The sequence below is a fragment of the Physcomitrium patens genome, chromosome 20 (genome assembly GCF_059467195.1).
Source record: "Physcomitrium patens ecotype Gransden chromosome 20, ASM5946719v1, whole genome shotgun sequence".
In the NCBI taxonomy this organism is placed as follows: domain Eukaryota; kingdom Viridiplantae; phylum Streptophyta; class Bryopsida; order Funariales; family Funariaceae; genus Physcomitrium; species Physcomitrium patens.
Window position 1 is genome coordinate 10,839,169 of NC_143429.1, and position 72,089 is coordinate 10,911,257.

A 72,089-nucleotide genomic window follows, 5' to 3' on the forward strand; every position below is an offset into this window, starting at 1 on the left:
CTGCCGTAAGCATCTCTTATGGTTTACTTTCCTTTTTACTTTTGTGGAGTTTTGAACATCAGTTCCTTCATTTGTTTAGTCCAGATAATGCATCACAGAAAACGGTCTTTAGTATATGTGAGCATTTCTTCAGGGTACGGCGTGAGAGGAAGACATTTTGTTACATAAATTTACTGCTTCACTTGAATGTACTTTTAATATAATTCATCATCTTTATTTTCTTCTCGCAGATTGGAAACTACTCGACATGTCTCTATGATTACGATTACACTATCTACCAAAGAGTTGGAGACGTCGTCCACTGGGTAAGGCTTCTTGGTCTATTTCTCTTTTATTCAAGTTTGCCTAGCGGTGTCTAGTTTTGTGTTTCATATGTAACCTTTGGAATTATTTCCGTCCAGCTGTCAATTTTAGTTGGGTGCTCAAGTTTCAAGTTTTAATGTAATTTTAATGATAATCTCACTAACAGATACTGAACTATTTTTTTGATTATTAGTTCTAACTTTCACCTCTGATGCCCTTAACGTTTGAGCAGGTATCAGCCTCCTCTTCCTGCAGACCAGGTCAAGCCGCTGGCAGAATTTGAGTATGATGGAGGTATTACTCTTTCCCTGGTGTACATGGTTATCCATTCTTCTTGTAAATTTGATTATTTATTTATTTTTGTTTTTATTTTTGTTTTGTTTTTGTTATTTCTGGATGTGCCCTGGATCATATTACTCTTTTTCGAGCTCTCAACGGAGGCTCGAGCTTTCTGTGAACGTTTGAAATGTTCATTATTGGTGATAGAAGATCGATCTAACTTTCTTTTACCACTGTGAAGTTGTATGCATTCCTATTTTAGCTGATAATGTGAGAGATCATTCACAGATGTTATCATGCTCATTGGTAGTCTTACTGTGTTTCAGACAGCCCACCACGGGGAGACGGAGGCAGAGGCAGAGGCAGAGGGCGTGGCAGGGGCAGAGGAGGTTGGTTTGCTTTCATATCGGTCTAGGTCATTTGGTGGTTGTTCTATAGTATCGGAAGTGTTCAATATTATATTGGGATAATTTTTAGGCGAACCTGAACAATGCATGATTCATTTCACAATTAAATATTAGTCGATTTAAAAATTTCGGATAAATTTGTCTATATTTTTTATTTGGTATTTAATGCAGCAATAGTGAAGATATTGGGATCTCAATTGCAATAGCTTCTTAGTCGTGAAATCTTGACAGGTAGTGAAATGACAACTTTTGAATACGATGGAGGACTTGATGGTGGTTTGGTCCGTGGACGTGGCCGTGGCCGGGGTCGGGGTCGGGGCCGTGGTGGGTACCGCGGTAGAGGCAGAGAGCAAGACGCTGGTGGCTTTGACGAGTCTAATGCTGATGGACCTCCGCGAGATCAGGGAAATGACTTTTCTCAAGAGACGTCATACTCAGGTATGTGTACATTCGCATAACTCGAATTGTATTTAAGCCATATATGGTTGTCAATTTTTTTTTTGTTTCGCTTTTTTTTTTTTTTTTTTTTTTTTTTTTTGTTTGTTTGTTTGTAGTGGAAGGTAGTATAATCATATGAACCAAGTTTCTTTGATTTAGACCAAGTAGACTAGGTCTCTGTACATGATTGTGTCAGCTATTTACGGATAGTCCATGTTAACCTTGTCACGTGGTTATGCTGCAATATACGTTTGTCTATATTTGAGTATATATTGTTGGGATATTGAATCTTATAACAGAAGTCATTCAAATGTTTTATCATGAAATTTTGTTCTTGTATATGTAATGCTTTTTATAAGTTAACATGTTCGACATTATGCAGGTCGTGGCAGAGGAAGGGGTAGAGGTCGAGGTCAGGGTAGAAGCTCTCGCACAGACGGACCTCCGCAAGAACAAGGTCGAGCGGGTGCTGCTGCCTAGTGGCTGCTGCTGTTGCCATCGGAGAACATAAATTCTGGAATCATGTGCTTGGAGGCAGCTCCTTCAAAGTCTTCGAAGGAGAAAGCAGCTGCTTTTAGTGTCATATGTTGGCGCTAAGTGAAGTATGCATAAATGTGTAGAGTTGCGATACGAAAGCTGCTTTTTGCTGGTGTAGGGTTAAGATGGCCTCTCAAATTTCTGTATGGTGCTTCCTTGCGGTTGCATCTATGTATGTTTCATAGCTCCCGTTTTGCTGTACACCTGTCGGTTTCAATCTGTGTTTTGATGAGCATTGACTTCTATTAAACCAGTGAGTCGATTTTTTTCTTTCCCATTCCAAACTTCTTGTGACGACTCCTTTTGACAGGTAAGGTTTTGTGCAGTCTCAAGGAACGTTCATAAGATAAGTGATAGCTAGGAACTAGGGATGTTTTCCTAAGCAATACTGCATGTTAAGAAATTCTTCCTGGCAATGTACCGAGAGTTTCTGCTAATATTAAATTGATCCAAGTTGGTGATCTGAATCTGGAAGCGTTGATTTGCCCGGGTTAAAATTTGGTTAGGTCATTGTCACGTTTTATAATACGCTAAACTATTTATCAGGAAATTACTCGTCCATGAAATTTCATCCACTACCCCAAAACTCATGATCAAACCTTAGAAGGCTTCAACGATCAGGCCCGAGAGGACGAGACGAGATTGAGCGGAGTCTGCGTGGCATGCTGACTTGGCCATGCAATAGCCTGCCACTTGTCCCCTGCCCTTCCACTGTTTCAGGCTCTCTTGAGGAGATTTTGTTTGTCTTATACTGACATTAGTGCGTGGCAGACTGAAAGCTTGACCACGCATGATGTCGCCAACCAGTAATGGATGAGTATTCCATGTTGCAAGTGCCCACCAGCAGCAATTGTTAGGTTTCAGTGGATGAAATTCTCATGTGGCATATGTTACACTTTATTATTTTAAGTACTAACACTTATTTTATTTTCACACAATTATGGAGGTGTGAGGACAGCTTAAATTTTAAAAATCATAAAAAAACTACGATTTTCCAAATTTTAGAATCTTTCACCAAAATTAGCATGCTTTTATTTTTTGATTAAATATTACACATTAAGTTTAGTAATAAATGAGGATGAATTCTATTCAAATGACGATAAATATTGGCCTTTGGGTTTCTCTCATATTCAATTATTTATTCATATTTTGTTTTATTTCATTTGTAAATTTTTAGCAAAATTTAAAATTATTTTTAACGAAATTAAGCTTAGAAAAGAAGGAAGAAAAAAAAACTCAACTTTCTAATCTTATGATTGGTTGAAATCAGAACACCCCTCTTAGTTGACTTTGTAGTTAGAGAAATCAGCCAAGATAAAAATGAGAATGATTTTTTTTTTTTTTTTTTCCTTTGGTACCACACTAATGAGGATAAATTCTACTCAAATTCATCTCCATTTTAAAGCAAAGGCTCCAAGACTGTGGATGAAGAATGCTATCTTTGCCATCTCTTATGTTTGCCAAGCAGATATCTGACGGCTTAAACTATACACTAATTGCCAACTCAGTCCTTCCAAGAGCAAGTGAATACTCACACTTTTAAACTTTTAAGTTCTTGAGGTCCACGACAAACATCTCTTCAAAGCCCATTTTCTGCTTTCGCAATGGATACACTGTGAACTTAAGATTCCATCATCTGCTTTGACTATATTGAATAGCAACAAGCGGATATAAAAACATTAACACATTTCTGCTTCACCCTAAGAGCAATCGCGAACTCCAGTCAAGATGTGAAGTGTTGTATCATTGATTAGCTTTAAAATGGTCCACGCTTTATCAGGTCCTAGAACTACAAAAGGCAGCTTCTGATGAACATACATTTCGTGCTGTGCGAAACAGCACAAGAAACTTATGTAAAATACGACACACGAATTGATTCCTCGGTCAGATTAACATCAAAACCGCCGACGTGCAACAGCATATAGAAGCCACTCAAATCACAGAACATGCTTTTATCCTGCATGGCCGCAGCCTAGATGCAGAGACATCGTTTGCAACCTATCAAATATCTCTGATTCAAACGCATAAAAGGAGATCACGTTTTAAGTATCGGTGTCAAAATAGGCGGCGAGAACCAGAGGCACGAACTTCGGGAGCAATGTTGAACTGGTAGACAAACCCAACTTTGTCCTGAAGCTCTTTCCCAGCGTCAGACATGAGATGCGTCCTCACCATAGCCGACTTCAACTTCGACCCTTGGATCACGCTCTCGTCCGACGCCATGGCTCCAAAACAACAACAACAACAACAACCCAACCTCGCTCTTCTCCAAACTCTCTCACTCCCTAAATCGCACTACCCCAAGTCACACAAGCACACCAACAACGATCAAACACCTCTCAACCACCTCCCAACCCCCAAGGCACCTCACAACCCAACTTCAGAATCAAGCTCAAGCGCTGGACAATCCTGTTGCCACAGTGTGCATAATTCGACATGACGATCCGCTGTTGTGACGCGCAAGGCTCGTGAACGCGAAAAGAATCTATGATTCATGTGTACAGTCGCAGTTGGAGGCTCTCACTGCCAAGGCTCTCATCTGCTCTGCTTCCACAGCCCGTGTGCACAATCATGCAGCTGGTCAGAGTGGTCCTCTTTCATCAGCATCATTGTGGCTTGCTGCTGCTCATCTCGTTACCCCTTTTCTATCTTATATTGATATATTGATAGATATAGGGGAATGTTAAATAGACACATGTTTTTATTAAATAGACCCATCCAAGAATATAGTAATTATGATGAATGTGGTTAGTTTTTATTGGTTGCACACCTAATAATAGAGAAACGAATTTAGATTTATTTATTCATTTATTTATTTCCATGATGGTTAGAATGGATGGGTGGATTTATTAAAAACTTGGGTCTATTTAACATTCCCCTCGATGTATATATATACACATAATAAAATAAAAAAAAAAAAAAAAAAAAAAAAAAAAACTTAGATATGAGACAAAGAAGCCTTCTTATTTGCCAAAATGAAAGAAATTGTGCCCAAGGACATGGATTCCTGCTAGTACATGCATAAACACATATAATTCTTTTATACACAAATGATCCTTGTTTTTAATTGATAATTTATAGATTTGTTTTCTTTGTTGTAGGACACTTTTTGTCAAGGAGTTTGATACATGCCTCATGCCTTATCATCATAAATAAGAATTTTGTTTTGCAAGGATACCTAATTTAACTCAAGGATCTTTAAACCTTTACAAGGCTTAACCTCTCGCTAAATGACTTTGTTAGAGGCAAGTAAGGATTGAAGAGTTTTCTAATTGTTGCAACGTGGTATATTTTATGGAAGATGAGCCTCTTTTGAACATTCAATACTCTTAATGGCAATGTTATTGTCTATTATTAATTTCTTTGATAATCTAAATTTTATTTTTTATATCTTCATCTATAAGTTTTGTAAAGATTTTTTTAAAAAATATCATCAAATATTTTACTCCAACAAATTTTACAATTATTAGATATTATTTTGATTTTTTTGATTTTTTTGATTATTATTATTATTATTATTATTGTTTAATTCACGTTATAAACATAAAAGTGATGATGAGTTCTTACTAAGAAAATCTTAGTAAAAATTCATGAGAGTTGTATCTTTTACAATATGCAATTTTTTCAACATCTCTATCAGCCATGTGAATTTGGTATTCTATCAAGTTTTAGGAAATCCAAGTAAAATACTCAATATTGGTCATGTAAAAACAAAAAAATGTATGTTTGAATTTAATGTCATTAAATTTGGTTACTAGATATGATTATATAATATATACAAGAAAATGATAAATAGATCCATACTTTTATTATATAGATTTACCCTTGATGAAGAATATGATAATCATAATTAATGTGGTTGGTTTTTATTGGTTACAAATCCAATAATAGGAAAATATATATACATATATATATATATATATATATATAATTTCATGACAATTAACATAGATTGATTGTTTTAGTAAAAAATAGGGTCTATTTAATAATTTCCTATATATATATATATATAAATTAATCGATAGTTTGTCTTTCTATAAGGTATCGTGCAATAAATGATTTATGTCAATAAAATTTGTAGCATTACTTCTTCTTTTCTTTTTTCTTTTCTTTTTGTTTTACATTGTTACAATCATTTTTGGATGTTATATGAATTATGCCTTGGTAGGGCTTCAAGCTTTTTTCTCTTTTACTTGTCAGTCTACCATTTAAAAACACAATCTTTTTGAAATGGTTAACGCCATTTTACTATCTTCCCCTGAGTCACTAAATCAAACAGTCATATTTATTAAAAACTTAGAATTATCCAAACTTTTCATTTACATGAAGAATAGTTTCAATTATTCATCCTCTTCAGTACCCAATCTCAAAATTGATTATGGTGACCTTTCCTGAGACAACTTGCATTCTTACTACCATTGCATTCCAAGCAGTTTGTGGACAGAAAGAACTTACACATGGTTTAATTATTTCTTCAGATTTAAACAGTTCATGCTTGCAGTCATTAAAGAACAAGAGAGAAGCACACGGCGTAATGGAAGCCAGGTGCACATGACATCTTGTCTGAAATAAGTTCACATTATCGAACGATGAAAGTGGCTCTGTGTCTACATTGATAAGGGGCTGTCAGGTCCGTTTACTGAGGTGGTTGCAATGGTGGTAGGCATCGCAGGGCAGGTTTTTGGTGTGTTACAATTGACGCTAGCTGCCTTAAGAAGGAATTCTACAACTCACAACAATTTTTTAATTTTTTTACTTTTTATTATTTGTTAAGTGATGAAAAGCAACTGCGGCTGCGGCTGCCACGGAATGGTTAACTAGTCATTTGAGCAACAAAATAATGTATCACATTGCAAGAAGGCTCAAGAGAAAGGATCAGATCACGGACCCATTCCTGCTCCCAAAACATATAAGTACAAGAGCACGCCAATAGAGGGAGGTTCCATCATTACTAAGCGCTTGGATAAGCGCAGGGTGGCGGATTGTAATCGTATTGCAGGCAAATATGGTTGCAGTGTTTGATTTCATCTTCTCCCGACGCTATATTAGGCAATAAAAGATCTAACCCGTAGAATACTGTCACATGGCCGAGAGGGGGGTGCGAGAAATAAGAAAAGAAAAAGAGAAGAAAACGTACAAGCAACCCATCAATCATGGAAGCTGCACGGTAGTGCTACTGGATCGTTCGCAATCCCAAGTCCGTCCATTTGTCTTGGTTAGCCAGTAACTGCTCCTGATCTGTCCCACAGAACGCCCGCGTAACATCAAACCTAAGTCATCCTCTGAAGAGAATTCCAGAACTAAGCGTTTTTTAACTCAAAATGATTCCGTTGTTTACCCTCAATTCCACAAAGAAGTTAATGTTCTTACCAAATTACATCAACCCCTACAGATTACAGAGCAATGCATAATACAATGAAGGAACCCGAGGCAGAACCTCAAGCGAGAAGTGAGCTGGTTAAAGGAAAAATAGGGACTTTGATCCACAATCAAGGGGTGGGAGAATGAATACGTCATTGCGCTTCTAATGATCGTATTTGAAACCTTGCTCTCAACAGAACAAAGTACTTGCAATTTGCCGGAATGCTACCAAATCAGCTAACTCGGAGCCCAATCAGGCTAAGACATCCACATTGTTCAGTGGAGGACTTCAAAACAACGTCTGAGAAACCGTTTACAAGGACGAACAGGTGAAAATTATACGTACTTGCTTCGTCGATCTCATCAGCCGGAGGAGTAACCCCCGCAGGAAATGGGACATCTGAGAACAATGTAGCAGAAAGTGAGAATCGCGTTGATGTCTACGCCACCAGGCGGGCTACACACGGATACTTCAGTTGCAGCTTAACATTTTTTATTTCTTTTTATAAATAAACAAATACCATTGTAACTGCCAGATAAGGATACGCACCATCGTTCGGTAGCTTGTCCATCAGCCACTCCTCATCAACAATATCCAGAAGAATGCCTGGATTGAATAGCTCCGCCATCGCTCACGGTACACTCACTGCAAAATTACACGGACATCGACAGTATCAAAAATGTAACCCGGCTCACATAACAATACAACTTCGTGAATTATGCCCCTCATGCGTGACAAATCTCTTCCTCAATTAACCGTCAATGTACCAAGAGATAATTGACATAAGGGCAGCTGCAGTCTAAGGAAGACAAACTCGGCAAAATCGATGAGCTCCTCACAATACGATCAGCGGCAACAAGCTCAATGAGACCAGAACTGAAAAAAGAGGACACGAGACTCGCGATTAGGGCACAAAGTTTAAACCAAAACCTTGCTAAAAAAGCAGAACCACTTGCACCTCCGAGAAGTTTACCTTCAGCAGAAGTGCAACTGATCCCGATTGATCTGAGTCAGGAAGAGGCCAACAGCGCATGCTCCGAAACCCTAAACAAATTTCTGGAACACAAAAGTGGTGCAAACCAATCCATCAAATGTGCCCTGCAAAGCATCATTTCCACCCCGCGACACAACAGATTCTAGCAAGCGGTTACAGGATGAGATCACGGTGAAACAACACTAAGCAAACCACTCGTGTATCAGCCGATAGACCCATTACCATCCTCCATGCACATCCGAAAATGATTCTTTCATAAATCATATTCAAATCATTCAAGTAAATATAAATATAGGGAAATGTTAAATTTACTTAGATTTTTACTAAATTGACTAACATATGATGAAGAATATGGCAATCATCATGAATGTGGTTGGTTTTCATTGGTTTTGGATCCAATAGTAGAAAAATGAATGTAGTTTTCTTCATGATGGATACTATAGGGAGATCAATTTAGTAAAAGGTTGGGTCAATTTAACATTTCCCAATATATATATATATATATATATATATATATCATTAAGCTAGTATTTGTTAGGAATTGTAGACTTGGAATGTATATTATTTTAAATGTATGATATTATATTGGAAATGTAGCATGATTTTGAATAGAATGCACATTTGTACAAAAATAAATGAACGAATCTAACTCAATTAACTAAGCATGATTCAAGAGATTTCTTAATATAGAAAATATAGATATTAATATTTTGTATTAATGATTCCAAAGTATAATTTGAACCTATACAATAATTAATAGTAAAAGTTACTATATTTCTATATTTATTCTTCTACATTATTCACAAATATGTTATTAGCTATTACATAGTTAAGACATATACATTTTTAATTATTTAAATTAATTTTATAAAATTACAAATATTAGATTGATAAGTTTTAGAAGCTTGCATTGCACTTGATTGCATGCTCTTTAAGAAGCCACCTTGCATACTTACTTGTTTAAGGTTATTATTAAACTTTTATCTAAATTATAAAAAATTAAAATTATAATATCTCAAAAGAATGTATAGTCATTCTTCTTGTGTTTTCTAATGTTTCAATAGCCATTGATCTTAATCTAAATATCATTAATTTAAAAATTTATATCATTATGTATTTTTAAAAATTTAATATATGATTAATTTAATCTAATTTATAATTAATTTATAACATATATATATATATATATATATATATATATATATATATAGATTCATATTCTTAATGTTAAAAAATTAAAATATTCATGAATTTTAAATCAAATATTAAAATAAAATTTTAAAAATATAATTTCAACTTGAAAAGATAAAATCTTTAAAACTAAGAATAGAAATTTTAATATTTAAAACTTTTTATACTATGATCTCTATCAAAATGTGTATCAAAATCTTTATCATAATCATGATATATGATAAATATTTATCATATATAAATCTTTATCATATATAATTTTATAACATATTTTATAATTATAATGTTTATAATTTTTATATACAGATATATATATATATATATATATATATATACATTTTGATAAAAAAACATGCTCAAGATGATTAGAAATAAATTTTGGAGTTTTTTTTTTTTTTTTTTTTTTTTTTTTTTTTATATATATTAAGATTGCAAAAAAATTAGCAAATCTTAGAATTTCATAAAAGTAATAATATTCTTATAAATCAAAAATTTATTAACCAATTATATCAAGCATCTAATTATAATTCAAAGTTTTAAGTTTAAAACTAATTACGAGCAAAATAAGTATTTTTTATAAAAAATTATTTATTTTACATATGAATTTTGTTAGGCACATAGTCCTTAGACCTTTCTAGAGACAAGTTTCTAGAACCTTCTAGAAAGAAGTCTCTAGAAACTTCCAGAAGATTCCTTGAATATTCTCTTAGAATATTCTTCAAAGATTCTCTAAAGATTCTTTGAACATTCTCTAAAGATTCCTTTAAAAGGCTCTAGAAGATTCTTAGAATATTCTAGTAGATTCTAGGAAGTTACTTGAGAAGCTTCCTAGCTCTTGGGTAGTTGCTCGAGAAACTTCATAGTTCTTGGGAAGCTTCTTGATGCGCTTCCTTAGAACCATAGGCCAGTAGTATATATAGGAGTCGAGGCTGAAGAGTTCTTCAGTCTCGACAACACACCTCTTGAAGCTCTAGCTCAATTCTCTTGGCGTTGCTTTTGTACTCATCTGATAATCTAGTTCTTGTCATTTCTTCTTGAACTTCTTGTTTAGATTTCTTGTTTGTATTTTTGGTCCGTGACAGTTTGTCGAGACTACCTTTATCTTAATATCAGAGCTGAATCCTTCTTGTTTGAGAGCAGATTACCCCTCTTCTTGAAGGTATTCTAGCGCTTTAGGGGTTGCGGATTACCTTCCTCTAAACTGATATTTTTTCAATCACAATATCAGAGCTTAGTTCTTTGAGGCAGAGAGTGGACTACCCCTTTCCTTGGAGATACTTGAGCGTTCTAAGGGTTGCGGATTACCCTCTCTTGGACTGATATTAATTCCTTCTTTTTGTTTAGCATAGCTAGTAAAAAAGACTGTTAACATCGATTTCAGAGCTTTGCCTTCTTGATAGAGTGCAGATTACCCCTCTTCTCGAAAGCATTGAGGCATTTTTAGAGGTTGCGGATTACCTTCCTCTAAAACTGAAATTGTTTAGTGTTTTTTTTTTCTTTTCTCTTCTCCGAGTAGGTTTTAGTGATAGGTAGTGCTACAATTTTTTCCAAGAGACTTAGCAATTTCTTCTTCTCTCAAAATTTTAATCCATCTATTCTCTAAATATGGAAGTAGACCAGATCATAGACAGTGCATCTCCACAAATAGACAATAGAGTGGCAACTCTTGCAGATCTTCAAGCTCTTATGAATAGTGTACGAAAGGAGATTGTATTTCTTCGCAATCCAAGTAAAGAACCTCAAATTGATCTAGTGACCGAAGAAGCTAGACGCGAAATTCATAGCTTACAACAAGAGATTATTCGACTGAGAGAAGCAAGACATGTGTCACATACGACCCCTATGGATACTTCAAGGATTAGTACGAAAGAACCAAAAGCGAGTATGCCAGATAAGTATGACGGAACAAGTGCCAACTTCCGAGGTTTTATGCAACAAGTACGGCTTTACCTACGCCTATACCCTTCTCGTTATCCGAATGGATTTACCCAGGTTGCTTTCATAGGTACTCTTCTATCAGGAAATGCTCGCTCTTGGTTTGCTCCACCATTGGAGAAGGATTCTCCAATATTGTACGACCTAGAGGCTTTCATAGAGAGACTTACTGCTGCGTTTGGAGATAGCGATCGAGAAAGAGTGGCTGAAAGAAAGATACAAAATCTGCGACAAGGATCACGTTCTGCTGCAATCTATACTGCAGAATTTCAACAGCTTACATGTGATCTTGATTGGAATGATAAGGCGTTCATGACACGGTTTCGATATGGACTGAGAGATGATGTCAAGAACTTATTGATCACTATGCCTAAGGCGGATACTTTAGAAGAACTTATATCTCAAGCAATTATTTGTGACAACCGCCTCTTTGAATTACGACAAGAAAGACGATCAGGCTGGAGAAATGATGGAGCATTTGCTACATTTTCAAAAGGTCCAGAGAATCACTCCACAGATCCTGAACCCATGCAAATTGATGCGGTACGTTTCAAACCCCTCACAGCTGAGGAAAGGAAGCGACGGTTTGAACAAAACTTGTGTTTATATTGCGGAGAAGCGGGCCATAAAGCTGTAGATTGTTGGAAGAAATAGAAGCCTCAAACAACAAGACTCAGGAGTACAAGCATGCAGAAAAACAAGGACGCCCAGCCACAATAGGGACCGTGCGGCTGGACATCTCAACATCCAAAATTAATCAAGGTTCCTTTCTCTCAGCTCAACCTTCAGATTGTTTTATGGTACCTTTACATCTGGGTATTCAAGAACTACAAGTCGATGCTTTATTAGACTCGGGTGCATCCGCTTGCTTTATAGATGAAGAGTTTGCCAAGCTTCACAATATTTCTCTTGTAAAGAAACTTAAGCCTGTCCATGTAGAAGTCATAGACGGACGACCATTGTCTTCGGGCAATGTTATCCATGAAACTAAACCATTGAAGGTACGTCTTGAAAACCATGATAGCAATATTTTGTTTAATGTTATCAAGACCCCTTCATGTCCTATCATTTTGGGACTATCTTGGCTTGATAGATATAATCCATTGATAGATTGGAAGTTGCGGAAAGTGACATTTCCAACAAACTCCTTGAAGGTGGAATCTGCCAAAACAATGTCTAGAAACAAATCCTTGTTTATAGGTGCAAGGGCTTTCATGAAGGAAGCCAAGCAAAATATACCTCTTGTCATCTTCGCAACTCCGACTCGAGAAGATGCAACTCCGACTTTGGTTATTCCAAAGCAGTATGAAGAATTCAAAGATGTCTTTGAAAAGAAGAATGCTGATATGCTGCCAGAGCATCGACCCTATGACTGTGCCATTGAATTGCAAGAAGGAGCACAACCACCTTTTGGACCAATCTACAATTTGTCACAGACGGAGTTGACTGAGTTGCGGAAGTACATTGACGAGAATCTAGCCAAGAACTTCATCCGTCATTCGAAGTCGCCAGCTGGGGCACCAATCTTATTTGAGAAGAAGAAGGATGGCTCACTATAGATGTGCGTGGACTATCGAGGTCTCAACAAGGTGACAAAAAAGAATCGCTACCCACTGCCTTTGATCTCTGGTCTTCCAGAACAACTTGGGCGTGCAAGGATCTTTACAAAGATTGACCTAAGGAGAGCTTACAACCTTGTACGAATTAAGAAGGAGATGAATAGAAGACAGCGTTCCGAACAAGGTATAGCCATTTTGAATACAATGTCATGCCATATGGTCTTACTAATGCTCCAGCGGTCTTTCAACACATGATGAATGACATCTTTCGAGAGCATCTAGACGATTTTATTGTCATCTATCTGGATGATGTTTTGATATTTTCTAAGAACGAGGAAGAACATGAGAAGCACGTTCGTCTGGTACTCAAAAAACTATGGGAGCGAGGACTCTATGCCAAATTGGAGAAGTGCTTATTTCAGCAAACTGAGATGGAGTTTTTGGGATTCATCGCGACTACGAAAGGCTTGAAGATGGATCCAAAGAAGGTGGAAGCAATCATGTCTTGGGAAGTTCCGAAGACGGTTAAGGACGTACAATGTTTTCTTGGATTTGCTAACTACTATCGGATCTTTATCAAGAATTATTCTCAAGTTGCTGCCCCCCTCACTCGGTTAACGTGTAAGGACAAGCTGGAATGGGGACCTATCGCAGAAAAAGCATTTCAAGATTTGAAGATGGTATTTACTACAACTCCAATCTTGGTACATCCGGACTTTACAAAGGCCTTTTATTTGGAGACAGATGCTTCGGATTTTGCTTTGGGAGCTGTACTTTCACAGATGGGCGTAGATGAGAAGCTCCATCCAGTTGCATTCTATTCTCGAAAATTCTCTGCTGCTGAGATCAACTATGAGATCCACGATAAGGAACTCCTTGCTATAGTAGATTCTTTCCAAGAGTGACGCCACTTTCTTGAAGGAACTACACATCCAGTGACCGTATATACAAATCACAAGAATTTGGAGTATTTTATGTCGGCTCGGGTTTTGAATCGACGTCAAGCTCGGTGGAGTATGTCGCTATCCAGGTTTGACTTTGTTATTACTTATCGGCCTGGGAAGCAACAAGGGTTGTCCGATGCATTATCAAGGAGATCATATCTCGCGCCAAAGGCTGGAGATGCAGCATTTGATCAACAGTGCACGACATTGTTGAAGCCAGAGAAATTTCGGCTCAACGCAGCTATTGTACCAATTGATCCTGACTTCCTCGACCACGTACGGGCCGCAACCATTGAAGATTCTCTAGCCCTTGATATCAAGCAACATGCTAGTGATGATAAATTCAAGATGGAAGGAGATCTAGTATATTTCGAAGAGCGGTTGTATATCCCAAAAGGGCCAACACGACTCCGAGTTCTTCAATCTCGTCATGACTTTCCAGCTGCGGGACATTTTGGATTCAATAAGACCTTGGAACTTATTTCCCGTGATTTCTAGTGGCCTCAAATGTGGAAGGATGTGAAAGATTTTGTTGTATCTTGTGACATTTGTTCAAGATCCAAAAACCCTCGACATCGGCCTTATGGACTTCTACAGCCATTGCCTATTCTGCGTCGACCATGGTCTTCGGTTTCCATGGACTTTATTACGGATCTACCACCGTCGAATTCATTTGACAGCATTCTAGTTGTCGTAGACCGGCTTACAAAGATGGCACATTTTGTCCCTTGCAAGAAGACATCGTCAAGCGAAGACACAGCAAGACTCTTTCTTGATAGTGTGTATCGATATCATGGTCTACCAGATGATATCGTATCGGATCGAGGAACCCAGTTTGTGTCAAAGTTTTGGAAATCTCTTTTTGAAATATTGAAGGTGGATATCAAGCTTTCTTCGGCATTTCATCCTCAAACGGACGGCCAAACAGAATGGGTGAATCAAGTTTTAGAGTAATATTTACGTTGCACCATCAACTATCAACAAGATGATTGGGTCGCATATCTACCGCTAGTCCAGTTCGCATATAACAACACCCTTCATGCGTCAACTCAACAAACGCCATTCTTTTCCAATTATGGATACCATCCGAAGCTTGACTTATGGAGTTCGTCAACGATTAACAATCCGGCAGCTGAAGGATTGGTGAAGGAGCTTTCGCAGCTTCAAACTACATTGAAGCTTCAATTGCAAACTGCCCAAGAATCTTACAAGGCGTTCGCGGACAAATTTCGGAATCAGGCACCTAATTTCACGATTGGAGACAAAGTTTGGCTGCTTCGACGAAATATTAAGACCAAGCGGCCATGTGACAAATTGGACTATCGGAGATTGGGACCATTTGTTATCCAGAAGCAGATCAATCCTGTAGCGTATCGTTTGGAGTTACCAGCTACTATGAAGGTACATCATGTCTTTCATGTTTCTTTGTTGGAGCCTTATCGAGAATCGTCTTTTCCTAGAAGAGTACAATGTCCACCACCTAGCATAGAAATAGAGAACCACGAAGAATACGAGGTGGAAAAGGTCCTGGATTCACGGCAAAGACGGGGTAAATTAGAATACTTTGTGCATTGGAGCGGTTACGATATTAATGAACGAACATGGGAGCCGGCCGAAAATCTCGCGAATGCGCCGCAAAAGGTATAGGAGTTTCATTGACGATATCCTGAGGAACCCAAGCCGGTTCGACGATAGCTTCGTTCTGAAGCTTGCTCATCCAGAAAACAGAAAAGAGGAGAGAGCACCACCAAAATCCATAGTTGATGTAGTCATTCTCTCCAAGATAGCGTAGAACTTTGTTAGTGTCCAAGTTTGTTCTTATTGTTTTAGCCTTTGAATATGGATAGCCAAGATACTACACTTGTCATGTCATCTCAAGCAACTAGCTCACGAAGACGACCGCGAGATGAAGAACCGTCTGCACCACGATGACGTCGAAGGATTCCGAGCAACAGATCGCTGGTGATTGTATTTGAGGTCGAATCTGCCTACAATGGTCAGCCAGAAGGATTGTTTGCAAGACAATTTCACAATGAAGACACGGAGGTTTATGCTTGGTCAGAAGTTGAAGGCGTGGGCCACTACCGTTGGCTTCAAGGACCATTGAATCACTTGCCTCGTGAACAACAATTGGAGTTCATAGTAGAGGTTATGCGACAGATCTTCATTTTCTTGCGTTGGTATTGACTGACGATAACATTGCTTCTCGGAGACCTCGAAGCTAAAGGAAGAGGTGATGTTAGGGACATAGTCCTTAGACCTTTCTAGAGACAAGTTTCTAGAATCTTCTAGAAAGAAGTCTCTAGAAACTTCCAGAAGATTCCTTGAATATTCTCTTAGAATATTCTTCAAAGATTCTTCAAAGATTCTCTAAAGATTCCTTTAGAAGGATCTAGGAGATTCTTAGAATATTCTAGTAGATTCTAGGAAGTTACTTGAGAAGCTTTCTAGCTCTTGGGTAGTTGCTCGAGAAGCTTCATAGTTCTTGGGAAGCTTCTTGATGCGCTTCCTTAGAACCATAGGCCAGTAGTATATATAGGAGTCGAGGCTGAAGAGTTCTTCAGTCTCGACAATACTCTTCTTGAAGCTCTAGCTCAATTCTCTTGGCGTTACTCTTGTACTCATCTGATAATCCAGTTCTTGTCATTTCTTCTTGAACTTCTTGTTTAGATTTCTTGTTTGTATTTTTGGTCCGTGACAAATTTTTTCTATTCTTATTTGATCAAATATTATTATATGCTATTATTTACCAAAAAATAAAAAAATAAAAATTAAGCAATAATATGCAACAAACAACAATCAATACTACATATTTCAACAAAATAGAAATTTAGCACCTAAAATCTTAAGTTCTATCTTTTTTCTATACAATTTTACTAATTTCTATGCAAAAATTATAATTTTATTAATAATAAATAATTTTATTTGATTATAAAAATATAAATATATTACAACCAAAAAACTTTAGATATAAATTGCATACAAAATTAACAATTTAAACTTTTATTATATAAATTTCTATACTAATTTATTTTCTAGTAATAAAATTTAATAATCAAATTATTCAAATAAGCCTATTGTTATAAATACTTAAACTCTTAAATTAAGATATAAAATAAGTAGAAGTAAATAAAAAATAGATAGAACTAAAACATATTAATAATATTTTTTTTAGAGTATGAAGATATATTAAAATTAAATACATATAAAAATTATTAATGCTACATTATTAATTGGTGTTTTTGTACTTTAATTAATACTTTCTACAATTACAAAAAAAAGTAGTAAAGTGGGATAAAATGCCTACACTTAGTGGTTTTAAAGCAAAGTCTTTATAAGATTTTTTTTTATATATTTTTTATTATTATCTTTGTAAAACATAATTTTAAATTGAACAAGTTATTTTTTGCAATTCAATTCTTTAAAATTTTCTCTCTCATATATTTTTTATTTTCTTTAATTCTCTATATTTTCCTCACTTTGCTAAAAAGACCAATTCCTAAGACCTTCTATTTCCAAGCTGTCCATGCTCTTATTATTAGAAAAATTATAAATATTAAATTCAAATTGACCATATATTTTATATTTTTTATATCTAATCTTACAATCATCTATAACATTAAACAAAAAAAGATCTTGTTGTTATGTTGGAAACTAGTATAATATGTAAAAATGATATAAAATATTAATTGAATTTGGATTTGAGATATTGTCTCTCTCTTTATAATCTTTCTAGAAAGTTCTCACTTGCTTTAAGAGGAGTTACCATGAAGCAATGGTACTCGTTTGGATAAAAAAAGACCCAACTATTTTATAGGATTTTTCTTTGGGATTTTTTAAAAGTATATTTTGAATTTGGATTTGAGATTTTGAAGAGTTGTTTCTCTCTTTATAAGCTTTTCAAAAAGCTCTTATTTGCTCAAAGAAGAGATAGTATGAAATAATGATCTCTTTTTGGATAAAAAAAGAGTCAACCACTTTTTAAGGTTTTGCTTTAGAGATTTTTTTATAGTATGTTTAGTTTTTTATTTTGAGATAAGATTTTTTCTTTTTGTTAGCTTTTTAAAAAAAATTCATTTATTGCAAGAGGTGTTAATATGAAGTTGTAGTGTATTTTTGAATAAAGAGAAAGCTAGTTACTTTTGAAGGTTTTTTTTTGGATTTATTTCTTAAAGATTTTTCTTAGGAGGTTTTTTCATAGTATGTTTAGTTTTTTGTATTGAGATTTTTAAAAAAGATTTCTTTCTTTTTTAACTTTTAAAAAAACTTTTATTTCCTTTAAAAAGAATTAATATAAAAATATAGTATATTTTTGAATAAAAAAAGAGCCACTTACTCTTTAAGGTTTTTTTTAGAATTTTATCTCATAATTTTTCTTTAGAGTTTTTTTTATAATGTATTTTTAAATATTAAGTTGATATTTTTAGATTTTTTTTATTATAAATTTTTTAAAAATCTCTTTATTCTTCCAAGAAGAATTAATATGAAATTATAGTATTTCTTTAAATAAGAAGGAATCAATTGTCTTGTGTTAATATGAATAGTGACTTTTTTTGCTCATAAAATATATTATAGAGAGTTTTAGATAGTGAGATTTGATGTGCATATGTATAAGTTGAATAACGCTTCAAAGAGCCATCACATGTTCAAATCTAGTGAAGTATGGAGCTATGGCAACTAGTAGAATGAAGAAGAGAAGACAACTTTCACATACTATCATGAATATGAGGTGGTAGAGTTTATTTGAATGAAAGATATTATTTGACCATATCTAGTTGCAGCCATAAATCTTATGTTTTCTTAAAGCAAATACTTTCATCTTGACAAAATTATATAGATGATGCTACTATATGATTCAAAGTTCTAAAAAGAGTGAATACCTTACTTCTCACATCCTAAAAAATGTAGGATATTTCTTCTATATTTTTGCATAGACTCTATCATTATAGTCACAATAGCTCTTTAATAATCATTCTTTTTCTTTATAGAGTTGCTATAAGTATTTAAAGTTAAGGTCAGTTTAATTATAAAGTTTGAAATTTTTTTTGAGGTCAAAAATTATATTAAGATCAAGAATTTTGTTGAGATTGATGATTATATCATGTTCAAGAACTCTCATTTAGTAGCAAAACTTTGAACCTACTTTGATTTACTTAATTCATTAATTTCTTCTTTTTACATCTTTACGTATCTTATAATATTCAAATATTGCCAAAAAAATATTTAAGCTTGAAATAATTTATTGATGTTATTTGTTTAAAATAGAGCTTTATCTTATACTTGATGAATCTTGTGTCACAGACATATTTACTCCAATAATCACATAGATATTATAAATATCTAAAAATAAATTAATTTGATAATATCTTATATGAAAGCTTCTTAGATACTTCATAGACATAATTTCACCTTTATATATGTTTAGAAGTGATTGATTGGTTAGAAACTTCGCTAACATGTTAGCTACATGTTGCACGTATTAGTATCTTATGATACAAGCTAATAATATAGTATACATATAGAAAAATTACCTTGCAAGTTAAAATATGTGTCTTGCAAATTAGACACGTATTGGAGGTCCTATAGAATGTTGTCATGTAGCTATTACTTAAATATTATATATGGAAACAAAAGAGAAGTTTTTTTTTATTCTTGTCAATGCTTTTTTAGTCCTTAGTTTTATTTTAAGATTTTCTATTCTTTTTTTCTTTAATAATATCCATTTGAGTTTTAATACTATATTAGATTTGAATGAATATCAATTTATTTTGAATTATATAAGAGTGTATTGAATTTTTGATTCTTCAAGGTTCACATCCTTCATATTTTGACAAGAATGATAACTTATTTTTCTTGTCTTGTTTTTAGAAGTGAGTAGACTATCCCACTTCTATTGTTGTATTTTGAAGGTTCTGGACTACCTACTTTCAACCTAATATTTTAGTTCCATAAAAATAATTTTTTTCTTTAAAAAGAGTAGACTATCCTTCTTTATAGAAATTTTCATTTGATATTATAGATTGTGAATTATCTTTCTTTAATTTGATTTATGGATTTTATTTGAGTTTTTTATGAAAAAAATAAATTACGGATGCTATTTTCAACAAAAAACAAGATAGATTTACCACCATTATAGATCTTTATAAGATATTTAAAATTTTTAGGATCAAAATCTCATATATCTCTAATTTCAATCTTAGATGTAGTATTCCAATGCCTATAGAAGTAATCAATAATAAAATTCAAAATCTATGCCAAAAAGATGTATAATTGAGCAAAGCAAGGAAAAAAAATTCACAATAAAATATGAGAAGTCTTGCTACTAAAAGTATGAGAGAGGCAATGATAAGTATGCCAAAGAAATATGATGGAACAAGATCAAAGTTTTGAAGATTTTTATAATAAATAAAGTACTTATATTGGGAGGGACCTAAATAAACTATTTAATATTATTCAAAGAAGCAATGCAACTACAAAATGAGGAAGTCATAATAGTTTAATAATATTTAATTTAATTAGATCTCCTTCTAGTTCAATTATTTTAAGATTATCGTGATTAAAAAAAATATAATCTCCAAATAGATTGGATTTTTCATAACCTTGATTTTTTCCATAGTTTAATCGAAGATTTTGCTATTCAATTAGAAAGCTATAAGTCTAATATTTCTAAAACTTTATTGATAGATGTAAGAGCTTTTATATATGTTGCAAAAGAAAGATAAATTTTTGCTATATATGCTACACTTATTTTTGATGGAAAAAAGATTTCAAGTAGCATTTCAAGCTAATACAGAGATTATAAAGATGTTTTTGAAAAAATAATATAAATATTCTTCTTAAGCATTTTCCTAATGATTGTTTCATCAATTTTCAAGAAAAAATTTAACTACCATTTGGATCAATCTATAGTCAATCACAATACGGGTTGGCTATGTTCAAAGAATACATTGACAAAAATTTGGCTAAAAATTTCATTTATTATTCCAAATCTCTATTAAAGGCTCATATTTTATTTGTAAAGAAAAAAGATGGATCTTTGTAGATGTATGTAGATTATTAAAGATTTAACAAGATTACCATCATTAATAGATATCTTCTACTCTTGATTTCAAGACTTCTTAATGAACACAATTGAATAAAGATCTATATAAAAAAATAGATCTAAAAGGAGTATACAATTTGATATGCATTTAAAGAATAGATGAATAAAAAAACTACATTTGGAACCAAGTATGGACATTTTAAATATAATACTTTTTCATCTTACCTTTTGGACTGAAAAATACACTTGGTACTTTTTAATATCTAATAAATGATATTTTTTTTTGTGAGTTTCTAGATGATTTTGTCATATATTACTTAGAAAACATCTTAATCTATTCTAAAAACATAGAAGAATATAAACTTCACGTTTGTCATATGTTACAAAAATTTAGAAATGCAAGATTATATGCCAAGATGAAAAAGTGTATATTTCATATTATTCAAGTTGACTTCTAAGCATGAATTATTTCAAATGATGGTCTTATGATGGATCCTAAAAATATTCAAACTATTTTAGATTAAAAGATCTCAAAAATAGTCAAAGATGTTCAATGTTTTTTGAAATTTGTCAATTATTATTCGATCTTCATCAAGGAATTTTTTTAAATTGTGACTTATCTTAAATGTTTGACATGTAATGGCATACTTGAGTAGAGCAAAGAAATTGAAGCATTTTTTGATGTTTAAAGATAGCATTTATTTTTGCATTAAACTTGTATCATGTTGACTTTTTTAATGCATTCTTATGAAAACAAGTACATCAAATTTTGATATATATGTGGTTTAAACACAAGTTCTACTTAGTAGCTTTCCATTCCAAAAGAAAATCAATAGCTTAGATTAACTATGAAATCCATGATGAAGAACTTCTTGCAATAATGGATTTATTTCAGAAATGATGTCATTATTTAGAAGGCAATCATAGTCTAGTATATATATATATATATATATATATATATATATATATATATATATCATAAGAACCTTAAGTACTTCATACTAACACATGTTTTAAATTATTGATAAGCCTGTTGGAGCATGTATTTATCAAGATTTCCTTTTAACATTACACATCAAATAAAAAAAATAATAAGATTTATTAGACGCCATTTCTAGATGTTTTTATCTTGCACCAAAAAAAAAAAAAAAATTATTGACAAAAAAATGATTTTTTTGAAGTCATAGTATTTCTATTTTTAAGCAATGAAATCAACATTAATTATTGATTCAACTTTTTTCAAGCAAATTCAATTGAGTATGTCTTGTGATTCTCTTATTTATGATATTTAGAATAAGTCTTCAAGGTCCCTAGATACTTTCAAGTTTGAATTTAAAAACAATCTATTTTATTTTAAAGAATAATTATATATTTAAAAAATATATAATTATGTATTTTTTAAGCTCATCATGACTTTTTAACAGTTGAATATTTTAAATATAATATTACTTTAGAGCTAACATCTAAAGATTTTTAGTGGTATTTAATATGGAAGGCACTTAAAGAATTTATACAATCATATAATATTTATTTAAGATCAAAAATTCTTCATCACAAATCTTATAGATTTTTTAGCCATTATCTATTCTAGAATAATCATAGTCTTTTGTTTTTATCGATTTTATTATAGATCTTTTAGTCTCAAATTTATATGATTCAAAGAATATATTTCTTTGTAAATTATGGTTATTATCTATGATTTAATACTTTTGAATTTTTAAGATTTAATCATCATGAGGTGGAAAATTTGATAAATTATTTGTTAAAGTTATATATAACAACAAAGGTACAACTAAAAGAAGTTCAAGAACAATAAAAAATCAATGCGGATGCTTATCATAAAGAACAAACTGAATTTTATGTTGACAAGAAGGTATGATTATTTTGTCATAATATCAAGACTAATTGCCCTTGTAATAAGTTGGATTATTTTAGACTTAAACTATTTCTTATATATGAACAAATTAATTGAGTTTCTTACCAATTATAGCTATCAAAGTCTATAAAGATCCATTCTATATTCTAAGTATCTCCCTTCAGCCATATAAGATAATAGATATATGAAGAAGATGAAAAATATCACTTTATTTTATAAAAGTGAAAAATAATCAAGAGTATAAGGTTAAAGAAGTCTTAGATTTACAGCAGTGCCAAAATAGATTAAAATATCTTGTTGATTGGTGTAGATATGATATTAATGAATACACATGGGAGCTAACTAAGAATCTTACAAATAAAAAAAAAATTGATGCTTTTTATTGACAACATCCATCAAAAATAAAATAAAAGATAACAAAACTTTGTTATAAAAGAACTACAATTTAAAAAAGAATACATTTGATATTCTTTTTTTTTTATAATTTTTGTATAATTTTTGGTATTAAGAAGATAAAAAAATCAACAACCAATAATTTCAATTTAGAAGCTATTATGTATTGATTTATAAAATAAAAAATTATGATTATTATAACCTTTGAAATAACATAATCAAGATGTAAACCTTCAAAAATGACATATTCTTCTTTAAATAGATAGAAAAATATAATACATTTGATATTACAACCTTGAAAGAGTCTCTTAATATTTGCTATTTTTATTGGAAGTAGGAATAATTTCTAATGGTATTACAAATATTTTATTTGAAATAAATTATGAAGGTTTTAACAAAGATCAAATAAAAGAATGGTCTTTCCATAATGAAATAAAATTATTAATAATTGAGAAGATCTATCAACTACCTTCAAAGAGAACAAAGATTAGAATATGTAATAAATAGAATTTGCCGCATCTTGGATTTTTTAAAGATATAAACATCTTGCTTTGTCAAACTCATCTCAAAAAAGGTAGATAATATAAAGGACTTATATATTTATTTCAATAGTTATCTAAGTATTATAAATAGGTAAAAATATATTAATTTAATAATATCATATAAAAAGGCTTCTTAGAAGCTATATAGATGTATATTTGATTTTATGCATATTTGTATTTGATTGATAGATTATAAACTTGGCTAATAAGTTTATTGTATATTGCATGTTTTGATAGCTTATAGTATGAGCTAATGATTTTGCATTAATATAAGAAACTTATATTTCAAATTAAGACATGTTGTCATATTACATGTTGTCTTGCTCAAGAATGCACCGGGCATCTAGTTGAGGAAGGAGAGATTATGTTTTACAAGTAGTTAAGAAATCCTAATACGATTCATCCATACGAGAAGAATATAATCTGAATTTCAATTAAAAAGTGCTAAAAACACCCTTCTTAGTAGTCTTAACCATACATAAATTCCAATTATCTTATTACTTTCATATTTAAGCAATTTAGATTTTTCTTATAAGCCCCAATCCTAATCAATGAGCTTTAACAAGCTGTAACATCCAATCCGACCATCCACTTGATGTGGAATTTTGCATGCAATTGTCAATGTAAGTCTTCTATATGCTCAAGAATTTTTAGCCCAATTCAACTTAGAGATTGTGAGAAAACCTCCAAAAATTGCACTAATGTCACTCGGCTGCCATCTTGAAAAGTGAAGCAAAAATCCTAGCAATGATTTTTCCCTTTTCAATTATTAACTTTGATTCAAAATTGGTGTGTGATTTGATCTTCAAGTCCTTCAACACTATGCCAAATTTCACCTAAATCCGACTAATAGATCTTTAAATATCATAGAAATCCTACCCAACCTCAAATTGCCACCTTTCGAAACCCTCTTGTGCTAAAAACTAGATATCTTTAAACCACATTGTTAGTTTATCAAAATTTTTTTTATACACTTAGCACATCCAATAATCCAAACAGTTTCAAATTTTAAATTATAGATGTTACACCAATTACACGAACTAGCCAAAATTGCTAGTCCTAATTATATTATATAAAACTCAAATCACTAATATAAACCCTGACTTTGAACAATAATTGCTAAGTTTTCATAAACTTTTCAAAAACAATCCTTATGCCTCTGAAAAGAGCTTTAAGCTAGCTCTCAAAGCCTATCCTCTAATCTTTGAATGAATCCCTAACTTGCCCTTGGTGGTCATTTTAGTAACCAGAAGTTTGATTTCGACCCTGTCTCACAAATGGTCGATCCCTGGGTATCAATCTAATTTATCCTAAGGATTTTTTTACCCAATTCTACCCTTAACTTGACCTTAGCATCAACCATGCCAACCATTTATCTCTTCTATCTTGATTTTATCAATTCATGGCCTTTCTAAGGTAATAAAAGAGTCTCTACAACTTAGAAGGTAAAATTACTAACTAACCTTCAAGCTACTAACTGTTAAGATAAGAAAATTATCTAAGAGGCTTTTATAAAAGCCATGTTTAGATACCTCAAATTATAATTGAACTAAGATAATTAGATATTAACTAGAAATTCAATTTTGATAATAATTTCACTATATAGTCATATTATATAATTTCACGACAATGTTATTATATTATATAAAGTCTTGCTCAAGAATAGACCAAGCACCTCAGTGTAAAAGATAGAATAAAAATTTCTATAATAAAATCCTAACTCTAATAGAATACTAAATAAATTCTAATTAAATCTTAACAATGTTAAAGAAGATTTAATCAAATTTAAAAGAAACCTTAAAGAAATTATGAAAGAAATAATAAGAATCTTTAAGAAATTCTAAAAAATATTAAAATAATCACAAATATATCTTAAATAAATCTCAATAAATTTCTAATTTAATCTTTGTTGAAATTTTAATGGACTTCAATCAAACCTTAGACAAACTTTAAACCCTAAACTTTAAACCAAATCCTAGATAAATCCTAAATTCTAGACCAAACCTTCGACAAATTCTAAATTTTAAATTAAATCCTAAAAAAATCCTAAATCCTAAATCAAACCCTAGACAAGTTCTAATCTTAATATTATTTAGAATCTCAATATCTATTAATTGAACCATTGATCTTGCTTAAAAATTTATACACTTTTCAATAATTAAATAAGCATTAAGTATACAAATTTGAAAATGATTACCTTTACTAAATGGAAGAATAATCTTAAAATCTGCTTAAGTGTTGACCGGCCTCTTAATCAAATCTAAATTTTGAATTTCTAGCACCAATATTTCCTCTTCAAACTATTCAATTGTTTTCAAATTTCACATATGTGCAGCAAATCAAGTCTATTACTTTCATATATAAATTATATCATAATTCCATTAGTAGATTGCTAAAGATCTTAGAAATCTTAATTGCTTCTCAAAGTCCAATTTTTGAGACCTCAACCTACTTAAAATTCAATAACCTTCAATTCAACTATTCAATCAAGATCAAACTTATATTGTACAATCCAAATAACTATTCTTATGAATCTTCAAAATTTTAATTGTAGATTTCATGCTAAATTATGGGAATTTTCCAAAATATAATATACTTTTTATTTTACAAATTTCAGAGTCACCTAAAATAATTTTGACTTTGCAAAGCTCTTGTAAATATATAACACACTCAAATCACTTAAAATCAATGCTTAAAAAAATATTTTTAAGTTTATTCTCGAATTCCATTCTCCAATCTACAAAAAAACCCCCAAAGGGCCTTAGGTGCCCAGTTTTGTGCCTCGGGATTTGATTTCGACTAAGGTTCATAATTACTCCTCTCTGGGTATCAAATTTTGCCTTTTTTAGTTACTTTTTATTAAAATCAACTATTTACTTCTTTTTATATATGCTCATATCCTTTTTTTTTCTAATCTATCTTATTTTACCTTATTTTTGGCCTTAAAAGTAATTAGAAGCCTACTTTGTAAAAAGATAGTATTTACACCTTTAATTTTATTTTGTTTTGGACTATTGTCTATTTTTCAAGATAATTTGCTACAATATTTGAAGTAAATTCTTCTATACTATAATAATTTCTTCTTTCTTTTTATTTATTAGACTTGTTATATTACAACAACTTGTCTTGCAAATTAGATACATATTAGAAGTCTTATGGAATGTCGCCATATATCTTCTAGTTAGATAGTATATATGGATGCAAGAATAAAGCCTTCTTCACTATTTTCAATGCCTTTTTAATCCATTAATCTTATTTTAAGATTTTATAGTCTTCTTATTTTTAATAATAGCTATTTTAATTTATTATCATACTATTATTGAATAATTTTCTAGTCTTTTTAAGTGATAGAAGAGTGTATTAATCTTTTAGTTCTTTGAGATTCATGTCCTTGACACCTTATTATGTAATTATCCACTAGTTTCTTAATTCAACAATCTTTCTTCCAAAGTTTCTTCAATCCTATATTGAAAATCAAAAGATCATTATAAATCTTTTCTTATGTCATTTTATTATCTAAAATTTAAAAATATCTATGTATTAGGGACATAGTCCTTAGAACCTTCTAGAGATAAGTTTCTAGAACCTTCTAGAAGCTTCTTAGTTGATAAAAGATGTTAGGAACATAGTCCTTAGAACCTTTTAGAGATAAGTTTCTAGAACCTTCTAGAAGCAAGTCTCTGGAACCTTTTAGAAGCTTCCTAGTTAGTAGAAGATGTTAGAGACATAGTCCTTAGAACCTTCTAGAGATAAGTTTCTAGAACCTTCTAGAAACAAGTCTCTGAAACCTTCTAGAAGCTTTCTAGTTAGTAGAAGATGTTAGTGACATAGTCCTTAGAACCTTCTAGAAATAAGTTTCTAGAACCTTCTAGAAGCAAGTCTTTGGAACCTTCTAGAAGCTTTCTAGTTGATAGAAGATGTTAGGGACATAGTCCTTAGAACCTTTTAGAGATAAGTTTCTAGAACCTCTTAGAAGCAAGTCTTTGGAACCTTCTAGAAGCTTCCTAGTTAAAAGAGGATATTAGGGACATAGTCCTTAAAACCTTCTAGAGATAAGTTTCTAGAACCTTCTAGAAGCAAGTCTCTGGAACCTTCTAGAAGCTTTCTAGTTGGTAGAAGTTACTTGAGAAGCTTCTCAAATAGGAGTATATATTGGAATCGAGGCTGAAGAGTTCTTCAGTTTCGATAACACATCTCTTGGAGTTCTAGCTCACCTCTTTGGTGTTGTTCTTGTATTCATCTGATTAATCTAGTTCTTGCCGGTTCTTCTTGAACTTCTTATTAGATCCCGAGCTTGTATTTTTGTGTCTATGACAGTTTATCAAGACTGCACTCACCTCAGATATCAGAGCTAGTTTCTTCTTCGTTAGAGTGTGGATTAATCCACTGCTTGGAGGTGTACTAGTATTTTAGAGATTGCGGATTACCCTCCTCTAAACCAATATTGTCTTTTTGTAGAGTCATTTCTTTTGTTACAATATTGGAGTCTTATTCTTCTTGGAAAGAGTGGATTACCCCTTTTCTTGAAGCTCTTAAGGCGTTTTAGAGGTTGTGGAGTACCCTCCTCTAAACCAATATTGTCTTCTTGTAGAGTCATTTCTATACTTCTGTTAGAATGGCTGAAGGCCAAGACATTAGTATGACAAAAAGTTCAGAGTCCAAGTTGGATGCTATCATGAATGCCCTCGCTACGTTATTGCAAATAACTGTAGAGATTGAAGGAGTCGTGGCAAAGCTTCATAATGATGGAACAACTGGGATAGCACAATCTAGGTTGCACCAGCCTCAAACTTCTGCACTTGGAGAAGCAACTTTGCCTTAGATTTGACAAGCACCGCTAGTTCTACAACATAAGGAGCCCCGAGTTAGCCTTCCGAACAAGTTCGATGGTATGCGTTCCAAGTTTCAAGGATTTGTTAACCAAATTACATTGATAACAGTTTTACAGCCCGAATGCTATCCAACGAAGGAGTCACATGTTGGGCTTATTGGAACCTTACTTACAGGGCAAGCTCTATCATGGTTTGCTCCTTTGTTTGAGAAACGATCGTCCATACTAAACACCTTTGAAACCTTTTTGGAGGCATTTGCGGAAGCATTTGGTGAACACGATAAGGTTTGATGGGCTACAACAAAGATCTGGTCACTACAACAAGGGATGTGCTCTACATCAGTCTATGCATCGGATTTCAAACAATTAGTGTGGGACATCAATTGGGACAAAGAAGCGTTGATGAGTTAATTCTATTGGGATTTAAGGGACGATGTGAAGGATTTGCTGTTAATTCTTCCTGATCCACAAATGCTCAACGAAGCTATTAGCTAAGTTATGAAGTGCAATAACCACCTATTTGAACGCCGCCGAGACAACATACGGTTCGCCATGCCCCAACTATGTTGGCAAGCAATGTGAATTCACATTCAGAGGTAGAAGACATACAAATTGATGTGGTACGTGTCAAATCTCTTAATCTAGAAGAAAAAAAGCGGCGTATGGGGGGAGGTCTATGCTTATATTCTGGTGAAGAAGGCCACAAAGTTGGAAACTGCCTCAAGAAGCAAAATCGATGCACTGTCAGGACTAGGGGCACGTTTGTTCAGGAAAACAAGGATGCCCAACTACAATAAGAACCGTGCGTCTGGACAGTGAAATATCGCAACAACAACCAGGTTCCTTTCTTTTTGCTCAACTTGCCTTTTGCTTTACAATCCCTTTGTTTATTGGTCCTTAGAAATTGAGAACCTTAGCATTATTAGATTCAGGAGCATCTGCTTATTTTTTAGACGAAGAATTTATGAAGCATCATAAGATCCCTTTAGTACAAAAATCCAAACCTATTCACATTGAAATTATAGATGGACGACCTTTATTGTCTAGTAGTATCACCCATGAATAAGAACCTATAGAAGTAACGTTTAAGGGCCATAGTAGTCATATTATTTTTAATATTATTAAAATCCCATCAAATCTTGTTATTCTTGGTCTTTCTTAGTTGAAAAAGCATAATCCATCTATAGATGGAAAGTTATAGAAGATGACCTTTTCCACAAAACCACCCAAGAGCAAGCCTAGTAGAAAACCTCGAATAGAGAAATCCTTATTCATTGGAGCAAGAGCGTTTATAAGCTCATCCAAGGAAGGCACACCATTTGTCATTTATGCGGCTCCAACTACCGCGAGAAAGATCTTGACAACAAGTATACCTGAGCAATATAAAGATTTTAAAGACGTGTTTCAAAAGAAGAATACCGACATGCTACCGAAACACCGACCATATGATTGTGCCATAGACTTGCAAGAAGGAGTACAACCGCATTTTGGCCCAATCTACAATCTATCGCAGATCGAGTTAGTGAAGTTGTGGAAGTACATCAACGAGAATCTAGCCAAGAACTTCATCCGTCATTCAAAATTGTCAGCTGGAGCACCCATCTTATTTGTGAAGAAGAAAGATGGCTCATTTCGGATGTGCATGGACTATCGAGGCCTCAACAAAGTAACAAAGAAGAATCATTACCCATTACCCTTGATTTTTGGTCTCTTAGAACAACTTGGACGTACAAGGATCTTTACTAAAATTGATCTAAGGAGAGCTTACAACCTCGTACAAATCAAGGAAGGAGATGAGTGGAAGACAGCGTTCCGTACAGGGTATGGCCATTTTGAGTATAATGTCATGCCATTTGGTCTTACCAATACTCCAGCAGTCTTCCAACATATGATAAATGATATTTTTCAAGAGGACCTTGATGATTTTGTTGTCATCTACTCGGATCATATTCTAATATTTTCCAAAAATGAAGAAGAGCATGAATAGCACGTACGTTTGGTCTTAGAGAAACTACGCAAACGAGGACTATATGTCAAGTTGGAGAAGTGTTTATTTCACCACATGGAGATGGAATTTCTGGGATTTGTTGTGAATATAGAAGGTTTAAAGATGGATCCCAAGAAGGTAGAAGCAATCGTATCCTGGGAGGTTTCGAAGACGATTAGAGACGTACAATGCTTTCTTGATTTTACTAACTTCTATCAGATCTTCATCAAGAATTACTCTCAAGTTGCTGGTCCTCTCACTCAGTTGACATGCAAGAATAAGCTGGAATGGGGACCTCTAGCGGAGAAGGCGTTTCAAGACCTGAAGACGACATTTACTATAGCTCCAATCTTGGTACATCCAGACTTTACAAAGGCCTTTTATTTAGAAACTGATGCTTCGGATTTTACTTTCGGAGCTGCACTTTCACAAATTGGAGAAGACAAGAAGCTCCATCTCGTTGCATTCTATTCTCGAAAGTTCTCTGCTGCTGAAATCAATTATGAAATCCACGATAAGGAACTTCTTGCTATAGTGGATTCTTTCCAAGAATGGCGTCACTTTCTTGAAGGAGTTGCAAACTCAGTGACTGTATACACACATCATAAGAATTTGGAGTATTTTATGTTGGCTCGAGTTCTAAATTGACGTCAAGCTCGGTGGAGAATGTCGCTATCTAGGTTCAATTTTATTATCACTTATCGACTTGGAAAGTAGCAAGGACTATCCGATGCCTTATCGAGGAGATCGTATCTTGTACGAAAGGCTGGAGAAGCAGCATTTGATGAATAATGTACGACATTGTTGAAGCCAGAGTAATTTCGGCTTTGCGCTACTATTGTGCCTATTGATGCTGACTTTCTGAACTAGGTACGTGCCGTGACCATTGAAGATTCAATAGCCATTGATATCAAGCAGCGTGCCAATGATGACAAGTTCAAGGTGGAGGGAGATCTTTTATATTTTGAAGAGTAGTTGTATATTTCAAAAGGACTAGGACGACTCCGAGTTCTTCAATCTCGCCACTATTTTCCAGCTGCGGGATATTTTGGATTCAACAAAACCTTGGAGCTTATTTCTCGAGATTTCTGATGGCCTCAAATGTAGAAGGATGTGAAAGATTTTGTCTTCTTCTATGACATTTGTTTAAGATCCAAGAATCCTCGACATCGCCTTTATAGACTTCTACAGCCATTGTCGATTCTACGTCGACCATGGTCTTCAATTTCCATGGACTTCATCATAGACCTGCCATCATCAAACTCATTTGACATCATCTTTTTCATGGTAGATTGGCTTACAAAGATGGGACACTTTGTCCCTTGCAAGAAGACATCGTCCAGTGAAGTCATAGTAAGGCTCTTTCTCTGTAATGTGTACCAATATCATGGACTACCAGATGATATCGTATCAGATCGAGGAACCCAATTCGTGTCAAAGTTTTGGAGATCTCTCTTTGAGATACTGAAGGTGGATATCAAGCTTTTTTTGGCTTTTAATCCTCAAACTGATGGCCAAACGAAACGGATGAATCAAGTCTTGGAACAATACTTACGATGCAGCATCAACTATTAGCAAGACTATTGGATCGCATATTTGTTGCTCGTCGAGTTTGCATATAACAACACCCTCCATACGTCAACTAAATACATACCATTCTTTTCCAACTATGGATATCATCCGAAGCTTGATTTATTGGGTTTGTCAATAAATAACAATCTAGCAGTTAAAGGATTTACGAAACAACTATCACAGCTTCAAACTACGTTGAAGCTTCAATTACAATCCGCTCAAGAATCCTTCAAGGCGTCTACAGATAGATTTCAGAATCAAGTACATACTTTCAAAATTGGAGATAAAGCATGGCTTCTTCGACGAAATATAAAGACCAAGCGACCATGTGATAAGTTGGACTATCAAAGATTGGGACCATTTATCATCTAGAAGCAAATCAATTCAGTGGCGTACCGTCTGGAATTACCGGCTTCTATGAAGGTACATCTAGTCTTTCATGTTTCTATGTTGGAGCCTTATCAAGAGTCATCTTTTTCTGGAAGAGTGCAATGTCGACCACCTAGTATTGAGATTGAGAACCATGAGGAATACAAGGTCGAAAAGGTGCTGGATTCACGGCGAAGGTGGGACAAGTTGGAGTATCTTGTTTATTCGTGCAGCTAAGATATTAATGAGTGAACGTGGAAGCCAGCAGAAAATCTTGCCAATATGTCGCAAAAGATACAGGAGTTTCATCAACAACATCCTCATAAACCTAAGCCAATTCGACGATAGCTTCTTTCTGAAGCTTGTTCACCCAAGAATATAAGAAAGGGGGAGAGCACCACCAAAATTCGTAGTTGATGTAGTTATTTTTTCGAAGATAAAGTAGAATTTTTTCAATAGCCATGGTTTGGTCTTCTGATATGGATAGCCAAGAATAGATATTATGCCAGTCAGATTATCTCAACCGACTAGCTCACGAAGGCGACCCCGACATGAAGAACTGCCTATACCATAATGACGACGGAGGATACCAAGTAACCGATCACTGGTGATTGTATTTGAGATCGAGTCTACTTATGATGGTCAACTAGAAGACGTGTTTCTAGGACAATTTCACAATGAGGACACGAAAGTTCATGCTTGGTCAGAAATCAAAGGCATAGACCACTACCGTTGGCTTCAAGGGTCGATGAATCACTTGCCTTGTAAACAACAGTTGGAGTTCATAGCATACGTTATGAGACAGATCTTCATTTTTTTATGTTGGTACTGATTAACAATAACATTGCTTCTCAGAGACCTCGAAGCTAAAGGAGGGGGTGATGTTAGGGACATAGTCCTTAGAACCTTCTAGAGACAAGTTTCTAGAACCTTCTAGAAGCAAGTCTCTTGATCTTCTAGAAGCTTCCTAGTTAATGGAAGTTGATTGAGAAGCTTCCTAGTTAGTAGAAGATGTTAAAAACATAGTCTTTAGAACCTTCTAGAAACAAGTTTCTAGAACTTTCTAGAAGCAAGTCTCTGGAACTTTCTAGAAGCTTCCTAGTTGGTAGAAGTTGCTTGAGAAGCTTCATAAATAGGAGTATATATTGAAATCGAGACTGAAGAGTTTTTCAGTCTCGACAACACATCTCTTGGAGCTCTAGCTCACCTCTCAGGTATTGTTCTTGTATTTATCTGATTAATCTAGTTCTTGCCAAATCTTCTTGAACTTCTTGTTAGATCTCGAACCTGTATTTTTGTATCCATGACACTATGCACAAATAAAGCAGAAAGAATGCATATAATCAAATGTTCATTACTATTATTATTATGATAAATATAAAATAAAAATATAGCTATTTATATTTAAAAATTAATTATATTTAATTTTTTATTTTGTCTTAATAATTCTATTTTTTTTCTTACCACATTAACTACTTAAGGAAAATTAATCATCTTTTTTATACAAAACATAATTAATACATGGATAATTAACAACCTTTTCTTTGTATACTTACTATTTTAAAGTTTTTATTTTTTTGAACCTTTTATACTAACCTTTTTTATACCAAGTTTTTTTTTTTAGTTTTAATTCTTTTTTCACCAATTCATTTTTTTTTATTATAAAATTTTTATACCAAACTTTTTTTCTTCTTTTATTTTATTTTATACTATTTTTTAATTATTTTATAAGAAATATGATAAATTCATAAAAATTAAAAATAATGATTAAAAATTAAGAGTTAAGAATTTTAAATAATATTTTAAAATTAACATAGACATCTTCTTGGCAATTGAAAGGTCACATTATATGGAGCACATAAATATTTATATTAAGTATGATCTTGTTTCTTTTATGGCAAAGATTTGCTATTCTTCATCTTAATTTTGATAGATAATGTTCATGAAAAACTTCAACTCTCTTTCCTACATTTGCAAATTTCTTTGTTGGTTTTAATGTACATTTACTAATATCATATCCATGCAAACAAATAAGGATATTTCAATCTATTTTGCGGTACCTTGAATCTAAAACTTCTTCCACTTCAAACTCTTGATTATTATCTATTTCTATAGGAGGAAGTGGCAATTGTCTTTTTTTTGAGATATTTGCCATCGAATATTGCTTAAGAAAGGACACATGAAAAATAGAGTAAAGTCACAAAGTCACAAGCATTTTTTAATCATAATGAAGACCATGAGTATTCCACTTATACCATTATCTAAGACAAGAAAGTATATAGAAATGACACTACATTAAAACTTCAAATTATATAAACTTCTCTGGAAAAATTCAAATTCAAATTAAACACTCCCTTATGAATTAAACAAAATTAAGAAAATTTTTCTTTCCTTTTACTAATAGGCAATTCATCTATTTAAAATCTGAAGAAATACATTACGATATCATATAACAATATGAGAGAGAAAACATCTTACATTGTGCCAAGACAGAAATGATGCATTTATCTAGACAAGAACAAAATGGCACACTAGGAAGGGACATGAATGGAAAAGAAAATAGGAGATGAAGTGGGAGGGGAGACATGTGTGGGTGAGGATAGGATAGGGTTTAGTTGGAGGAACATGTGAGATCCACCATTGTGGAAGAGCCTGAGAAAGGTGATGGCTGGAAGGAATGAAATGAAGGCAAGAGTGAGTGGAGGACCTCTTCCTCCATGCATAAGGTGGTGAATTATTCAGGCACACATTGGAGAGATGTATGTCTGAACTTGGTGTTGATTTCATGGCAGCTCTGGACTTTGAACGTGGTGCAGGCCCAGTGGAGGAGGATAGCAGCATTGTCATGAGAACGTTGTGGAGAAAGGTTTGGCAAGGTCAGAATGAGATTCTGTTGGGTTGAATGGATGGATGCCTGGTGAAGGCTGTTGAGGGTTTGAACAGCTCATGGTTGCTGGAGTGGAGTGGTGCCAACGTGGACAGATAGAGGGGCCATGTCATCCGGTTGCCCCAGTTCCCACAGCCATGATCAAATGGGAAATGAAGGATGAGGAGGAGGAGTGGCCGATAGTCTGTTCCTAGGGTTAGGTTTCCGGAACGTTCTACGCAGGCGTCCGCGTCTGTGCTCTTGCGTGGTATAAAGGCTCGCTGGTTGCAAGGTCGATCGTGTGTGATGTCCGATAGGTAGTCCCGTGGGCTAGCGGCGTGGGGTGGGTTCTGTGGTTGTTCGAGGTTTTTGTGGGGGTTGGATTTTGATGTCGAGTTCCGGGTGTCGTGATGAAGTCGATGACGATAAATCTCTAGGCTTGTTTCTCAAACATTCGCAGTGGCCGCCTAAAGCTTTCGCCCCGCCGGGCTTGAGAGCTAATGCAGCTTCCAAACCTTCCTTGGATATCTGAGACTTGTTTCCGTGTCGTGTCCGAGTGGCATGGGAGGAGTTGAGGACACTTTCCCCAAATGATCGACTCTGATTCCATCTGTGCTAACAAGCTCGAAAGAGCCAAGCCAGGAAAACTGATCCTTCATGTCGCGGTGTGGACGCACTTGAGGTGTTTAGGGTTTCGAGTGCGCAATCCCGTGTGTACAATGCTGTGGCCCGGTGCGCAGTGATTGAATGGTGGAGTTGCTAGAGTTTAGGGCGAGTGGGCAGTTAGGCAGACTCTCCATGTATGTCGTTGACAATCATTTGCCTTAAAGTTTTATTGGTCAAAGTTGTCGGGTGTGGGGCGTGGGGTTCGCGGGTGAAGATCATTTGGTTCCAAGTTTCGAGCGTGCCGCGCCCTGACCGTTGAGAGTTGATGCGACCCCCGGGTGTAGAAGGCGCTTTAGACTGGGTTAGGGTTCGTGTCAGCCGGTAGATCACAGGTGGCGTTGGGCGTGTCTTGTGGAAGCGGTCTGTCGGGGCCAATATGGAGGAGATTGCAATGATGATTCGATAATCCCAGCTCGCTTTTAGCCCTCATGAGAGGGCGTTGAAGAGAAATAGTCGTTTCCAACACAATAACACTGAGCAATGTTATTCTTTCTTGGCCCGGGCGGTTGATAGGTTTGTTAGAGGTTGGGGTTCGCGACGAACAGAGTCGATTTCCAGCTGGGCTGAAGTGGTCTCGCGTTGGCATCATAGTACGTGCGTTGTTCGCCACGTGCATGCGCACGTGCCCCGGGGCCGAACACAATGCCTGGGGGTGCGGTGCGGTGTGGGTTACGATGGAAGAGGCTCACAGGGAAAGTTGTATCCTTGTCGTGTCTGCCGCGGTCGGTGTCGAGTATCTGAAATGGGGTGTTGTCTATGATGAGATTGATGTCATGCACCACACTTAGCAAACCGTGCTGATATGACGTAATAACCATAGAAAGATCTGAGACAACTGCAGCGGGTGCCTGATATTAACCGTGATCCCTTCGTGGCCGTGGGTGATATCCACATCCGATTGTCGATGAGTCTTAAAGAAATTTTTAAGAGCATGATGCACTAGTAATTTCGTGAGCCTGTGTTTGGTATTATGAGCGCTACATGCGTCTTCTACTCCAGTGATTATATCTTAACTAGTTTTTAACCTTTCTCCATCTGAATTGTATGAGGAGGGACTGGTATATTCACTATGAGGGGTTGGCGCGACCCGTACCTGCGTTGTGGCATCCCACCGCCGAAGCGGCGGTATGTGGTCGGATGGTAGTGGTTTTAGGGTCATTGAGACGTCATCTTCGGCTGTTTGAGGTGGAGTCTTGGCTTAAGTCAGTAATGCGCTTGTGCGCACGTCGTGGCGGCATGAAAAACAGTCTATGATTATGCTTCATACCATAGTACTTGTCGGCTTTCCTGTCGAGAAGTTTGATGATTACACCTTTACTTCAGTCTTCAAAATGAGGCTGTTCTCGTGGGCCGTCAGTGGCCTAGCTGCTCTTGGAGACTATCGAATGCCTGGGGTATAGCTAGGAATGATCTCGTCAGGGGCCAGTGCAGATGCGTAAAGTCCGCGACGTCGGCATCTGACGGGATTTGAGTTTTTCAAAAGCTAACTGTATCGGAGTCGTTCAAGTGTGCACTTCGAAGTTGGTAGTTGGGGCATGAGACGATGACGACACAGTGAAAGGTCTCGTTCGGCATATTGGCCCAAAGGCCATGCTGACCATTCTAAAAAGATCACCACCCATAATCTGATGTCTCATAAACCAGGGATATTTTCAACTGAAAGTAAAGTTGCGAGGATTTTGAATCTAAAACGGATCGTAGATGAGCACCTAATAGTTTCAAAAATGCATTTAGGATTACAAGAGGTCCTATTGATGAGGCTCAAAATGAACCTGTTCAGATTGTAGTGCCACTAACTACAATACCTCACGTTACAACAACTAAAACAACTTGTGAACTTGTGAATTAGATAAGTAACCATGTAAAAAGAAAGTTTAAATATTTATTAATCTTAGTATTATTTCTCAAGAAATTTCCACTCATCATGTGGGACCACCAATTTAAGATGTACCTTCAATTCATGCATAATGTACCTTCAATTCCTATGAAAAACAATCTTGGAATTGGAAGAAATTACATCAACTTAAATAGACAATTAATTATTTTGTAATGTTCTATGGATGATATTTGAAATAAACCAGCAATATTTTGGTAGATAAATTATTTGCACATGTAATTATAATAGCTTTCTCTTGCAACACAGACAATTGCAAACTTCCATGGTATCAGTTGGTATCCTTGTTCTGCAATCTTTGTTCAAGTGACCTATTTTCTTGTAGAAAAAATATTTCTTAATAGCAAAATTATTCTTTTCATGTGGTTTGGAAGTACTATTCTGTCTTTGTCAACTCTTCCTGAAATTCTTATTAAAATAAGATTTCTTATTATTATTCTGAAATTTCTTACCTACATACAAGGTTGAATTATTATCAAATGTTAAATTCATGTTTTTCATGAGTGTTTCTTCTTGGATCAAATCTCTTATCAAGGATGTTAATGTAGTCTCAAGCTACCTTTTTAAGGAGCTAATGAAGGATCTATAACTTAGAGGAAAACTTCTCATTAAAGTGAGAATTGTTTCATCATTTGGAGCTGCTGATCTTGTTGCCAACAATTGTTCCATATGTGCTCTAAAAGTATGTATGTGTTTAATAACACTATCACCTTCTCTCATTTTTAAGGTGTGTAATTTGTCTTTTAAATACATCTTAGTTATTGCATCATGTGATTCAAATATTTTTACTAATTCTTGTCATGCTGAATTTGTTGATGTACAAGATTGTATATGTGAAATAATATTTTTTTCTAAGAAATTATTAATTATAGTTAAAGACAAGGTATCCTTGTATACCCATGCACTTATACTCCCTATTCCAATGGCAAGTAAAGCTAGGAATCTGGCAGCTATTTCAGCTTCCATTGGTTCTACTAATAAGAATTCTTCACCACTTACTATGGGCCATAACTTTTCAGCCTTGAAAACTAATGTTAGTCTATGTTTTTATATGTTAAAATATGAACCATCAAATTTTGGACCATGATTAATGTCCACTTTTTGTATCATCTTCAATATTCTTAATTTGAAATTGAATTATAATTATTTATAAATTTAATTTTGATCAATTTAATTTTATCTTTCCTTATGGTTTATATGTTGTCATTTTCAAGTCTCGAATTGCTTTTCATGGTTTGATGAAACTCAAGTTCTTCATCAACCTTTACTGTTATAATGAATTGTATTGATATTATTTTTATTATAAACTATTTTTGTAATTTCAGTAATTATTTTCTTAATAAAGCATTCATCAAAGCTTATTTTGAGGATCGAATATTTCTATAGTTTTGATACCATGTTGAAAACGTCATTGTTATTAATATGATCAATTGATATATATATATATATATATATATGTTGTATGTACTATGGTAACACCAAGAGTTACAACTCTTGGTGTAAGGTCAATATAGAGTAAATAGTATTCTACACAGGAGACTATTGTATTATATAATATAATTCTCTCAATAGCAATCATATTAGTGATTGGATCTACAAAGACAAGCGTGAGAATATCACCTATTCTCAACTACAAAGGCATCATTGATTTCGATCCAGTGGGCTTGGGTCTCTACCTAGTGCGAAATCTATTACCTTAGAACTTGGTCTACTTGTATGTGACCGAGCCTAGGTTTCATCTTCCGCAGGGGCTTGACAAGGCTACACATAAATACAAAATCTACCGTAATGAGTACAAAGGTGTGTTCATGACCACCGGTAGTTACTCTCGCAAGAAAGGCATGAAGGCCATTCGTATTGGCTACATTGATCTGGTCTCCTGAGGCAGCTCGTTTCTAACCAATCAGGACTTGCTCAAGCAATTCTACTTTAATCTTAGCGTAAATGACTATGATCAATCTACTTTCTATACACATGATCCGTGTGTGATCTACACTAACTATCCTTCTATTACAGCCACTCTTGACAACATTGACATCTACACTATTGTGGCATCGCCGACACTACATGATTCTACACAAGCTCTCTACGATGCTTGCTACTGAATCCAAACAAGAATTACATCCATCAGCTCTACTCTTTTTCTTTCTTATAAAACATCTATCATCACCACTTTGTTATTGAAAACAATGACTACAAGTAATCTAATGTGGATGTTGATGGATACTGTGAACAGTTGGTTTCTTGTTGTTATTACCATTATTTATTGCAACAAAAAAATAAGTGGATTTATTATTATTGTATATTACAAATATTATTCAAAAAGCATCAGTAGTGAAGGTCTTCATTAGACGCCACTTAATATCTAACCACAAATCAATTACTGACACCATGGAAGTTTGCAATTGTCTGTGTTGCAAGAGAAAGCTATTATAATTACATGTGCAAATAATTTATCTACCAAAATATTGCTGGTTTATTTCAAATATCATCCATAGAACATTACAAAATAATTAATTGTCTATTTAAGTTGATGTAATTTCTTCCAATTCCAAGATTGTTTTTCATAGGAATTGAAGGTACATTATGCATGAATTGAAGGTACATCTTAAATTGGTGGTCCCACATGATGAGTGGAAATTTCTTGAGAAATAATACTAAGATTAATAAATATTTAAACTTTCTTTTTACATGGTTACTTATCTAATTCACAAGTTCACAAGTTGTTTTAGTTGTTGTAACGTGAGGTATTGTAGTTAGTGGCACTACAATCTGAACAGGTTCATTTTGAGCCTCATCAATAGGACCTCTTGTAATCCTAAATGCATTTTTGAAACTATTAGGTGCTCATCTACGATCCGTTTTAGATTCAAAATCCTCGCAACTTTACTTTCAGTTGAAAATATCCCTGGTTTATGAGACATCAGATTATGGGTGGTGATCTTTTTAGAATGGTCAGCATGGCCTTTGGGCCAATATGCCGAACGAGACCTTTCACTGTGTCGTCATCGTCTCATGCCCCAACTACCAACTTCGAAGTGCACACTTGAACGACTCCGATACAGTTAGCTTTTGAAAAACTCAAATCCCGTCAGATGCCGACGTCGCGGACTTTACGCATCTGCACTGGCCCCTGACGAGATCATTCCTAGCTATACCCCAGGCATTCGATAGTCTCCAAGAGCAGCTAGGCCACTGACGGCCCACGAGAACAGCCTCATTTTGAAGACTGAAGTAAAGGTGTAATCATCAAACTTCTCGACAGGAAAGCCGACAAGTACTATGGTATGAAGCATAATCATAGACTGTTTTTCATGCCGCCACGACGTGCGCACAAGCGCATTACTGACTTAAGCCAAGACTCCACCTCAAACAGCCGAAGATGACGTCTCAATGACCCTAAAACCACTACCATCCGACCACATACCGCCGCTTCGGCGGTGGGATGCCACAACGCAGGTACGGGTCGCGCCAACCCCTCATAGTGAATATACCAGTCCCTCCTCATACAATTCAGATGGAGAAAGGTTAAAAACTAGTTAAGATATAATCACTGGAGTAGAAGACGCATGTAGCGCTCATAATACCAAACACAGGCTCACGAAATTACTAGTGCATCATGCTCTTAAAAATTTCTTTAAGACTCATCGACAATCGGATGTGGATATCACCCACGGCCACGAAGGGATCACGGTTAATATCAGGCACCCGCTGCAGTTGTCTCAGATCTTTCTATGGTTATTACGTCATATCAGCACGGTTTGCTAAGTGTGGTGCATGACATCAATCTCATCATAGACAACACCCCATTTCAGATACTCGACACCGACCGCGGCAGACACGACAAGGATACAACTTTCCCTGTGAGCCTCTTCCATCGTAACCCACACCGCACCGCACCCCCAGGCATTGTGTTCGGCCCCGGGGCACGTGCGCATGCACGTGGCGAACAACGCACGTACTATGATGCCAACGCGAGACCACTTCAGCCCAGCTGGAAATCGACTCTGTTCGTCGCGAACCCCAACCTCTAACAAACCTATCAACCGCCCGGGCCAAGAAAGAATAACATTGCTCAGTGTTATTGTGTTGGAAACGACTATTTCTCTTCAACGCCCTCTCATGAGGGCTAAAAGCGAGCTGGGATTATCGAATCATCATTGCAATCTCCTCCATATTGGCCCCGACAGACCGCTTCCACAAGACACGCCCAACGCCACCTGTGATCTACCGGCTGACACGAACCCTAACCCAGTCTAAAGCGCCTTCTACACCCGGGGGTCGCATCAACTCTCAACGGTCAGGGCGCGGCACGCTCGAAACTTGGAACCAAATGATCTTCACCCGCGAACCCCACGCCCCACACCCGACAACTTTGACCAATAAAACTTTAAGGCAAATGATTGTCAACGACATACATGGAGAGTCTGCCTAACTGCCCACTCGCCCTAAACTCTAGCAACTCCACCATTCAATCACTGCGCACCGGGCCACAGCATTGTACACACGGGATTGCGCACTCGAAACCCTAAACACCTCAAGTGCGTCCACACCGCGACATGAAGGATCAGTTTTCCTGGCTTGGCTCTTTCGAGCTTGTTAGCACAGATGGAATCAGAGTCGATCATTTGGGGAAAGTGTCCTCAACTCCTCCCATGCCACTCGGACACGACACGGAAACAAGTCTCAGATATCCAAGGAAGGTTTGGAAGCTGCATTAGCTCTCAAGCCCGGCGGGGCGAAAGCTTTAGGCGGCCACTGCGAATGTTTGAGAAACAAGCCTAGAGATTTATCGTCATCGACTTCATCACGACACCCGGAACTCGACATCAAAATCCAACCCCCACAAAAACCTCGAACAACCACAGAACCCACCTCACGCCGCTAGCCCACGGGACTACCTATCGGACATCACACACGATCGACCTTGCAACCAGCGAGCCTTTATACCACGCAAGAGCACAGACGCGGACGCCTGCGTAGAACGTTCCGGAAACCTAACCCTAGGAACAGACTATCGGCCACTCCTCCTCCTCATCCTTCATTTCCCATTTGATCATGGCTGTGGGAACTGGGGCAACCGGATGACATGGCCCCTCTATCTGTCCACGTTGGCACCACTCCACTCCAGCAACCATGAGCTGTTCAAACCCTCAACAGCCTTCACCAGGCATCCATCCATTCAACCCAACAGAATCTCATTCTGACCTTGCCAAACCTTTCTCCACAACGTTCTCATGACAATGCTGCTATCCTCCTCCACTGGGCCTGCACCACGTTCAAAGTCCAGAGCTGCCATGAAATCAACACCAAGTTCAGACATACATCTCTCCAATGTGTGCCTGAATAATTCACCACCTTATGCATGGAGGAAGAGGTCCTCCACTCACTCTTGCCTTCATTTCATTCCTTCCAGCCATCACCTTTCTCAGGCTCTTCCACAATGGTGGATCTCACATGTTCCTCCAACTAAACCCTATCCTATCCTCACCCACACATGTCTCCCCTCCCACTTCATCTCCTATTTTCTTTTCCATTCATGTCCCTTCCTAGTGTGCCATTTTGTTCTTGTCTAGATAAATATTGTAGAGATAATTACTAGGTATTTGTTTTTTGGGTATTTAATGTAGGTCTTACTGTTCAAAAATATATTACAATAGTAAAAATAATTTGCAATTGGCCACAATTAAGAATGGATTATAAAAATGAATATATTTTGTATTGGTAAAATAAACAGGTGTCAATATTATTGTTGCTAAGTAGAAAGATGCAAAGGACCTAATTCAAGAGTTGATTATAAAAATGACATTGATATGATTATGTATTTTGCAAGTCTTAATTTTATTTAAAACTTTTAAAATGACTATTTACATAAAAAATTCATTGAAAAGTTGTGATTTAAGCTCATAGTACATTTTTGACATCTACTTCACTAAATTGGTATTAAGAAATAAATCTATCCAAAAAAGTGTGAATACTACAACCTTAGTTGATAATGATACATTCGAATAAGTACTTACTATAATTACAGGATTATTAGACCAGGATACATTGTCTTCTAGCAGTTGGCTTGAAGATTGAGTTTTGGAAGAAAATATTTTTGGACTTTATTTGTAAAATATGATTTTGAATTAATAAATTTATTATTTATTTATTTATTATTATATTTTTCTTTGATTCTTGACTTCTTTATTTTTTCTTAAAGACTTATATATATATATATATATATTTATATATTTTTTGGATTTGTTACTAATAACAACTACATTGAAGCCTTTAATTAAGAAATACTGTGCAAAACTTAAAACAAGCACAAGAAAATAAGAGATACATATTTATAAATGTTAGATCTATTAATTTGAATTTTACTAAGAAATTAGTATAATTTGAAGTTCTAATGTAGTGTCATTTTTATTTTCTTTGATTCTTGACTTCCTTATTTTTTCTTTAAGACTTATATATATATATATATATATATTTATATATATATTTATATATTTTTTGGATTTGTTACTAATAACAACTACATTGAAGCCTTTAATTAAGAAATACTGTACAAAACTTAAAACAAGCACAAGAAAATAAGAGATACATATTTATAAATGTTAGATCTATTAATTTGAATTTTACTAAGAAGTTAGTATAATTTGAAGTTCTAATGTAGTGTCATTTTTGTATACTTTCTTATCTTAGATAACGGTATAAATGGAATTCTCATCGCCTTTATTATGATCAAGAAGTGCTTATGACTTTGTGGCTTTAGTCAAACAATTGACAGTCTTTTATGATGCCTATATTATTTTGCAAGGAAAATCAAGAAGATGGAATTGCAAGTACTGCTTGTAGTGATTTATATTTATATTTAAAATTTATTTTGGAAGCATGTTGGAAAGTATTAAAGTTATGGAACCTAACATTTATTTGTAGAATGATGGTACCATGATTCATTGAATAGTCCCAAAGAATTGAAATATTACAAGTAAATAATATATTACATTGTAAGGAAACCAAAAAAAATAAAATATATTCATCTTTATATTATTTAGTTGCATCAGGTAAGATTTCATTGTGTATGGTTTTTGAATGCTTTAAGACAAAAGTGGATAGACTTCGAAGAATAAAAATGAAAGATAGGTTTTCTTTTTGAAGATAACCTCATTGTTTAAAACTCTCAAACATTAGAAGAAGAGGCACAATGGTATCAACTTAATGTAGAAGGATCTTTAATGGTGTTTTTATTTTGTCTTTTGTTTTTGAAGAGCTAATCTAATTAAAATTTTAATAATGTATTAAATATGAATTTATTTTTAAGATTTTAGAAAGAAATAAAAATTATATATATATATATATATATATATATGTACATATTTTTGAATTTGTATAGATATAAATTGATTATAAAATTTAGTAAAAAAATATCTTTATTTATTTTATTATAAAAAAATTAAAAAATTAGTAAAAAAATCCAATATTTATATATTATGGATGTATATGATAATATATATATATATATATATATATATATTAATATTTCAATATTTATTATTGCCACTTTAACTTGTCATCTAATATATGATAGAAATAAAAAGCCTTAAGGTCTTAAATAAGTTTGTATCTTGAATTATGCTTAATAAGCTAAATTTTTCTAAAATTGGATTAATAATAAGTACTTTATAGGTATTTTAGTAAAAAGAGGTTTGAGTTTGAAATTATAATTAGGAATTAGATGCATCTTGGTACAAGAAAAGAATTTATCTAAAATTTGTACCTAGCCTTTGAGATATCTTTTTATATTTGAGTTCATTTGAAACAACATTGTGCTTCTTATAAGACTCTTGTAATTAACGATTCTATGCTTTCTTGAAGAGACTTGCCCTCATGACAATAATATCTTTTATTCACTTGCAATATAATGTTGCAAAAAATAAAAAGAAATGATACAATCATAAGATTTTCTCAGTTGAAAGATATTACAAGTCTATATATTTATTTAAATAAAAAATCTTTACTAGAAGATAAATAAAAATAGATTTAATAATAACTTTTAAAAAAACTTTATAGAAGCTTTATAAATTTAGATTTAATCCTAGACATGTTTATATTTGATTGATAATTTAGAAACTTCGCCAACAAGTTGAATATGTATCTGCCACGGACCAAAAATTACAAAAAAGAAATCTAAACAAGAAGTTCAAGAAGAAATGACAAGAACTAGATTATCAGATGAGTACAAGAGCAACGCCAAGAAATTTGAGCTAAAGCTTCAAGAGATGCGTTGTCGAGACTGAAGAACTCTTCAGCCTCGACTCCTATATATACTACTGGCCTATGGTTCTAAGGAAGCACATCAAGAAGCTTCCCAAGAACTATGAAGCTTCTCGAGCAACTACCCAAGAGCTAGGAAGCTTCTCAAGTAACTTCCTAGAATCTACTAGAATATTCTAAGAATCTTCTAGAGCCTTTTAAGGGAATCTTTTAGGAATCTTTAGAGAATCTTTGAAGAATCTTTGAAGAATATTCTAAGAGAATATTCAAGGAATCTTCTGGAAGTTTCTAGAGACTTCTTTCTAGAAGATTCTAGAATCTTGTCTCTAGAAAGGTCTAAAGACTATGTCCCTAACATCACCTCCTCCTTTAGCTTCGAGGTCTCCGAGAAGCAATGTTATCGTCAGTCAATACCAACGCAAGAAAATGAAGATCTGTCGCATAACCTCTGCTATGAACTCCAATTGTTGTTCACGAGGCAAGTGATTCAATGGTCCTTGAAGCCAACGGTAGTGGCCCACGCCTTCAACTTCTGACCAAGCATGAACCTTCGTGTCTTCATTGTGAAATTGTCCTGCAAACACTCCTTCTGGCTGACCATTGTAGGCAGATTCGACCTCAAATACAATCACCAGCGATCTGTTGCTCGGAATCCTTCGACGTCATCGTGGTGCAGACGGTTCTTCATCTCGCGGTCGTCTTCGTGAGCTAGTTGCTTGAGATGACATGACAAGTGTAGTATCTTGGCTATCCATATTCAAAGGCTAAAACAATAAGAACAAACTTGGACACTAACAAAGTTCTACGCTATCTTGGAGAGAATGACTACATCAACTATGGATTTTGGTGGTGCTCTCTCCTCTTTTCTGTTTTCTGGATGAGCAAGCTTCAGAACGAAGCTATCGTCGAACCGGCTTGGGTTCCTCAGGATATCGTCAATGAAACTCCTATACCTTTTGCGGCGCATTCGCGAGATTTTCGGCCGGCTCCCATGTTCGTTCATTAATATCGTAACCGCTCCAATGCACAAAGTATTCTAATTTACCCCGTCTTTGCCGTGAATCCAGGACCTTTTCCACCTCGTATTCTTCGTGGTTCTCTATTTCTATGCTAGGTGGTGGACATTGTACTCTTCTAGGAAAAGACGATTCTCGATAAGGCTCCAACAAAGAAACATGAAAGACATGATGTACCTTCATAGTAGCTGATAACTCCAAACGATACGCTACAGGATTGATCTGCTTCTGGATAACAAATGGTCCCAATCTCCGATAGTCCAATTTGTCACATGGCCGCTTGGTCTTAATATTTCATCGAAGCAGCCAAACTTTGTCTCCAATCGTGAAATTAGGTGCCTGATTCCGAAATTTATCCGCGAACGCCTTGTAAGATTCTTGGGCAGTTTGCAATTGAAGCTTCAATGTAGTTTGAAGCTGCGAAAGCTCCTTCACCAATCCTTCAGCTGCCGGATTGTTAATCGTTGACGAACTCCATAAGTCAAGCTTCGGATGGTATCCATAATTGGAAAAGAATGGCGTTTGTTGAGTTGACGCATGAAGGGTGTTGTTATATGCGAACTGGACTAGCGGTAGATATGCGACCCAATCATCTTGTTGATAGTTGATGGTGCAACGTAAATATTACTCTAAAACTTGATTCACCCATTCTGTTTGGCCGTCCGTTTGAGGATGAAATGCCGAAGAAAGCTTGATATCCACCTTCAATATTTCAAAAAGAGATTTCCAAAACTTTGACACAAACTGGGTTCCTCGATCCGATACGATATCATCTGGTAGACCATGATATCGATACACACTATCAAGAAAGAGTCTTGCTGTGTCTTCGCTTGACGATGTCTTCTTGCAAGGGACAAAATGTGCCATCTTTGTAAGCCGGTCTACGACAACTAGAATGCTGTCAAATGAATTCGAGGGTGGTAGATCCGTAATAAAGTCCATGGAAACCGAAGACCATGGTCGACGCGGAATAGGCAATGGCTATAGAAGTCCATAAGGCCGATGTCGAGGGTTTTTGGATCTTGAACAAATGTCACAAGATACAACAAAATCTTTCACATCCTTCCACATTTGAGGCCACCAGAAATCACGGGAAATAAGTTCCAAGGTCTTATTGAATCCAAAATGTCCCGCAGCTGGAAAGTCATGACGAGATTGAAGAACTCGGAGTCGTGTTGGCCCTTTTGGGATATACAATCGCTCTTCGAAATATACTAGATCTCCTTCCATCTTGAATTTATCATCACTAGCATGTTGCTTGATATCAAGGGCTAGAGAATCTTCAATGGTTGCGGCCCGTACGTGGTCGAGGAAGTCAGGATCAATTGGTACAATAGCTGCGTTGAGCCGAAATTTCTCTGGCTTCAACAATGTCGTGCATTGTTGATCAAATGCTGCATCTCCAGCCTTTGGCGCGAGATATGATCTCCTTGATAATGCATCGGACAACCCTTGTTGCTTCCCAGGTCGATAAGTTATAACAAAGTCGAACCTGGATAGCGACATACTCCACCGAGCTTGACGCCGATTCAAAACCCGAGCCGACATAAAATACTCCAAATTCTTGTGATCCATATATACGGTCACTAGATGTGCAGTTCCTTTGAGAAAGTGGCGCCGCTCTTGGAAAGAATCTACTATAGCAAGGAGTTCCTTATCGTGGATCTCATAGTTGATCTCAGCAGCAGAGAATTTTTGAGAATAGAACGCAACTGGATGGAGCTTCTCATCTACGCCCATCTGTGAAAGTACAGCTCCCAAAGCAAAATCCGAAGCATCTGTCTCCAAATAAAAGGCCTTTGTAAAGTCTGGATGTACCAAGATTGGAGCTGTAGTAAATACCGTCTTTAAATCTTGAAATGCTTTTTCTGCGATAGGTCCCCATTCGAGCTTGTCCTTACACGTTAACTGAGTGAGGGGGGCAGCAACTTGAGAATAATTCTTGATGAAGATCCGATAGTAGTTAGCAAATCCAAGAAAACATTGTACGTCCCTAATTGTCTTCGGAACTTCTCAAGACATGATTGCTTCCACCTTCTTTGGATCTATCTTCAAGCCTTTCGTAGTCGCGATGAATTCCAAAAACTCCATCTCAGTTTGGTAAAATAAGCACTTCTCCAATTTGGCATAGAGTCCTCGCACCCGTAGTTTTTTGAGTATCAGACGAACGTGCTTCTCATGTTCTTCCTCGTTCTTAGAAAATATCAAAATATCATCTAGATAGATGACAACAAAATCGTCTAGATGCTCTCAAAAGATGTCATTCATCATGTGTTGAAAGACCGCTGGAGCAATAGTAAGACCAAATGGCATGACATTGTATTCAAAATGGCTATACCTTGTTCGGAACGCTGTCTTCTATTCATCTCCTTCCTTAATTCGCACAAGGTTATAAGCTCCCCTTAGGTCAATCTTTGTAAAGATCCTTGCACGCCCAAGTTGTTCTAGAAGACCAGAGATCAAAGGCAGTGGGTAGCGATTCTTTTTTGTCACCTTGTTGAGACCTCGATAGTCCACGCACATCTGTAGTGAGCCATCCTTCTTCTTCTCAAATAAGATTGGTGCCCCAGCTGGCGACTTCGAATGACGGATGAAGTTCTTGGCTAGATTCTCATCAATGTACTTCCGCAACTCAGTCAACTCCGTCTGCAACAAATTGTAGATTGGTCCAAAAGGTGGTTGTGCTCCTTCTTGCAATTCAATGGCACAGTCATAGGGTCGATGCTCTGGCAGCATATCAGCATTCTTCTTTTCAAAGACATCTTTGAATTCTTCATACTGCTTTGGAATAACCAAAGTCGGAGTTGCATCTTCTCGAGTCGGAGTTGCGAAGATGACAAGAGGTGTATTTTGCTTGGCTTCCTTCATGAAAGCCCTTGCACCTATAAACAAGGATTTGTTTCTAGACATTGTTTTGGCAGATTCCACCTTCAAGGAGTTTGTTGGAAATGTCACTTTCCGCAACTTCCAATCTATCAATGGATTATATCTATCAAGCCAAGATAGTCCCAAAATGATAGGACATAAAGGGGTATTGATAACATTAAATACAATATTGCTCTCATGGTTTTCAAGACGTACCTTCAATGGTTTAGTTTCATGGATAACATTGCCCGAAGACAATGGTCGTCCGTCTATGACTTCTACATGGACAGGCTTAAGTTTCTTTACAAGAGAAATATTGTGAAGCTTGGCAAACTCTTCATCTATAAAGCAAGCGGATGCACTCGAGTCTAATAAAGCATCGACTTGTAGTTCTTGAATACCCAGATGTAAAGGTACCATAAAACAATCTGAAGGTTGAGCTGAGAGAAAGGAACCTTGATTAATTTTGGATGTTGAGATGTCCAGCCGCACGGTCCCTATTGTGGCTGGGCGTCCTTGTTTTTCTGCATGCTTGTACTCCTGAGTCTTGTTGTTTGAGGCTTCTGTTTCTTCCGACAATCTACAGCTTTATGGCCCGCTTCTCCGCAATATAAACACAAGTTTTGTTCAAACCGTCGCTTCCTTTCCTCAGCTGTGAGGGGTTTGAAACGTACCACATCAATTTGCATGGGTTCAGGATCTGTGGAGTGATTCTCTGGACCTTTTGAAAATGTAGCAAATGCTCCATCATTTCTCCAGCCTGATCGTCTTTCTTGTCGTAATTCAAAGAGGTGGTTGTCACAAATAATTGCTTGAGATATAAGTTCTTCTAAAGTATCCGCCTTAGGCATGGTGATCAATAAGTTCTTGACATCATCTCTCAGTCCATATCAAAACCGTGTCATGAACGCCTTATCATTCCAATCAAGATCACATGTAAGCTGTTGAAATTTTGCAGCATAGATTGCAGCAGAACATGATCCTTGTCGCAGATTTTGTATCTTTCTTTCAGACACTCTTTCTCGATCGCTATCTCCAAACACAGCAGTAAGTCTCTCTATGAAAGCCTCTAGGTCGTACAATATTGGAGAATCCTTCTCCAATGGTGGAGCAAACCAAGAGCGAGCATTTCCTGATAGAAGAGTACCTATGAAAGCAACCTGGGTAAATCCATTCGGATAACGAGAAGGGTATAGGCGTAGGTAAAGCCGTACTTGTTGCACAAAACCTCGGAAGTTGGCTCTTGTTCCGTCATACTTATCTGGCATACTCGCATTTGGTTCTTTCGTACTAATCCTTGAAGTATCCATAGGGGTCGTATGTGACACATGTCTTGCTTCTCTCAGTCGAATAATCTCTTGTTGTAGGCTATGAATTTCGCGTTTAGCTTCTTCGGTCACTAGATCAATTTGAGGTTCTTTACTTGGATTACGAAGAAATACAATCTCCTTTCGTACACTATTCATAAGAGCTTGAAGATCTGCAAGAGTTGCCACTCTATTATCTATTTGTGGAGATGCATTGTCTATGATCTGGTCTACTTCCATATTTAGAGAATAGATGGATTAAAATTTTGAGAGAAGAAGAAATTGCTAAGTCTCTTGGAAAAAATTGTAGCACTACCTGTCACTAAAACCTACTCGGAGAAGAGAAAAGAAAAAAAAAACACTAAACAATTTCAGTTTTAGAGGAAGGTAATCCGCAACCTCTAAAAATGCTTCAATGCTTTCGAGAAGAGGGGTAATCCGCACTCTATCAAGAAGGCAAAGCTCTGAAATCGATGTTAACAGTCTTTTCTACTAGCTATGCTAAATAAAAAGAAGGAATTCATATCAGTCCAAGAGAGGGTAATCCGCAATCCTTAGAACGCTCAAGTATCTCCAAGGAAAGGGGTAGTCCACTCTCTGCCTCAAAGAACTAAGCTCTGATATTGTGATTGAGAAAATATCAGTTTAGAGGAAGGTAATCCGCAACCCCTAAAGCGCTAGAATACCTTCAAGAAGAGAGGTAATCCGCTCTCAAACAAGAAGGATTCAGCTCTGATATTAAGATAAAGGTAGTCTCGACAAACTGTCACGGACCAAAAAATACAAACAAGAAATCTAAACAAGAAGTTCAAGAAGAAATGACAAGAACTAGATTATCAGATGAGTATAAGAGCAACGCCAAGAGAATTGAGCTAGAGCTTCAAGAGATGCGTTGTCGAGACTGAAGAACTCTTCAGCCTCAACTCCTATATATACTACTGGCCTATGGTTCTAAGGAAGCGCATCAAGAAGCTTCCCAAGAACTATGAAGTTTCTCGAGCAACTACCCAAGAGCTAGGAAGCTTCTCAAGTAACTTCTTAGAATCTACTAGAATATTCTAAGAATCTTCTAGAGCCTTCTAAGGGAATCTTTAGGGAATCTTCAAAGAATCTTTAGAGAATCTTTGAAGAATATTCTAAGAGAATATTCAAGGAATCTTCTGGAAGTTTCTAGAGACTTCTTTCTAGAAGGTTCTAGAAACTTGTCTCTAGAAAGGTCTAAGGACTATGTCCCTAACAGTATCTCACATATTTGTAACTTGTGGTAGAATTTGGCCATATGATATACATATAAAAAACTTGTATTACAATTTAAACATGTATTAGAGGTTCTATAGAACCTTGCTACATAGCTTCTAGTTAGATAGTTTATATGGAATTAAGAATGACGTCTGTTGCACTCTTATGAATACCTTTGTTGTTTTTAGTTTTGTTTCAAGAGCCTCTAGTCCTCTTGTCTTTAACATAGCTATTTTAGTTCTAATATATTATTATTTTAGAGTGAATATCTATTCTTTCTAAGTGACTTAAAAGTATGTGGAAGATTTTATTTCTTTTGTTTTATGACTTTAATAAATATGGAGATTCTTAAAGAAAAATTATATATATTTAGAACTTAAGGTGTCATAAATATCTATCTATAATAATTATTACATAGATAATATGAATAAATAGAAGAAGGTAAAAATAAATTAATTTCATAATACTCTCTAGAGTAGCTTCCTACAACCTTTCTAGACACTATTTTGATTTTACATGTGTTTGTAATTGATTGATACGTAAGAAATTTAGTCAATAAGCTAACTACATATCACATGTATTGATAGCTTGTGGAACAAGCTAATTATATAGTGTCTATATAGAAAACTTGCCTTAGAAGTTAAGATATGTATCATGTAAAGGTCAACATATTTTTAGAAGTCCTATAGAACAACACTACATAGATCTTAGATAGATAATATATATAGAAGTAAGAGTGAAGCCTTCTTTTCTTTTATCAACTTTTTTCTTGCTTTTAATCTAGTTTCAAGAGTCACTATGTCTTTTGGCAATAGTCATTCTAGTTTCTTTTTAAATATACATACTTCTATATTTTTATTTTGTCATATTTTTTTGAGAAAGTCTTACTTTTTTATTTTCTTTCATTGAATTCTTATCCTTCACAAATTCAAAAGAATGCACTTATAATATCAAAGCTTTGTCTTTTTTTGATTAAAAGTGGATTATTTTTATTTTTATTTTTATTTTTATTTTTTATTTATTTTTATAAGACTTAAGTATATTAGGATTTGTGGATTATCCTCATCTAAAATAATATTATCTTTAGTATTTTTTAATTTTATTCTTAAGTCTTCTTTTTTATTTATTTTAAGCAATATTAGACATCTTTTCTTCTTTAAGTATTATTATTGTTAGGAAACATATACAATATAGGATTCAAGACCAAGAAATAGAATTAACTCGACATTAGAACAATAACTAGATAGAAGACAAGAAGGTTCTTGCTAGATCACAAGAAGTGAGTTGTCGAGATTGAGGATCCCCTCAACTTTGACTCCTATATATACTAGGTTCTATGAAGCTTTTTGAAAAGTTTCTATGAAACTTGGGAACAAAGCAAGCCTAAGATCCTTCTTCGGCAACTTCTTAAATCATCTAAAGCCTCCTATAACTTTCTAGAATTTCCTATGACCTTCTAGAACTTTGAAAGAATCTACTAAAATCTTCTAGAACCTTCTTAGAATGTATTGGAACCTTTTGGAATCTTTTGGAATCCTCTAGGATCTATAAGAACCTTCTTAGAACCTTTTAGAACCTCCTAGAACTTTCTCAAACCTTCTTTAGTTATATATGCATGACATCACCTCTTCCTCTAGCTTTGACGTTTCCAAAAAGTAATGTTGCTATACGTTAATATATGCATAAGAAGTTGAAGATCTATCGCATGATGTCCGTTATATATTATAGTTATTTTTTATAAGACAAATGATTCATAAGCCCTTGTAGCCATCAATAGTGTCCCAAGCCTTCTACTTGTAACTAAGTATGAACTTTAGTATCTTCATTATAGAACTATTATGCAAATACTCCTTCTAAACATCCTTCATAGGCAGATTCTACCTCAAACACAATTACTAGCAATCTATTATTAGATATCCTTCAACATCGTCATAGTTCAAGTTACTCTTCATCTTAGAGTCATCTTTGCGAGTTACTTAGTTGAGATGGTATGATGAGTAAAGTATCTATTTCTTCACTATCTATATCACATAAAATAGATAAGACCAAACAAATATAAATATGCTATGGTCACGAATTCAAACTATTAATTTATATTATTTTAAATACTTGAAAAAATTACCTCATCAAAGGTTCTATTTTTTTTTTTTTTTTTTTTTTTGATGAGGCCAAGAATTAAGAAACTTCATAGCAAAGCTATCTTACCAATCTATTGTTTTTTTATTTTTCCGCTTTTAGTCTAGATGGATTTCATTGAAAGAACTTTTGAACCTTCATTTGTATATTTAGAAGGTTGCCAACTGATTCCTATGTATAATCATTGATATCATATCCATGCTAATGGACCACATATTCAAGCCTTCGATATCTTATCCTTGAATCTAATACCTCTTCTACTTCAAATTCAATATGATCATTGATTTCAATCATAGGAGGTGGTAGTTGTCTTTGAGTTGGTATGTTTGATTCTTTATACCTTTCTAAAAATGAATCATGAAAGACTAGATGAATCTTCATAGATGAAGGTAACTCCAAGTAATAAGTTATGTTATTGATTTATTTTTGAATCACAAATGGTCCCAACCTTCGATAGTCTAACTTATTATATAGCCTGTTGGTTTTTATATTGTGCCAAAGAAGCCATATTTTGTCACTAATTGGGAATGGAAGATGTTCCTTTTTCAATTCATCCACCAATAACTTGTAATGTTGTTGAGCCTTTTCTAGGTGAGTCTTCATGGTTGCTTGAAATTCGGCCATCTTCGTAATAAACTCCTCTGTTACTTGATTTGCCAACTTTGAAGGTTCTATCATATCTAACTTTGGATGATGATTGTAATTTAAGTAGAATGATATTTGTTGCGTAGATGAATGGATTGTGTTCTTATATGCAAACTCTACTAACAACAAGTAGGAAGTCTAGTCATCTTTTTATAGTTGATGATGCACTTCAAGTATTGCTCAAGAATTTAGTTGACTCATTCTGTTTGGCCATCAATTTGAGGTTAGAAGGCAGAAGAAAGGTTGATATCAACCTTAAGAATCTTGAAGAGTGCCTTCCAAATCCTTGATACAAATTGTGGCCTACGGTTCAATACAATGTCATTTGGCAACCCATGGTTATGATAGACATTGTAATTAAAGAATCTTGTCATCTCTTCACCAATAATTGACTTCTTGTAAGATATAAAATGTGCCATCTTGGTCAATTGATCAAGAGCTACAAAGATAGTGTGAAATGAACTTGATGTTGGAAGATCTATAATGAAATCCATGGAGATTGATGACCATGGTTGTCTTAGAATAGAAAGGGATTGAAGAAGTTCATATGATTGATGACGAGGGTTCTTTGACCTTAAACAAGTATCACATGATAGTACAAATTCTTTAATGTCCTTATTCATTTTAGGCCACCCAAATTCTCTGGACAAAAGTTCAAAGTTCATGTTGAATCCAAAATGTCTGGCTATAGGAAAGTCATGACATGCTTAGAGATCGTGCAAGCAAATTGGCCCTTCAAGAATGAACAAATGATCTTCAAAGAAAAGAAGATTATCTTCATATTTGAATTAAGAAGATTCTTCAAGAAGGTTTTTGGCAAGATGCTTGATATTAAGAAGAAGAAGGTTCATATTTAAGGCTTTACAAACCTAATTAATAAAGGATAAATCCACAAGCATTGATACATTAGTTGTTCAAAGATGAAATTGCTCAAGTTTTAATAAAGTTGTCCATTGTTGATCATATGCTGCCTCACCTTCTTTTGATTCAAGTTATAAACATCTTAATAATGCATTTAATAATCTTTATTGGTTCACAATGTCGGAAAAAAGAGAGCTTGCCTTAAGAAAGCACTGGACTTTTGGCTAACACTAAATTCTCAATTAATCATAAGATGAAAAATATTCCAAGATTATTTATAATTTTGTTTTTATTCCTTTCCATAATATTAAATATAGTAGCAATAAACATCAAATGCCAAGCCTCTAGTAATAGTAAAATTTGTAGCAATAAATAATATTTACCAGACCTCCAATAATAATAAAAGTTATAATAGTAAATAATAATTACTAGACCTTCAGTAAGAATAAAAGTTATAGCAATAAATAATAATTATTGGACCTCTAGTAATAGTAAAATCAATCAATAATTTCCAAATCTTTTGTAATTTCCAAAACCCTTTTTGTAGTAGTAAAATCCTTGTAATACCAAAATTCCTTCAATATCAAATCCCTTTAATGCATTGAACTTTAAATTTTGATAATTCTCAATCCAACCGTTAGATTGAGCTCAAATTATTTGAAGAGTAAGGCAATACCCTTAACTCTTTTATATCCAATTTTCAACCGTCGATTCTTTATAAATCACTAGGTAATATAATTTCAGTAGCATGGCCTTTACATATTGACTTACAAACACCTATATACTGATTTTGCGATTTCTTACAAACCCAACACTCAAATGACATGAATTTTTTTTATGTGTAGCTTCTCAATGTTATAACTACATCTTTGGCAAGTTTGAGCCAAAATTCATTCAAAAATGCTCAAAAAAAATGGCTCAAAACATAACCATCAATAATTTGGTTCACTTACTACCTTAATTTGTAATCTTTGACTTTGACCCGCCATTTCTTCCTTACTTTAAATCCGATTTTATCAAATCTTGCATATAGTTGAAGCCCTTTAAGTCAGCTTTCTAACTCCACCTTTCGATTGTTAAATGCCTTTCTGCAATGCTTTGTATGCTTGAATGACTTATAGTAGGTACAAATTTCACATCTAGACTTTAAACAGCCATAACTCTCTCATTGCAGATTCAAAGTTAACAACCCTTGTACAAAAATTGTATTCTTTCAAACCAGCTTTCCAATGAAACCTTTTGTTTTCCAAAAAACCTTCTACAACTTTCTGTCTGCTTAAAAGAGTGAGAGTCGGTAAATAATTCACACCCTAACTTCAAACAACCTTAACTTCTTCATACAAAACTCAAATAACAAACTTTATATATCAAAATTATAGCCCAAAATACAAGCTTTCTGAATCTCTCCTCTAAATCCTCGAATGCCCTTGAAGAAGTGGCCTCTCCTTCGGTTTTCTCTCAGACAGCCCCTTGAAGCTCATTGGTCATGACCTATAGCCAATGAGAGTGAAGATCCTCTTATCCTTGCCTTATCTATCCATGTATATGGCCTAAGGCTACAATACTATAATATCAATATCCATATCTTTCTACATCTTTCATATTAAACAACCTTAATACTTCTACTTTTACTTATAAAACTTACACAAGTTATTTAAGATTTTTATAAACCATGAAATTCTATAGAAAATAACTCAATATTTTTTAAGGTCATTATTTAATAACATCAATATAATAACTATTATTTTTACACTATGAATAAATTACAACACGACTCTTGGTCGATACTTGATGTAAAATTAAATTGTGATAAAGTTATATTCCAATGCACTTGGCGATAGTTGAAGACTTGAGCTGCCATGAAATATTTAAGATTCTTATGATCTATATATACAATCATTTGATGAGAGGCACCTTCAAGAAAGTAGTACCATTCTTGGAAAGAATCCATGGTAGCAAGCAACTCTTATTGTGGATTTTGTAGTTGATTCCCATCACTGAGAATTTTTTAAAATAGAATGCAATTAGATGAAATTAGCTATTTTTTCTATATTATAACAAGAGTACTCCCAATACATAGTTTGAGGCATCAACCTCCATAAAACAGGACTTATTGATATATAGATGTTACAAAATTGAAGCTATTATGATAGCATTTTTAAAGCTTTGAAAAGCTTTGTCTGCTTTAAGGCTCCAATCCAACTTGTCCTTGCATGTCAACCGTATAAGTGGAGTAGTGATATATGAGTAATTCCTAACAAAAACCTTGTAGAAGTTTGTAAATCTAAGAAAGCATTGGACAACATGTACAATTTTTGGCTTTGCCCAATCGATGATTGCTTGTATTTTTTTTGGATCCACAAAAAGGCTTTTGTTGGAAATATTATATGCAACAAATTTGACTTGAGGTGCATAAAATATACACTTCATTAGTTTTGTATATAGTCTTACACTTCGTAGCTTTTTCAACACAAGGTAGTCATATTTTTTGTAGTCTTTTGAATTCTTTAAAAAGATTAGAATATCATCTAAATAGATCACAAAAAAATCATCAAAATGCTCACAAAATATGTCATTTATTAAATATTGGAATATGGTTGGTGTATTGATAAGTCCAAAAGGCATGACATTGTATTTAAAATGTCCATACTTGGTGCAAAATATTGTCTTTGATTCATCTCTCTCCTTAATGTATACCAAGTTATACGTACCTCTTAGATCAATCTTTGTAAAGTTCTTTAGTTGGCTAAGTTCATCAAAAAGTTTAGATATCAATAACAATGGATATTGATTCTTTACCATGATTTTACTAAGACTGCAATAATCGACACACATCTGTAAAGATTCATCTTTTATTTTCACAAATAATATCGGAGCACTAGCTAGCAACTTCGAATATTGAATAAAATTCTTATCTAAATTTTCTTCAATGTATTTTTTTATAGTCACAAGCTTATTCTAGGATAATTTGTAGATAAGTCAAAATGGTAGTTGAGCACCTTTTTGAAAGTCAATTGTACAATTTTAAGGGCGATGGTTTAGTAGGATGTCTGTATTTTTTTTTTAAGTACATCTCCAAAATCCTTATACACCTATGGAATTGTTATTGTAGCAATCACAGGTTCCAATTGTAGATTTATTTAGATAGCAAACATAGTACCTTATTTGGTCACCTTCACAAATGCTCTAGCTCCAATAAATAAATATTGTTTAAGTTTTGGCTTGTCTAGTGTTAGAAGCTTTTTTATAAATCTGAAAGTTCTATAATCTATTAGAAAAAATTTTAATTTTGGAGATATCCAATCCATTCGTGGATTATATTTTTCAAGCCATGAGAGTCCTAAAATGACTAGATTTGATGGTGATTTAATGACATTGAATACTACTTGGCTATTATGATTGTCAAAGGTTATTTCTAATAGAATTGTTTTATGAGTGATGCTTCTTGAGGATAAAGATCGACCATCTATTACTTCTACATCTACGGCTTTGGATTTTTTGACCATATGGATTTTGTATGATCTAGAAAATTCTTTGTTAATAAAACCTGCAGAGGCTTCCAAATCAAGTAATGCATGATACTCTAGTTTAATAATCTCTAACTGTATAGATATAATAAAACAATAGGAAGAGTTGGCAAAGAGTAGTTAATCTTTTTTGATTTGCGATAGTGAAGCATCTAGCCACATGGTATCAAGATAGAGATAGTTTGCCTCAAGAAAATACTTGACTCATAGGTGTAACTAATTGCTCAATCAAGTCTTGAGATAAGAAAGATCAAGTTTATGTATCTATATATATATATATATATATATATATATAACACTTTTAGGTACTATTACACCAAACATATAAGTCTTAAGTTCCCAAAAACATCCAAAATATGATAAAACCTCTAAATCCTTAAATATTTTTATGGATATTATTTTTGAACTTCTAAAATTCATATCTTCCAATTAGATTGTTCAAATATACTCAAATTTTACATAAATTACTAATATACTTCTAACAACTATCACAAAAAATTTCAATTGCAAATTTATTGTAGATCTTATGATATCACAAAAATCCTAACAATAGCTTTAAATCCTAGTTTTTATATACATGCGTGTAATTTTCTTTATATCTTAAAAATTGCATACTCAAATGCCATAAAATTTGTATATATAGCTTTTTAATATAATATTCTACCTTTTCTTAAGGATTTGAGTCAAAAATTCATCTAAAAATTCAAGATATGGCTACAACTATTAATATGAATAAAATCACTTATTTATTGTTTTTGATTTGGATGTGCTAACTTTAACTTTCTATAACTTCTTCATTTAAACTTGAAATTCATCAAATATTTTATAAAAAGTATAGTTGAAAAAGTGTGCTTTCCAATTCTAGTCACAAATCCTTCGCTGCTCTTTATAAACGTATGTAATGTCCCAAATAGTGATAATAGGTATAAAATTAACACTTTATCTTTGAGCACCAATAACTCCTTCATAAAAATTCCAAATCACACATAATTTGCAAACAATCTATATCTAAAAACCTAAACTTGCTAATTCTAGCCTCCAAAGCTCAAATGACATCAAAAAAACCCTAATTTCTAATAAGGCCTCACGCAGCTTCTTTGAAGCCCATTGGACATAGCCTTTGACCAATAAGAATGAAGATCTCCATTCCTTACCTTCATCCATCCATATCTTACTTTCATTCTTCTTAATAAGCCTCTTATTATTTAAGATTTTTATCTTTAGGTTCTAATCTCTTCTTAAGGCTTCATACTAAATATTTAGGTCATTTAATTTTTTAAAATATTATAATCAAAATAGATAAAATTCAAAATAAAGTTTTTTATATCCACTCTCTTTAAATTAATCTATTAACCATTCTAATATACACCAAGAATTATGAATATATTATATGTCCTAACTAATTTTTACATACTAAAAGTAATTACAATACGACAATGGTCTCTATTGTGGTTGGATGCATTTTTTTTTCTACAAAGCTTTTAATCATACGGCCGCATTTCTAATTCAATATGTATGCTTGCATTTCTCTTAACAATTATTAATCTTGTGGTTAGATTTTTTACAATATAAGCATAAGCAAAATTTACTTTGACACTTTTTTTCTTACTCAGAAAGAGGTTTGAAGCCAACTACATCAATTTGCATATCTTTTGCTTCCAAATACTCATTAGAATTGGATGGTAAAGAAGATGCAGAATAATTGGTGTATACATGTGGTATAATTGAAGAATATTTATCTTGTCATCTTTAAAATAAATGGTTATCATACTTCATAGTTTGATTAATGACTTCATTGAGTGTTTGAAGATCTAACATAGACACCAATAAGTCCTTGACATTGTCTCTTAATCTTCAATGAAATTGGTTCATCAATGCATCTTCTCTCCAATTTATATCACATGCTAATTGTCAAAAATCTAAAGCATACATTGATGCAAAATGTATTTTTTGTCAAAGACTTTGAATTTTAGTTGTTGAAGAACAAACCTTATCATATTCATCGAATGCTTTCATAAATGCTGCCTAAAATACTTCAAAATTGTGCAATATAGAGGAATGTTAGGGACATAGTCCTTAGAACCTTCTAGAGACAAGTTTCTAGAACCTTCTAGAGACAAGCTTCTAGAACCTTCTAGAGACAAGCTTCTAGAACCTTCTAGAGATAAGCTTCTAGAACCTTCTAGAAGCAAGTCTCTCGAACCTTCTAGAAGCTTCTTAGTTAGTAGAAGATGTTAGGGACATAGTCCTTAAAACCTTCTAGAGATAAGTTTCTAGAACCTTCTAGAAGCAAGTCTTTGGAACTTTCTAGAAGCTTCCTAGTTGGTAGAAGTTGCTTGAGAAGCTTCCTAAATAAGAGTATATATTAGAATCGAGGCTGAAGAGTTCTTCAGTCTCGACAACACATCTCTTGGAGCTCAAGCTCACCTCTCTGGTGTTGTTCTTGTATTCATCTGATTAATCTAGTTCTTGCTAGTTCTTCTTGAACTTCTTGGTAGATATCAAGTCTATATTCTGTGTCCGTGACAGTTTGTCGAGACTTCACTCACCTCAGATATCAGAGCTAGTTTCTTCTTTGTTTGAGTGTGGATTACCCCTCTGCTTGGAAGTATTCTAGCACTTTAGAGGTTGCGGATTACCCTTCTCTAAACTGATACTTCTTTTGTTACAATATTGGAGTCTTATTCTTCTTGGAGAGAGTGGATTACTCCTTTTCTTGAAGCTCTTAAGGCATTTTAGAGGTTGCGGAGTACCCTCCTCTAAACCAATATTGTCTTCTTGTAGAGTCATTTCTGTCCTTCTCTTAGAATGGTCGGGGGCCAAGACATTAGTATGACGGAAAGTTCAGAGTCCAAGTTAGATGCTATCATGAATGCCCTCACTACGTTATCACAAAGAACTGTAGAGATTGAAGGTGTCGTGGCAAGGCTTCATAATGATGGAGCATCTGAGATGGCACAATCTAGGTTGCATCAGCCTCAAACTTCTACACTTGGAGAAGCAATTTTGCCTCAGGTTCGACAAGCACCGCTGGTTCTACAACATAAGCAACTCCGAGTTAGCCTTCCAGACAAGTTCGATGGTACACGTTCTAAGCTTCGAGGATTCATCAACCAAATCAAGTTGACAACAATTTTACAGCCCGAACGCTATCCAACGGAGGAGTCACATGTTGGGCTTGTTGGAACCTTACTTACAGGACAAGCTCTATCATGGTTTGCTCCTTTGTTTGAGAAACGATTGTCCATACTAAACAACTTTGAAACCTTTTTGGAGGCATTTGTGGAAGCATTTGGTGAACACGACAAGGTTCGATGGACTACAACAAAGATCCGGTCACTACGACAAGGGATGCATTCTACATCAGTCTATGCATCGGACTTCAGGCAATTAGCATGCGACATGAATCGGGATGAAGAAGCGTTCATGAGTCAATTCTATTGGGCTTTAAGGGACGATGTGAAGAATTTGCTATTCACTCTTCCTGATCCGCAAACGCTCAACAAAGCTATTAGCCAAGCTGTGAAATACGATAATCGCCTATTTCAACGTCGCCAAGACCAACGTTCAAGACAACATACGGTTCGCCACACCCCAACTATGTCGGCAAGCAGCATGAATTCACATTTAGAGGTAGAAGACATGCAAATTGATGCGGTACGTGTCAAATCTCTTACTCTAGAAGAGAAAAAGCAATGTATGGAGGAAGGTCTATGCTTGTATTGCGGTGAAGAAGGCTACAAAGTTGGAAACTGCCCCAAGAAGCAAAATCAATGTATTATCAAAACTAGGGGTGTGTTTATTCAGGAAAACAAAGATGCCCAGCCACAATAGGAACCGTGCGGCTGGACAGTAAAATATCGCAACAACAACCACGTTCCTTTCTTTCCGCTCAACCTGCCCTTTGTTTTACAATCCCTTTGCTTATTGGCCCTCAGAAACTGAGAACCTTAGCATTATTAGATTCAGGAGCATCTGCTTGTTTCTTAGACAAAGAATTTATAAGACATCATAAGATCCCTTTAGTACAAAAATCCAAACCTGTTCACGTTGAGGTCATAGATGGACGACCTTTATTGTCTGGTAGTATCACCCATGAATCAAAACCTATAGAAGTGACGTTTAAGGACCATAGTAGTCATATTATTTTTAATATTATTAGAACACCATCAAATCCTGTTATTCTTGGTCTTTCTTGGTTAGAAAAGTATAATCCATCCATAGATTGGAAGTTGCGGAAGATGACCTTTCTCACAAAACCTCCCAAGAGTAAGCATAGTAGAAAACCTCGAATAGAAAAATCCTTATTTATTGGAGCAAGAGCGTTTATAAGATTGTCCAAGGGAGGCACACCGTTTGTCATTTATGCGGCTCCAACTACCGGGGAGAAGATCTCTACCGCAAGTATACCGGAGTAATATAAGGATTTTAAAGACGTATTTGAAAAGAAAAATGCCGACATGCTACCGAAAAACAGACCATATGATTGCGCCATAGACTTACAGGAAGGAGCACAACCGCCTTTTGGCCCAATCTACAATCTATTGCAGATGGAGTTGGTAGAGTTGCAGAAGTACATCGACGAGAATCTAGCTAAGAACTTCATCCGTCATTCAAAATCATCAATTGGAGCACCCATCTTATTTGTGAAGAAGAAAGATGGCTCGTTGCAGATGTGCGTGGACTATCGAGGCCTCAACAAGGTAAGAAAGAAGAATCGTTACTCGTTACCCTTGATTTTTGGTCTCTTAGAACAACTTGGACGTGCAAGGATCTTTACAAAAATTGATCTAAGGAGAGCTTACAACCTCGTACGAATCAAGGAAGGAGATGAGTGGAAGACAGCGTTCCGTACAAGGTACGGCCATTTTGAATATAATGTCATGTCCTTTGGTCTTACCAATGCTCCAGCGGTCTTTAAACATATGATGAATGACATTTTCTGAGAGTACCTTGACGATTTTGTTGTCATCTATTTGGATGATATCTTGATATTCTCCAAAAATGAGGAAGAGCATGAAAAATACGTTCGTTTGGTATTGGAGAAACTACACAAGCGAGGACTATATGCCAAGTTGGAGAAGTGTTTATTTCACCAAATAGAGATGGAGTTTCTAGGTTTCGTTGCGACTACGGAAGGCTTGAAGATGGACCCCAAGAAGGTGGAAGTAATCGTGTCTTGGGAGGTTCCGAAGACGGTTAGAGACGTACAATGCTTTCTTGGTTTTGCCAACTTCTATCGGATCTTTATCAAGAATTACTCTCAAGTTGCTGCTCCTCTCACTCGGTTGACATGCAAGGATAAGCTGAAATGGGGACCTCTAGCAGAGAAGGCGTTTCAAAACGTGAAGACCGCATTTACTACGGCTCCAATTTTGGTACATCCAGACTTTACAAAGGCCTTCTATTTAGAAACTGATGCTTCGGATTTTACTTTGGGAGCTGTACTTTCACAAATGGGAGAAGATAAGAAGCTCCATCTGGTTGCATTCTATTCTCGAAAGTTCTCTACTGCTAAAATCAATTATGAGATCCACGATAAGGAACTTCTTGCTATAGTGGATTCTTTCCAAGAATGGCGTTACTTTCTTGAAGGAGCTACACATCCAGTGACCGTATACACAGATCACAAGAATTTGGAGTATTTCATATCGGTTTGAGTTCTAAATCGACGTCAAGCTCGATGGAATATGTTACTATCTAGGTTCGATTTTATTATCACTTATCGACATGGAAAGCAACAAGGACTATCTGATGCCTTATCGAGGAGATCGTATCTTGTACCAAAGGCTGGAGAAGTAGCGTTTGATAAACAATGTACGACATTGTTGAAGCCAGAGCAATTTCAACTTTGCGCTACTATTATGCCAATTGATGTTGACTTCCTGAATTAGGTACGTGCCGTAACTATTGAAGATTCAGTAGCCATTGATATTAAGGAGCGTACCAATGATGACAAGTTCAAGGTGGAGGGAGATCTTTTATATTTTGAAGAGCGGTTATATATCCCAAAGGGACCAGCATGACTCCGAGTTCTTCAATCTGGCCATGATTTTCCAACTGCGGGACATTTTGGATTCAACAAGACCTTGGAGCTTATTTCTCGAGATTTTTGGTGGCCCCAAATGTGGAAGGATGTGAAAGATTTTGTCTTCTCCTGTGACATCTGTTCAAGATCCAAGAATCCTCGACATCGCCGTTATGGACTCTTATAGCCATTGCCGATTCCACGTCGACCATGGTCTTCAATTTCCATGGACTTCATCACGGACCTGCCATCATCGAACTCATTTGACAGCATCTTTGTCGTGGTAGATCGACTTACAAAAATGGCACATTTTGTCCCTTGCAAGAAGACATCGTCTAATGAAGTCACAGCAAGGCTCTTTCTCGATAATGTGTATCGATATCATGGACTATCAGATGATATCGTATCAGATCGAGGAACCCAATTCGTGTCAAAGTTTTGGAGATCTCTCTTTGAGATCCTGAAGGTGGATATCAAGCTTTCTTCGGCTTTTCATCCTCAAACTGACGGTCAAACGGAACGGGTGAACCAAGTCTTGGAACAATACTTACGATGCAGCATCAACTATCAGCAAGACGATTGGACCACATATCTGCCGCTAGCCGAGTTTACATATAACAACACCCTCCATTAGTCGACTCAATGCACACCATTCTTTTCTAACTATGGGTATCATCCAAAGCTTGATTTATTGAGTCCATCAATAAATAACAATCCAACAGCTGTAGGATTTACGAAACAACTATCAGAGCTTCAAAATACATTGAAGCTTCAATTACAATCCGCTCAAGAATCCTACAAGGCGTTTGCAGATAGATTTCGGAATCAAGTACGTACTTTCAAAATTGGAGATAAAGCATGGCTTCTTTGACGGAATATCAAGACCAAGCGACCATGTGATAAGTTGGACTATCAAAGATTGGGACCATTTATCATCTAGAAGCAAATCAATCCAGTGGCGTACCGTCTGGAATTACTGGCTTCTATGAAGGTACATCCAGTCTTTCATGTTTCTTTGTTGGAGCCTTATCGAGAGTCATCTTTTCCTGGAAGAGTGCAATGTCCGCCACCTAATATTGAGATCGAGAACCACGAGGAATACGAGGTTGAAAAGGTGCTGGATTCTTGGCGAAGGTGAGGCAAGTTGGAGTAACTTGTTCATTGGCGTGGCTACGACATTAATGAGCGAATGTGGAAGCCAGCTAAAAATCTCACCAATGCGCCGCAAAAGGTACAGGAGTTTCATCAACAACATCCTCATAAACCTAAGCCGGTTTGACAATAGCTTCTTTCTGAAGCTTACTCACCCATGAATATAAGAAAGGGAGAAAGCACCACCAAAATTCGTAGTTGATGTAGTTATTTTCTCCAAGATAAAATAGAATTTTTTCAGTAGCCATAGTTTGGTCTTCTGATATGGATAGCCAAGAGATAAATACTATGCCAGTCAGATTATCTCAACCGACTAGCTCACGAAGGCGACCCCGACATGAAGAACTGCCTATACCATAATGACGACGGAGGATACCAAGTAACCGATCACTGGTGATTGTATTTGAGATCGAGTCTACTTATGATGGTCAACTAGAAGACGTGTTTCTAGGACAATTTCACAATGAGGATATGGAAGTTCATGCTTGGTCAGAAATCAAAGGTATAGGCCACTACCGTTGGCTTCAAGGGCCGATGAACCACTTACCTCATGAACAATAGTTGGAGTTCATAGAAGACGTTATGCGACAGATCTTCATTTTCTTGCGATGGTTCTGGTTGATAACAACATTGCTTCTCAGAGACCTCGAAGCTAAAAGAGGGGGTGATGTTAGGGACATTGTCCTTAGAACCTTCTAGAGACAAGTTTCTAGAACCTTCTAGAAGCAAGTCTCTCGAACCTTCTAGAAGCTTCTTAGTTAGTAGAAGATGTTAGGGATATAGTCCTTAAAACCTTCTAGAGATAAGTTTCTAGAACCTTCTAGAAGCAAGTCTCTGGAACCTTCTAGAAGCTTCCTAGTTGATAGAAGTTGCTTAAAAAGCTTCGTAAATAGGAGTATATATTGGAATCGAGGCTGAAGAGTTCTTCAGTCTCGACAATACATCTCTTGGAGTTCTAGCTCACCTCTCTGGTGTTGTTCTTGTATTCATATGATTAATCTAGTTCTTGCCAGTTCTTCTTGAACTTCTTGGTAGATATAAAGTCTGTATTCTGTGTCCGTGACAAGGAATTATTTTTAAATAATGGAGCAAATCAAGATAAAGCTTGACGTGAGAGCAAGGTTCCAACCAAACCAACACAAAATCCTTGAGTAGAATATCATTGAAATTGAAGCAAGATAATTAGTTATACTTGATTCATAAAGACACAAAATTTTGAGTGGATGCCATCAAACTTTTTTGAAAGGCTGATCCTTGGTTCTTTTGCTGTTATTAATGTCATATCATTGCCATGAATGAATATACCGCCTATATTTGTTAAAGCAAATATAGTCGTTTAAGAATTTGGAATCTGTATTGCCATTTGTTGTGGTGGTTGAGGCACTCTCGCTCCTTCCCAATTATGTATAATCATATATAGTTCTTTATTTTACTTTAATAAATTCTCTATCTTGATCCTTAATGCTTTAAAAAAATTAATAATAAAATCTAATTTGATCTCTTTAGACTTTGTCCTATTGACTTTTTTACCTTCTACCATAGAAAATTATAAAAACACATGCATTCAAAGGAAAAAAAAAAACTTGATCTATGATATAAAGAAAAAAAAACCAAAAGAATATTAAAAAAAGAAAAATATTAGACTAAGGAGGATAATCTACAACTATTAAAATACTTTAGTAATATATTAAGAAAGACCAAGCTTCTAATATTATTTTATCATAGTCTCAACAAAATATTAGGGACCATATACAAGACATGGATTCAAGATTAAGAAATGGAGTTAATTTGACATTAAAAAAATAATTGAATATAAGGCAAGAAGGTCTTCATTAGACCACAAGAAGTGAATTGTTAAGACTGAGAATCTCATCAACCTTCACTCCTATATACACTAGGTCCTAGAAAGCTTTTTGAAAAGTTTCTATGAGACTTGGAAACAAAGCAAGCCTAAGATCCTTCTTTGTCAACTTCCTAAGTCATCTAAAGCCTTCTCGAACTTTCTAGGATCTCCTATGACCTTCTAGAACTTTCTTAGAATCTATTGGAATCTTTTGGAATCTTTTTAGAATCTATTGAAACCTTCTAAAATCTTTTGGAACCTTTTAGAATCTATAAGAATCTTCTAAAAACCTTCTAGAACCTTCTTCAGTTATATGTCTATGAAAATTATGACAAAGCTTTTTAAAATAAAGAGTGCAATGCCACAAATGTAAGACCAATTGAGGGAGTTATTACCTACAATGCATCAATTCAATTTACTGTGATAGAGAGCAATAAGAATAGCAAGGAGTAATATTATAGAGATGATTGGAGCTACTTCAACATTTACATCAAATCATGTCCCTTTTTCTATGGTAGAACACTCTTCTAATGTTAGTAAACCAAGGGTTTCACTGCTTAAGAAGTTTGATGGTACAAGGTCCAAATTCTGAAGATTTATCTATCGAGTACAACTTGTAATTGAACTTCAATAGTAAAGCTTTCCAATTCTAAGTTTGCAAGTTAGATTCATTGGTATACTCCTTTAAAGCTTAGCATTATTAAGATTTTTATCTATTTTTAAATGAAAAGATTCAATTTTGGATAATCTGGGGGCTTTTTTGGCAAAGTTTTAATCCATGTATGAAAAATATATTACAATTCATATTGCAATCAATAAGATCTATATTTTACAATAAGACAATTGATAGGTAATATTATATGTTTCATAATTTTGATAACTTTCAATTAATATCCAATAAGATGATGTACTTAATAGCCATCTTTTCTATGGATTATAATATGAGATAAAAAAAATGAAGGTCAAATTACCTAAATCTCAAATATTGAATCAAGTAATTGACTTTGTTGTGAGATATGACAATTAACTTTTTGAAATTCGCACAAGTGGACCTCAAAATTATTATAATTGAATGACAATGCCAACATCTTTTCAATACATATATTTAGAAGTTAAAAATATACAAATTAATGCGATATGTTTCAAATCTCTTATTATGTAAGAAAAAACTTGTTGTTGTTTGAAAGAATTGTGCTTATATTATGGACAATTTAAACTTAGTGTTCAACATTGTTTAAAGAAGCAATGTAACTACAAAATGAAGAGTACAGCCATTAAAAAGATAGTATGTCAAAAAACGAGTTTGTCTAACTATAATAACGACCATACAGTTGGAACCTTATACAATACATAGTAAAGATCTTATTCTTTCTTTAGAACTCTGTCTTTGTTTTACAATAAATATTATTTTAGAACCTAAACATCATAAAGCTTTTATTTTGTTAGATTTAGAAGCCTTAGTGTGTTTCTTAGATGAAGAATTTGATAAAAGACAATGCATACTTCTAATAAAGAAAATTAAATCTATTCATATAGAAGTCATAAATGGTTGTTTATTATCTTCAAAAAATATTATTTATAAAATCTTTCCTATAGAAGTAACAACTAATAGTTATAGTAGCTTTGTAATGTTTAATATCATTAGATCTTTTTTAATCCAATTATTTTAGATTTACTATAGCTAAAAATATATAATTAAAAAAAATATTTAATTTACTATAGTCTTAATTTTTTTGAAAGTGTAATTAAGAGTATAATTGATAAGATAGAAAGTCACAAGTCTTGTGTCATTAAACCTGTATTTATAGGCACAAGAACTTTCTTGCATGCTCCAAAAAAGAATTATCTTGTGTTAATTATGTTGCACTTGTTTCAAATAGTGGAAAGACTTCAAATGGCATTCTAAGCCAATACTAAGATTTTTAAGATATATTTAAAAAGAAGAATATAGATATTTTATCAAAACATCATCTCTATAATTTATGATTACTTATTAACTTCAAAAACATCCATTTGGACCAATTTATAATTTATCACAAAATATGTTGGTTGAATTGAAGGATTATATTAAAAAAAATCTAGCCAAAAACTTCATACATTATTCCAAATTTCCAACAAGAGCTCTAATTTTATATGTGAAGAAAAAAAATAGATTATTAAAAATATGTATTGATTATGAAGGACTCAACAAAATCACCATCAAGAATAGATATCTACTACTTTTGATATTTGAACCTCTTAATCAGTTGAATCAAGGTAAGTTCATAAAATCACATCTACGAGGAACATATAATTTGGTACACATCAAAGGAGGAGATGAATAGAAGACTGAGTTTTGAACAAGGTATGAATAATTTTTAATATAACATTATGCTTTTTGGACTTGCAAATGTACCAATAGCTTTCCAATATCTAATGAATGATGTTTTTTGAGAGTTTTTAGATGAATTTATTATCTGTCACCTAGACAACATCTTAATTTATTTTAAGAATATAAAAGAATATAAAATTCATATTTTTCATGTATTATAAAAATTAAGAGATGGAGAACTCTATGCCAAGAAGACGAAGTAGCATTTGAAGCTTTGCAAATAGTCTTTATTTTTATACTAATCTTATATCACATCAACTTTTTTAAGCCATTTTTTTATAAAATAGATGAATTTGACTTTGATTTGAATGTGATATTATTACAAATAGGAACAAATGATAAATTTTACTCAATATCTTTTAATTCAAAAAAAGTTTTAGTAGCTGAAATCAACTATAAGATTCATAACAAAAAACATCTTACAATTGTGGATTTGTTTGAAGAATGATACCATTATCTAGAAGGCACTTCTTATTAAGTCATTGTTTATACCAATCATAAGAATATTAAATACATTATATTAGCAGGTGTTTTGAATTATTGCCAAGCTTGTTAAAATAAGTCTTTGTCAAGATTTGATTTTGTGATTACTTATCAACTTGAAAAAAAATAAGGTTTATTAGACACCCTTTCTAGACATTCTTATCTTATATCTAAAGAAGGAGATACATCTTTTGATTAATAAAGAATAGTTTTTCTTAAGCCAAAGCATTTTTATTTTCAAGCAATGAAATCAATATTGATTGTTGATTCAATTATTGTCAAAAAAAATCAATCAAATATGTCCTCTGATCTTCTTATTCATGATATTAAGAATCCTTCTTCTAAGTTTGAGGTTAAAAAAAAC

General features: G+C 34.5%; 2 protein-coding genes and 6 non-coding genes across 10 annotated transcripts in view; 4 read left to right on the forward strand and 4 right to left on the reverse strand.

The window, feature by feature from the left end:
* Positions 1–2,165, forward strand: part of LOC112273641 (uncharacterized) — a 4,606-nt gene extending 2,441 nt beyond the window's left edge. For both annotated transcript variants that reach the window (XM_024502632.3, XM_024502633.3), the window contains exons 4-9: positions 1–5; positions 231–305; positions 536–597; positions 909–971; positions 1,221–1,427; positions 1,810–2,165. The exon at positions 1–5 is cut by the window's left edge and continues 84 nt beyond it. In XM_024502632.3, the coding sequence (XP_024358400.1) occupies positions 1–5; positions 231–305; positions 536–597; positions 909–971; positions 1,221–1,427; positions 1,810–1,907 (510 nt within the window). In that variant the 3' untranslated portion in view covers positions 1,908–2,165. The remainder of the gene's footprint in view (positions 6–230; positions 306–535; positions 598–908; positions 972–1,220; positions 1,428–1,809) is intronic.
* A 4,661-nt stretch (positions 2,166–6,826) lies between these two features.
* LOC141044550 (anaphase-promoting complex subunit 13-like) lies at positions 6,827–8,420 on the reverse strand. Of its 2 annotated transcripts, none has more exons than XM_073529138.2 (4): positions 8,300–8,420; positions 7,876–7,971; positions 7,672–7,725; positions 6,827–7,202 (listed from the first exon to the last, which is right to left on the reverse strand). In XM_073529138.2, the coding sequence occupies exons 2-4, from the start codon at positions 7,952–7,954 to the stop codon at positions 7,138–7,140; spliced, it is 198 nt and encodes a 65-aa protein (XP_073385239.1). In that variant the 5' UTR covers positions 7,955–7,971; positions 8,300–8,420; the 3' UTR covers positions 6,827–7,137. The 2 variants fall into 2 exon arrangements, with proteins under 2 accessions (XP_073385239.1, XP_073385240.1); XM_073529139.2 differs by having other exon boundaries at positions 8,257–8,420.
* Positions 8,421–35,841: 27,421 nt separating this feature from the next.
* Positions 35,842–35,963, forward strand: LOC112273811 (small nucleolar RNA SNORD14). The gene has a single exon (XR_002967220.1). It is a non-coding gene; the product is annotated as a small nucleolar RNA SNORD14 (small nucleolar RNA).
* A 29-nt stretch (positions 35,964–35,992) lies between these two features.
* LOC112273716 (small nucleolar RNA Z103) lies at positions 35,993–36,083 on the forward strand. The gene has a single exon (XR_002967127.1). It is a non-coding gene; the product is annotated as a small nucleolar RNA Z103 (small nucleolar RNA).
* Positions 36,084–37,631: 1,548 nt separating this feature from the next.
* LOC112273718 (small nucleolar RNA Z43) lies at positions 37,632–37,727 on the forward strand. The gene has a single exon (XR_002967129.1). It is a non-coding gene; the product is annotated as a small nucleolar RNA Z43 (small nucleolar RNA).
* A 3,178-nt stretch (positions 37,728–40,905) lies between these two features.
* On the reverse strand, positions 40,906–41,001 carry LOC112273719 (small nucleolar RNA Z43). The gene has a single exon (XR_002967130.1). It is a non-coding gene; the product is annotated as a small nucleolar RNA Z43 (small nucleolar RNA).
* A 1,548-nt stretch (positions 41,002–42,549) lies between these two features.
* On the reverse strand, positions 42,550–42,640 carry LOC112273717 (small nucleolar RNA Z103). Its single transcript, XR_002967128.1, has one exon. It is a non-coding gene; the product is annotated as a small nucleolar RNA Z103 (small nucleolar RNA).
* Positions 42,641–42,669: 29 nt separating this feature from the next.
* On the reverse strand, positions 42,670–42,791 carry LOC112273812 (small nucleolar RNA SNORD14). Its single transcript, XR_002967221.1, has one exon. It is a non-coding gene; the product is annotated as a small nucleolar RNA SNORD14 (small nucleolar RNA).
* Positions 42,792–72,089: the final 29,298 nt, after the last annotated feature.

What these genes read in the sequence shown, in the direction of transcription:
- LOC141044550 (XM_073529138.2), bottom strand. Translation starts at nt 7,954, where the DNA reads ATGGCGGAGCTATTCAATCCAGGCATTCTTCTGGATATTGTTGATGAG. An exon ending in GGACAAGCTACCGAACGATG is followed by an intron (nt 7,726 to 7,875) that starts GTGCGTATCCTT and finishes CATTGTTCTCAG; the next exon opens with ATGTCCCATTTCCTGCGGGG. An exon ending in TGATGAGATCGACGAAGCAA is followed by an intron (nt 7,203 to 7,671) that starts GTACGTATAATT and finishes TCTGTGGGACAG; the next exon opens with ATCAGGAGCAGTTACTGGCT.